Below are 71,694 nucleotides of genomic sequence, written 5' to 3' on the forward strand. Positions count from 1 at the left end.
ATGCACCATAGGTGTGGCCCCACCCATTTCCCTCCCTCCACCCTAACCTCCCCCCTCCCTTTCCCTTCCTTGGCCCTTTCCCCATATTCTTGTGCTATAGTTGGGTTATTGCCTTCATGTGAAAGCTATAAATTAGCTTCATAGTAGGGCTGAGTGCATTGGATACTTTTTCTTCCATTCCTGAGATACTTTGCTAAGAAGATTATGTTCCAGCTCCATCCATGTAAACATGAAAGAGGTAAGTCTCCATCTTTCTTTAAGGCTGCATAGTATTCCATGGTATACATGTACCACAATTTGCTAGTCCATTCGTGGGTCGATGGGCACTTGGGCTTCTTCCATGACTTAGCAATTGTGAATTGGTCTGCAATAAACATTCTGGTACAGATGTCTTTGTTATATTGTGATTTTTGGTCTTCTGGGTATAAACCTAGTAAAGGAATTATAGAATCAAATGGCAGGTCTATTTTTAGGTCTCTAAGTATTCTCCAAACATCCTTCCAGAAGGAACGTATTAGTGTGCATTCCCACCAGCAGTGTAGAAGTGTGCCCTGTTCTCCACATCCACGCCAACTTCTCTGGTTTTGGGATTTTGTTATGTGGGCTACTCTTACTGGGGTTAGGTGATATCTCAAAATAGTTTTGATTTGCATTTCTCTGATGATTAAGGATGATGAGCTTTTTTTCATGTGTTTGTAGATTGTGCATCTGTCTTCTTTAGAGAAGTTTCTCTTCAAGTCCCTTGCCCACCCTGAGATGGGATCACGTGTTCTTGTCTTGCTAATACATTTGAGTTCTCTGTGGATTCTGGTTATTAAACCTTTATCGGAGGTATAACCTGCAAATATTTTCTCCCATTCTGAGGTCTGTTGGCTTGCTTTACTTGCTATGTTCTTGGCTGTGCAGAAGCTTTTTAGTTTGATCAGGTCCCGGTAACATATTTTTGATACTGCTTCAATTGCCTGGGGAGTCCTCCTCATAAAGTATTTACCCAGGCCCATTCCTTCAAGAGTTTTCCCTGCACTTTCTTCAAGTATTTTTATAGTTCCATGTCTTAAGTTTAAATCTTTTATCCAGTGAGAGTCTATCTTAGTTGATGGTGAAAGGTGTGTCCAGTTTCAGTCTTTTACAGATCACTAGCCAGTTCACCCAGCACCATTTGTTACATGGGGAATCTTTTCCCCACTGAATGTTTTTAATTGGCTTGTCAAAGATCAAATAACAGTAAGTAGCTGGATTCATCTCTTGGTTCTCTATTCTGTTCCAGACATCTACTTCTCTGTTTTTGTGCCAATACCATGCTGTTTTGATCACTATCGATTTATAGTACAGTCTCAGGTCTGGTAGCGTGATTCCTCATGCTGTGTTTTTATTGCTGAGTAATGTTTTGGCTATTCAAGGTTTTTCTGATTCCATATAAAATGAAGTATTATTTTTTCAAGATCTTTAAAATATGACAATGGACCTTTAATTGGAATTGCATTAAAATTGGGTAGTGTAGACATTTTAACTATGTTGATTCTTGCCAGCCATGAGCATGGTATGTTTTTCCAGTTGTTAATATCTTCAGCTATTTCTTTTCTTAAAGTTTCATAGTTCTCTTTGTAGAGATCTTTCACATCCTTTGTTAGGTATACTCCCAAATATTTCATCTTCTTTGGCACTACTGTGAAAGGAATAGAGTCCTTGACTGTTTTTTCAGCTTGGCTATAGGCTACAGATTTATGGGTGTTGATTTTGTAGCCTGAGACATTGCTGTATTCCTTGATCACTTCTAAAAGTTTTGTAGTAGAATCCCGAGTGTTTTCCAGATATACGATCACATCATCTGCGAAGAGTGAAAGTTTGATCTCTTCTGACACTATGTGGATACTCTTGATCGCCTTTTCTTCCCTAATTGCAATGGCTAAAACTTCCATTACAATGTTAAAGAGCAATGGAGACAATGGGCAACCTTGCCTGGTTCCTGATCTAAGTGGAAATGATTTCAATTTAACTCCATTCAATACGATATTGGCTGCAGGTTTGCTGTAGATGGCCTCTATTAGTTTAAGAAATGTCCCTTCTATACCAATTTTCTTAAGTGTTCTGATCATGAAGGGATGCTGGATATTATCAAAAGCTTTTTCTGCATCAATTGAAAGAATCATATGGTCTTTATTTTTCAGTTTGTTTATGTGCTGAATAACATTTATAGATTTATGTATATTGAACCAGCCTTGAGACCCTGGGATAAATCCCACTTGGTCGTGGTGTATAATTTTTTTGATGTGTTGTTGGATCTGTTTGTTAGGATCTTATTGAGTATTTCAGCATCAATATTCATTAATGATATTGGTCTATAATTTTCTTTTCTTTTTGCGTCTTTCCCTGGTTTGGGGATCAAGGTGATGTTTGCTTCATAGAATGTGTTGGGTAATATTCCTTCTTTTTCTATATTTTGGAAGAGGTTTAGTAGTATAGGTACTAGTTCTTCTTTAAATGTTTCGTAGAATTCTGACGTAAAGCCATGTGGTCCTGGGCTTTTCTTTTTAGGGAGATTTTGTATAGTTGATGCTATTTCAGAACTTGATATAGGCCTGTTCAACATTTCCACTTAGTTCTGGCTAAATCTTGGTAGGTGGCGTACTTCCAGGTATTGGTCGATTTCTTTCAGATTTTCATATTTGTGAGAGTAGAGTTTCTTATAGTATTCGTTAAGGATTTTTTGAATTTCTGAGGGGTCTGTTGTTATTTCATCGTTACCATTTCTGATTGATGAAATTAGAGATTTTAGTCCTTTTTTTTCCTGGTTAGGTTGGCCAAAGGTTTATCTATTTTATTGATCTTTTCAAAAAACCAACTTTTGGATTTATTGATCTGTTGTATAATTCTTTTGTTTTCAATTTCATTTAATTCTGCTCTGATTTTGGTTATTTCTTTTCTTCTGCTGGGTTTGGGGTTGGAATGTTCTTCCTTCACCAGTTGCTTGAAATGTCCCTTAAGTTATTAATTTCCTCTCTTTCCATTTTCTTGAAGGCTTGCACTGCTATAATTCCCTCTTTGGACTGCCTTTGCAGTATCCCAGAGGTTCTGGCAATTCGTGTCTTCATTGTTGTTTTGTTCCGAAAATTTGGCAATTTCCTTCTTAATCTCGTCTATAACCCATCTATCCTTCAGCATAAGGTTGTTTAGCTTCCATGTTTTTGTATGGGTATGCAGATTCCTGTTGTTATTGAGTTCAACTTTTATTCCATGATGGTCTGAGAAGATGCAAGGAATAATTTCTATTTTTTTAAATTTGCTGAGGTTATATTTGTGGCCTAGGATGTGGTCGATTTTGGAGTATGTTCCATGGGCTGATGAGAAGAATGTGTATTCAGTTTTGTTGGGATGAAATGTTCTGTAGATGTCTGTTAAGTCCAGATGTTGAATGGTTAAGTTTAAATCTAAAATTTCTTTGCTTAGCTTCTTTTTGGAGGATCTATCCAGGACTGCTAAAGGGGTGTTAAAATCTCCAACTACTATGGAAGTGGAGGAAATCAAGTTGCTCATGTCTGTTAGAGTTTCTCTTATAAATTGAGGTGCATTCTGGTTGGTTGCATAAATATTAATAATTGAAATCTCATCATATGAAGTGTCCATCCTTATCCTTCCTTATTTTCGTTGGTTTAAAGCCTATTGCGTCTGCAAATAGGATTGCAACACCTGCTTTTTTTTGCTTTCCATTTGCCTGGAGTATAGATGACTATCCCTTCACCTTGAGTGCATATTAGTCTTTTTATGTAAGATGAGATTCTTGTATGCAGCAGATATCTGGCTTGAGTTTTTGTATCCAGTCAGCCAAACTGTGCCTCTTTAGAGGACAATTTAAACCATTCACATTAATTGGGAATATTGATAAGACTTTCGAGAGTCCAGTGGACATTTTTAATCCTTTTGTGACTGTGGAAGTTGGAATTTGATCAACATTTTCCGGGTGGGTTTACTTTTGTTGTGGAGGGTTATGCTGGTCTTTATGTAGGATAGGTCCAAGAATATCCTGGAGAGCTGGTTTCGTTATGGCAAATTTCTTCAACATGTGAATGTCATTAAAGTATTTAATTTCTCCGTCATAAATGAAGCTCAGTTTAGGTGAGTACAGGATCCTGGGTTGAAAGTTATTTTGTTTTAGGAGATTAAAAGTCAATGACCATTCTCTTCTAGCTTGAAAGGTTTCAGCAGAGAGATCTGCAGTTATTCTAATATTCTTGCCCTTGTAGGTGATGGTTTTCTTTCATCTGGCTGCTTTCATAATTTTCTCCTTCATATTAACTTTAGTGAAATTGATTATGATGTGTCCAGGGGATGTCTTATTTGGATTGAGTCATGCTGGAGTTCTGAAACTGTCTTCTATCTGAATTTCAGAATCTCTTGGCATGTCTGGAAAGTTCTCCTTCATAATCTCATGGAGAAGAGACTCTGTGCCTTGTGAAGCCACTTCGTCACTTTCGGGGATCCCTATAAGACGAATATTGGTTTTCTTCGAATTATTCCAGAGCTCTCTGAGAGAGTGACCTGTTTTTGCTCTCCATTTCTCTTCCTCTCTGAGAGTTTGGGAGCATTCGAAAGCTTTGTCTTCAATGTCAGAAATCCTTTCTTCTGCTTGCTCCATTCTGTTACCGAGGGATTCTACTGTATTTCTCAGATCTTTGAGGGCTGCAACTTCTTGTCTCAATGTGTCGAAATCTTTGGTCATTTGGTCTTTGAAATCATTGAATTCTTGAGATATCTTTTGGGTTACTGCTTGGAATTCTAATTCAATCTTATTTGCTATCCAGATTCTGAATTTGATTTCTGACATCTTAGCTATTTGTTTGTTCATGGGATCTTGTGCTGTGTCTGCCCCATTGATCCTTGGGGGAGTTGATCTACTCTGATTATTCATACTGCCCGAGTTTTTCTGTTGATTTCACCTCATGATTGTTTTTCACAGTTGCCTCTGGCCATCCTCAGAGCTGGGGAGGTGTCTCTCCAAGATTAGACCCCCAGCGGGACTACTCTATTCTTGCTGGGTCTTTGTAAGGAGTGACCCTGTGTAGTTCCTCTGGGGCTGCCCCAGCCAGGGAGTTCTGGTTGTGGAAGCAGCACTGGAGTGTGACACACCAAGATTCAGCAACAGGGCTGGGGGTTGTGCACATGGTTCTGGGAGTGCCTGGCGCCCAGTGACTTTGGCAGAGAGAGCCCAAGGCTCCAGCAGTCTCTGGCCAGGAGAAGGGCTCTGCACAGAGGCAGGGAGGGCTCCAAAGGGCACGCGGCTACCAGAGTCCCTGGGCAGATGAGTGGGCCAGTGTGGAGGCAGGGAGGGTACAGGAGGGAGGGTGCGGGGTTGCATGGCTCCCTCAATTCCTGGTCAGGGAGTGCGGAGGCCCAGCGGGCACGGGTTGCAGATTGGGGGTCACAGCACAGCTCTTACTAAGGTCCTAGCAGGCGTGGTCATGGCTCAGCTCTTTGGTTTTTAGTTTTTTGACAAATCTGCACACTGGGAGCACCAACAAGGAACCCAACTGCGCAGTTTCACTTCTCCATCCTCAAGGGGGCTTACCTCACCTGCCTGCACCCACTATTCCATACTCTAGTTCCTGTTCAGTGAGTCACTTGTCACGGACTAGCTCAGTGAAAGGGAGCGAACCAGAGTGGAATTTGTGGGGAATGAGGAAAATACAGCACAAGAGAAGACACAGGAACAAAGAATGGGACTGGGAGGACTGACTGAGCTGATGGCTACATCCAGCCTCTGGAAGCTCTTAACACAGACTGCTGGGTAACACCTGGGGTGAGACCTTGGAATTTGCTGATGCTGCTGGTTGCAGCCACACACTCCCTGCCTTGGAGACAAGGGTGGGGGTGGATGAGGAGGAGAGACAGAGACCAGACAGAAGAAAGGGGAGGGGAGGGGAGGGGAGACTAATGCATGTGAACCCTAAGCACCATGCCTGGCCCAAAGGAAGCTGTGTGATCTTTTCTAACAACCAGGCGTCCAGTTCTCCCATACCACTTGGGATTCCAACAATGCAAGCCATTTCTGAGGCTAACAACCCAGAGTTAGCACAGACCCCACAGGTTAAGGGCTCAGTCCCACAAAGCTGCCCCCACCTTAGACACCAGCCACAAATGAGGCCCCCAGGTGACCCATACTCTGCCCACCCAACTACAAATTCAGGGGCAGCCTCCCTTGGGTTTGATAATTTGCTAGAATGACCGACAGAACCCAGGAAAGGGCGTTACTTACACTTAGCCATTTACTACAAATGACACAGCTCAGGCACGTGAATGGAAGGGCTACATAGGACAAAGTGTGGGGGTGGGGCTCAGAACTTTCATGCCCTCTTCCATGCCAGAGGAGAAGAAGGCATTCATACGGGTTTACAAAGTATGGTGACATGTATTACTCTTGTAACCTTCTCCAGCTGCCTCTGAGTTCAGCAGAACATTTCACAAACGATAAAACTGAACTGAAAGCACTGATTAACAGTGAGTGGCAGTGTCTGAGATCAGACCCAGGCTTCAGGCCCAGCCACTGCTCTTACCACTGTGCCCCTCAGCCCTGGGGAACCAGGCTTGTTAGATCTGTATATAAACTAAGAGTTAACGGGCTCAGAGACACCCCATAAGTATAGAGCTTTAGCACTGGCATTGGGAGGATTTCTTTTGGCTGGTCAGAGCCTCTCGTTCCCCTCCTATTTCTCAGTGGCATGGAGGGTGGGTGAGGCCGGGGGTCTCCACTGGCCTGTGCAATCGGTTTCATCCAATCTGCGTCGGGTTCCTCCTAGCAGCTTCCTCTCCCAGGACTAGCTCTCATTGGATTTTTCTCAGAAGACCCTCCTAGGGCCACAGGGACCAGAGCACTGAGACCTGGACCAGCAGGAGGCAGAGGACCTAGGCTTGTCTGAGTGCAGGCTTGCTGCCACACTGCTGAGCCTAGGGCCGGTGCCCAAGCCAAGTCTGTTTGCTCCATCAAGAGGCAGGAGAGATGAGGCCCTGACCCACCTTCCTGCCCACAGATGGAGAAGCCTCTGACCCATTGTTTTCCAGGACGCCTTTGACGAAGGGCGCAAGGAATGTAGGGCAAGGAAACAGGAAGTCCTGGCTTCCGCTGGGCAAAGTTTCTGCCAGACTCAGGACTGCCCTCCAGACAGCAAGGCAGGGCCTACGTCCCATCTTACCCTGGCTGGCTCACTGGGGTATGCTGCAGGAGAAGGGTGCTCAGGAGCCTTGGTCAGCGGGTGGCACAGGCTGTTAACTCCAGATAACAGAGGAGGAAGATGCACCCAAGACAAGGCCTGGCCCTCTCTTGGCCTGACTATGTGCACTTCTCAGCCCATGTGGTCACCATCTACGTGGATGCCTTATATGCCCCAGGCATGTTCTATGGATGCCTACATAGCCACACAGGTGCCCAGCAAATACTTGCACATAGCAGGCCCTTGCTAACACCCTCACACGTATACACACTTACAGGTGGCCCCATCATGAACCTCTCTGCAGCATCATTGTCATGACCAATATGTATTGAACATCTGGTGTATACCAGTGACCATTCTAGGGACTTTACATGAATATTCTCAATTAGTCCTTCCCACAACTCCATGAGGGTATGCAATCACCCCCATTTTACAGAAGGGAAAATTAAGGCACCAAAGGCTATGTGTCTGGTCCAGGATCAGCCACACCGTAAGTAGGAGATGTGTCCCAACCCTTTCCCTCAGCCCCTTGGAACACCATTTTTCTAACAGCCTTCCAGGATGTTATGAGGGAAAAGTGAGAAACATCTGGGAAAGTGCTCCTGGCAGCCTCCCTCCCAGGGGCTGTGGATAAGGTATTGTTCTCATTGGCATGAACTCAGCTCCTGGTCTGTGGGTTCTTTCCTGGCCAGAGAGCCTGTGCTCAGTTCCTCTCACTCGCCCAGGTCCAGTGCCTGCATCCTTAGTGTGACAGCCTGTGGTCCCCCAGCCGGGGCTCTCTCTGGCCTGAACATAGCCCACAGGAGATAGCCAGGCCAGCCGGCAGCTGGATAGGGACACAGTGGCAAATTTTCCTAAAATCCAGGGATCCTTGGGTCCCTGGGCTGGCATAAGGCCCAACAGGCCTCCCGCTGCTGGACCTTTCCCCTCCAGCACCTATGTCCCCCTCCCCTTGCAATAACTTCTCCCCACAGAGGCCTCTGTACCTTTGTTCCTGCCATTCCCTCTGCCTGGTGAGCCCTTCCCCAGTTTGGTGTGGGGTCGGCTCCTGCCCGTCCCTTTAGAACAGACTGGGGGCCCTGTCCTCCAGCAGCTCCCCAGGCCACCTCCTCCAAGCACCGCATCACCCTAGACAGTGTTCTCTGTCACCCTAACCAATGTCCATCTCTCCCCCCAAAGTGGGATACATCAAAGGCAAGGACCCAGCCTGGGTCGCCTCTATGTCCCCTATGCTGCACACAGGCTAGGCAAATCCTGGGCATCAAGTGTGTGTGTGTGTGTGTGTGTGTGTGTGTGTTTAGATAGTCTCACCATGTCACCCTTGGTAGAGTGCTGTGGCATCACAGCTCACAGTATCCTCAAATTCTTAGCCTTAAGTGATTCTCTTGCCTCAGCCTCCCAAATAGCTGGGATTACAGGCACCCACCACAATGCCCAGCTATTTTTTGTTGCAGTTGTCGTTGTCATTTAGCAGGCCCAGGCTGGGTTCAAACCCACCAGCCCTGGTGTATGTGGCCAGCGCCCTAACCACTGCGCTATGGGTGCCAAGCCTCAAGTGTATATTTCTAATAATAAATGAGCATACAACATTGGTAGACAATGACAGATTATCATAATTAGGATAATGTTGTAGAGCAGATTAAACTGGGATCAGGAATGTGAAGGTTGAAATCTTGGCTGTGCTACTCAGTGTGACCCTGGGCAAGTTACTCAGCCTCTCTGACCCTCTGCTCCATCATCAGGGAAATGGGAAATGCAAACAGTATTTGTATCTCTCTGTTGTGAGGAATCATTACATGAGAAAATGGGGGAAGGGCCCAAAGGTTTTGAAACTGAGTGAACGGGGTGCACAGAATGTAGCATGGCAGAAGCATTGTGGGGACGGGATGCTTTCCAGAATGCGATCTAGGATGGCTGGATGGAGGGTGGTGTGTTTGAGTTGGACACTGACTTGCCAGGAGAATTTGGGCTGGGAGTGGGAGGAAGGAAAGAGCCCCCTCAGTGGCGAGGATGGCGTGGGCAAAGTCTCTGAGGAGGAAGATTAGAGTGACTAACCTTAGGTCTGATCTAGAGTGTTCCTCAAGGCTCAGCAGGCACACAAAAGCCTGGTTTGAATGGGGCAGTGCCACACAGGGCTAGTCACTTAATGCTGTCAAGTGAGCAGATCCATGACCACTGTGGGCATTGGAAACAAGATACTGAGCCTGAGGCAGGGATGACACATAGTAGGTGCTCAGTCTCCGGTCACGCTGGTGACTCTAATCAACTCCACCCCAGTCTCAGAGCTTATCCAGGGGCTGTCTCTTTTATTTTCCTGAATCCCCATCCCTTGCCTGGCACACAGCTTGGTACCCACCTGGGCTGAGAGACTGAATGATTGATTAATTTTGTGCCTCCTTGAAGCCTTAGGCAGCGGTTCTCAACCTGTCAGCGACCCACAGGAGCTGTATAAGAGGGCCATGGCACTGGGAAGGCTGAGAACCACTGCCTTAGGGGAAAGGATTCATCCTGCACCAGAACTTTGTACAGAAACCCAGGTATCCACCTGCCCCTACCTTGTATCTGCCTCAACATGCCAGTGGGTCATCCAGCCAGCCATTCATGCCTTCAGGAGTGGACCCTTCACCCCTGTGCTGTGCCCACCCTGAGCTCAGATCTGGACACCCCAAGGTGAGCCCAGCCCAGTTCTGTTCTGAGGAGTTCTCAGTGGGGCCTGCAGCTTGCATCAAAAGATCCCTGTTCCTTGTGGAACCACAGCTGAGGGAAGACCCCTCCCTGTTCCTCCTCCTTCCAGCTCTCCCTTCCCTCTGAGCCCCCTCAGACCCCCTCAGACCCACAATGTTCTATTTTCCCTGAAGGGGTGTCTGCCCCACCTCACCACAGCCCAGCCAACACCTTCGCCTGCCTGGGGATGATCTGAAGCTCAGATACCCTGGCTCCTCAGGGGACCACAAGTTCAGCAGCCTCCAAACGGGAGCAATTATCTGGAGAAAAGAGAAAGGAAAGGAAAATCCTTCAGCAACCCAATCAAGCCACTAATAGAATCCATGGAGTGAATTCCAGGTGATTCCTCACTGACAAATCCTGACTTCTTTTATCATCTACATGTTCTTCGGTGAGACTCAATTCAAGCAAGTACAAGGACCTGGTACTCAGCCCACACCTGAAACAGAACCGTAAATAGGAAAGAAAGAATAGGGCAGTTATGCCAGCCCCAGCAAGAAGTGTGGTGTCCTCACATCCAGCAAAGGGGGGAGCTGGATGGAAGGGAACCAGAAAGCAGGCTGGGGAGAGGCTAAAGGGACCACTGCTCTCTGCAGAGAGGAGGGGCCATTCAGAGCACAGCAGGAGAGCTCTGCAGCCCCAGAGGATCCCTGAGGAAGATGCAGATTCTAAGGAGCACACAGTTTCAAGTCCACGTTTAGGGAGAACTCATCCTGTGAAGGGCACCAGGGACCAGCACCCAAGTGAGATACGGTCTGCGTGGGGGAGGAGAGGTGAACTGTGAAGGGGCTCTGTGTAAAGCGCTCTGGGAGCACAGAGGAGGAGAGATCTGGGTGGGAAAAGCTGATGGGGCTGTGCAAGCGGGAGGTGGGGGAGAAAAGGAAACACAGGAAGTAGAACAGCCTGGGCAAAGTCCAGAGGCATGAGGCTGCCTGGTCTCACCCAGCCTCTGCTGAACCTAATGGCACCATCTCCCTGCCCCTTCCTCAGATGTCTCCTGCTGTGGGGAGGGAGAAAGGGGAACTTTTGTCTGATGAGCCCTCACTGTGTGCTGGGAAAAGTGATGGTCACTCAGTCACTCAGCTGCAGGGGAGCAAGAAAGCATGTGGTGACCAAGGAGCTGGCTCCTAGAGGCCCAGATGAGAATTTCTGCTCCACCACTGACAAGCTCTGTGATTTCAGGGAGCGCTCAACACCTCCCTTCCCCCGCCTCTGTTTTCCCATCTCAACAATGAGCCTAAAAATAGCACCACCTCCCGGAGTTGTCCTGAGGGTCGACTGAGGAGTCGCATGGAGAGCGATGGTCCACATCACCCAGGAAGCTACAAACGTGTAGGTCTTGGGGTTCCATGGCCAGCCATTCTGACCCCATTGGCCTGGGGTGGAGCCCAGAAATCTGCGTTTTCAATACCCACCCACCTCCCACCCAGAGATACTGAGGCAGATGGCTTGAAGACCATAGCTCAAAAAGGGTCACTGGTACTGTCCTTTATCCTCATGGTCTCATTTGACCTTCCCAACAGCCATGCAAAATCTGACAGGTAAGAAAAGAGGGAGGCTCAGAGTGGCAAGTCACTTCCCTGGGTCATGCAGGCAGTGACTGGCTGCACTGGGATCTCATCTTGGGTCTGCAACCCTCTCCCTACCAGGCCAGCCCACAACCTGACACAGACTGGTGAGCATCCCTGGTGCTCATTGTCAGTATCCACCACTCATGACCTCCATTGGTGCTTCCTCCTGGCTGCTAATCTGGCCTCACAGACCATCCCACTTCCTGCCTGCCCACCCTTGCCTCCTGTGTTCCTGATGGCACTTCCTGACCTTGTAACCTCCTATGCCTTCAAAGGGGCTGGAGCCAGAGCTGGGCAGGGCCAGAAATAAGATATGTGGTCCCTTAGACCTAGGCATGGGCTACCCAGGGGGCCCCAGCCTTCCCTCCACGATCTGAGCTATCTCTGCCACAGCGACCCCAATCCCCACCCCGGGGCCTGGACACATGCCTGGCCAACCATCCCCTTGTTTGTGGATGACACACAGGGCATGGCAGTGTTCAGGGCAGAGTCAACTTCCTCATGCATTGGGAGTACAGAGGAGATTCGCAGAAGGTGCCAGGACAGGCCCTGCCCCATCTGCCACCAGCCCCCAGTCTGAGACCCAGCAGGAAGTGATGCCCAGGCTGGCGTGCCCCGTGGGCACGTAGACCATGAGGGCAGTCAGCATGGGGGGTGAGGCAGGGGACAGGGATCTGGGACTTAGGGACCAGCAGCGCTAGCCTGTCCTGGCCCCTGTCAGCCAGCCCACCCTCCAGGAGAAGACAGAGTTCATCCCATTGAGAGAGGAAACGCTGAGCTGTTGTTTTTAATTCCATGAACAGTGACTGCATGTGCTGGATCCCGTTCAGAAGCCCGCCCCGAGGACAGTTCTCCTTCCAGCAGGTCACTCTTCTTGCTCCAGCATCATCTGCCTTCCCTGTCTGCCGGACACTCCCTGGGGACACAAGCACGCTGCCTGCCGCAGCTTAAAAAAACCACCCCACTTCTCCCCTCCCATTCACTACAACACGTGGGGAAAAAGCCACAACCACATGTGACTCCATTTCCTCTCCCCTCTTCTCCGGCCCCTCCAATCTGTCCTGTCTACTCCTTTAGGTTTAACTTGCTTTATTCAGTTATCGACGACCCTGTCTTCCAAATCCAGAGATCGAGTCTCAGCCCTCTCCTTACCCAGGCTGACCACTCCCCTGTCCTCTCCTGAGCTTTTTCCTTCCTTGCTGGATCCTCTTCTAAAGGATCCACATATGTCACAGGGCCGAGGGCCTCCTCCAGCCTCAGGTGCCAGCCGTACTCATGGATTCCAGCCCTCTCTCCTGGCCAGACTCAGCCCTGTATCCAACCACTGACCTGACATCACCACATGCGTGTCTATGGGCAACCCACACTCAACCTGCCTAAAACAGAGAAATCTTTATCTCCTCCCTACCACCCCCACCAAAATATTCTTTCACTCCCATGACTTACTGAGCACCCCTGACTTACTGAGCACCCCTGGGCAGGGCCCTCCTTCTCCATCCCAGGGTCTCTGTCCAGCTGAATAGTGGAACAAGTTCAGAACTTCTAGCTGTTCACCCATGGAAAAACAGGGACAACTCTTCAAAGGACAGATTCCCAGGGCCTGTCCTGCAAGGTTCCAAATCAGTTGGTCTGGGATGGGGCTCAGGCACCCCCAGGATATAGAAGCCCCTCCCTTAGCTTTCGTGACATGACTGACAAAAACCTCAGCCCCTCCCCTCTCCCAGCTTCCTGGTTCTGAGATGCTCTAGTCCAGCCTTCAGCTCCACTGTTTTCCAAGGCCTCTTTGATTCTTGCTTTGTCTCAACAGCCTTGTGAAGTTGAGGCTACGATTATTCCCATTTTACAGATGAGGAAGTGGAGGCTGTATGGGGATAGGATTGGCCTGTAGTCACATCAGAAGCAGAACCAGATCATTTGACTTCACCAGTAATCCAAAACCCAAATGGCCCCCACAGACCCAAGCTGGTATCTTAAAGCTGGAGTTCAGGCCCACTCCCAGCCAGGAGGCACTGTTTCTCATCTCTCATGCAGCCCACCCCCAACGCTCCCGAAGCTTCCCCATTTGTGGTCCCCCCAGGGATATCATGGGGTCACCATGCAAAATCCATCTGTGGGCTAGGCTGACCCCAGCGGGATTTCTGGCCCTGCCGCACCACAGCTGAGGGTACAAGCACCTTGAATCATGGAATCTCTGCTTTCTGAGCTATTAAGTGGGGATGAGGACACCTGCCTTTGGGGTTCCAACGAGGGCCAGATGTGCTATTGCAGGCCGGCGTCCCACAGCAGGCTCTTGGCAGGTGCTGTCTAAGGGCCCCAGAGCTGAGGCCTAGAGCTGGGTCTGAGCCGAGAGTCCCAGGCAGGGCTCAGGGCTAGGCCTCCATGGGGACAGCCGCCCACCGTGGGGCTTGCCTATCTACAGCCAGCCCGGCCCTCACAAAGGAACAATAACAGGAAACCATCCCGGGGGGAAGTGGGCCAGGGCCAGCTGGAAAACCTGAAGGGGCGGCGGCCAGGCCTCCCTCGCCGTCGGGGTGTGGCTCCCCTCGAGAGGCGGGTCGGCCAGGCTCCACAACGCACTCAGCCCTGGACCAACGGACAGTCTGACAGAACAGAGACACCCTGAGGCCACGGGCACGGTGAGTGGGGGCTCTACCCGGGAGGAGTGGATGCCGTCGGGCTCTCAGGGAGAACAGCTCCAGGAGGGCAGACTGGGTCTCCCCCAAAGCGACTCAGAGCAGAGCCGGGAAAGGTACACCCCACCAGGGGCACAAACGGGCATCACAGGGCCAAGGGAAAGAGTGAGGGCTCAGCTCTCCGACTCAGTTTGACTCCAGGCCTAACTGGACAAAGGGTAGGAGTCTGCCCCAGTCACCCAGCATGCGGGGCAGAGACCTGGCATTCAGGCCTTGCCTTCCCTTGGTGTCCTTTTCCCTCTGGAAGAGGTTACTTACCAAGGCCTGACATCACCTTCTCACCCCTACCCACAACCACCAGGAGGCTCTGTGTTGGGAGTGCTGAGCCTTAGTCTCTCTCTGTCAGCCAGTGCTTCCATTTTCAGGATAGGCAAGTGGAGGCTTGGCTCTGCCACTAGAGGCCCTGCCTATGAAATCCCCTCCCCTTCCCTGCCCCAAACACCGCGGGGCCTGCTGTGTGCTGAGGGCGCTATAGTTAGGAAAGTGGCCCACCCTTTTTGCCCTCAACACCCAAAGGCCCCAAGGCCCTACCAGCCTCAGGAAGCCCCCCAGAAGGCCGTGAAGGCAGAAGGTCTGGGGCAGGCAAGAGACCCTGGGTACAGATCTCTGCTCTCCCATTTGCTTCCATGTGACAGTGGGAAAGTTACCCAAACTCTACCAACCTCAGTTAGTTTGTCTGAAAAATGGGGATTCTTTTTGCAATTCACAGTGGGGACTAGAGATGATGGGGCTCATTATTTTACTATCAGCAGCCCGTGACGTATTCTTTCTGCATAACTCAGTGGAAGCTGCTGAGATCTGAAGGAAGAGGCGGCATGGGGGTCTGAGCTAGGATCTCGACCCCAAAGCCCAGGCTTTTTCCGCACAACATGTGGGTCTCAGGTTTCTCTCCTGTAAAATGGGGGATACGGTCTCTTCTTCAGCGAATTAAATGAGGTGATATACACCCCTGGCGCTGGGAATGTCTTGTAGCAGGGAATCTTTAGGGAATGGCGGCTGAATTTACCCGCTACCCAGAGCTGACCATGGCCACGAATGTTGTGAAGGTTTTGATCCCAAGACACAGGGTCAGGTGCCCAGCAGGGGCGCGGATGGAGTACAAGGCAGAGGACTCTGCTTTTCCCTTGGCAAGCACCTGTGGGCACCTACTCCATGCCTAGACCTGGAGAGACTGGTGAGGCTGGAGGGCTCTATAGAGCAGAGAGTGGTACCACAAGCCACCAGAACCAGGCCCAGAATGATCCTCAAGTAGTGAGGAGCTGTGGACTCAGGTGGATGGTAGCAGGTTACCTCCAGGGGCCAGGTGACCTCATAAGTTGCTGCTGAGCCTCCAGGCATCCCGGCCACTTCTAGCTTATTGTGGTAAGGGGCAGGGGAGGTGTCTACTGGCCTTGAACAGGTTAAGCTGCTCACCCCACCATCTCAGCATGAGCTATTGTGCTGCTAAACAAGGGCCGGACATGAGGGCAGGAAGCTAGAGGGGGCCACACTTATTTTCTCCCAAAGTTGAATGACTCATAGCTCCATTGCTGCTTCAGGGGCACACAGTGGACACAGTGGACACTATCCCAGGAAAAATCTTAGTCCCCTTTGCCCACGTGGACCCATTCCCATAACCTCCATCACCTCTCTCACCCCCTCAGCCTTCCTGACACGACTACAAGGATTCCCATTTGACAGATGGAGCCACCAAGGCTGCAAAAGGCTGAGTGGCCAGTCCAAGGTCACAGGGCTCACCAGCTGGAAGCACAGTGTGTCACAGTCCATGGGGAAGCTCAGAGAGGGGGAAAGCTGGGCAGTCTAGGCCACAGAAGCAGGCACAAGGACAAGCCAGGGATCTGGGGAAGGAGTGTTCTAACAGACAGGTCCTGCCCTTAGAAGCTTGACTTCTGGATGGGAGATACTGAAAAGCCTATCCTAGTCCAGGTTCAAGCTGGTTTTAGGTGGAGAAATCACAGACGGCTTCCTAGAGGAAGAGCAGGGGCCCGAATGCTGGGAAGCCTCAGTCTTCCCATCCTTCCAGGGCAGGGGATGGTCCTCAGCTCATTCAAGGACCTCCAGGTTGTCTGCCTTGGGCCACAGCTTGTCAGATCCTGGTAGGTACAGATACTGGGAGGAGGGAGCAGGACCCATGGGACAGGGCAGGGCAGGCAGTGAATGAGATTTCCTTCTGGAGAACAACGCAGGGATGGGGGTGGAGCCAGGGAAGAGCCAGGAAGTGAAGTCAGGAGTGCGTTGAACAGTTGAGGCCACAGCTGCAAGGCTGAAGGTGGTGGGTAGATGAAGGTCCAGACACTCACACACTTACTGAGCACCTACTGTGTGCCAGCTGTGCCCCCAGAGAGGCAGCTGTTGTTGCCTCCATTACAGAGGAAGAAGCTGAGGCTCACACAGCAAGAGATGGGCCCAACCTACAGCACGCCTGGGCAGCTGAGAGGTTCAAACACACAGGTGCATGGGACTCCTGCTGTCCCCACTGCCCCACAGTCCAGCTCAAAGTCACGTAGCCCAGAATAGGTTGGAAGAGGCTCCCTAGGATAGGTGTTCTCTCCTTGAAGCTTGGTGCTATCCCATCAGAAGACAGGGAGAGACTGGGTGAACTACAGCCCAGAGAACCCACCACCGATTTATTCGGCATCAAAAACAAGGTCTGGTCAATTGTTAGTCTTTCCCTCAAAGACTGTATTGAGAAGCCCAGGGCTGAGTTCAAGTTTATTGGGAATGAACTTGATTAGTTAGTAATGTCTGCCATGGGTGCGAAAAGGAACAAGTGGCAGCTCATGAGTTCTGATTTGCCAGCCCTGCTTTAAGAGGTTCTCTGCTTAAGTGCACATGTACATTCATCTGGGGATCCTGCAGAGGATGGTCTTGTCCCCAGTGGATCAAAATCTTAATGGCAGCATGTCTGACAGTATGATAGGCCATCCTAGGAGCTATCTGGGGACAGGGAGGAGCTTTTATGAGTTATACCAACAATCGGCCACCTTAGGTTTTATCTGCAAATGTACAGACTTTGTTTTAAATCTTGTGAGTGGGAAGGGGAATGTTGCAAGACCAGAACTGGAGGAGCAGCCAGGCTGCAGTGGGGGCTTTGACACCTCTTGGTCTAGGGCTGTGAGTTCAGGCACCTGGATGTTAAGAGAAGTGGAGACTTAGGCTCAGAACCTGCCTGGGCAGAGACACTCAGGGTGAAAGGTGGAGGCTGGGATGGGGACTGGTGTCATCGGAAGACCCTGTGGAAGAGGTGATCTGGGGCTTGAAAAGAAGTGTTCTCCAGGGAGCACAGCAAGGAAAGGCATCCCAGGCAAAGAGAACAGCCTGTGCAAAAAGCCTGCTGGTGAGAAGAAGAGCAGTGTGCATTTCAGAAAATTCTTGTTCTCAGGGCTGGCATGGGGCAGGAAAGTGGAAAAGAGGAGAGCTGGAGCGGTGGGCAGGAGTGCACCATGCTGGGGCCTGAAGGCTGCTCAGGAGTGGGTGGAGCCCCAGTGCAGAAGGATGGAGAGGGCAGCAGCTGGGAGGAGAATCCAGATGAGAAAGCTGTTGACAGAACCCCGAGGGGCCGGCAGCAGGTCCGGAACCCACAGGAACAGGTCCCAGAGCCAACTAAGCCATAAACTGGGAGAAATGGAGAAATCACAAAGGGCCGGCTCATAGCTGCCTGGCCAAACCCCATCCTCCAGGCCCCAAGAGCCTCACCCTCATACCCCTGATGGCTGTGGCTTCCAAGCCGCAATTTGGATGTCCCTGAAGGAGTTCAAGGATCCTTAGGTTCCCCTTCATTGTTCTAGTCTGAGATTCGGGGCATGGGGGTGGGGAGCACTGCCCAGGGCCACACATGGAGCTGAGGCCCCAGTGCCTCCCGCCGCAGACACACCTCCTGCATGTTTTTGGGCCACCTCCTCCCACTGCCCTGCCCTCATCTCTGACCCAAGGCCTCTGGGCTGGAGTCCAAAGCCTACAGGAGGCTGGGCTGGGACTGAGAGTCCCATCCACCTTCTGAGGCTTTCCCTGGAGCTAGGGTCAGCTGCCAGATGTTGTCCTAGCTAAAAGTGGGTGTGCTGGGGGCTGGGGTGGGCACTGTGTCCAGCCCTGCTCAGATGAGCCCTGTGAGATTGGCATGGGGAGGTGCCTGTGGATGGGGTGTGTACTCATGAAGGCGTATCTGACTTTGTTGGGGTCTGTGTGGTCTAAAGATGCCATGTGTATATCCCCAACATGGACCTTCTTATCCCCCACCCCCAGGGCCTTCCAACATGTTCAACAACTCCTCCCACCCCGCAAAGCCAGACTTGGCCTCAGAATCTAAGGCTCAAGGAAGGCTCTGGGCAGTGAAGGGCAGTGTCTGCCTGGTGGTCAGGGGTGGGGCCACCTAGGGGCATTTGTGGGTCTACCCCACTAAAGGGCTCCCTGCAGGGTCTAAACTTGCCCACAGTATATTTAACTACAATGTGGGGGTACCAGGGCGTCCAAGAGGAGCAGCTGCAGCCCCGCCCCCCTCACTTCCATTGTGCCCAGCCCCTCCTTTGGACACTGCAATTTAGACAGTACAGAGCTCCAGCCGACCTCAGCCCCTTCTAGGCCGCATCCCAAAGACAGATGGGTGCCCACGAAGCGAAAGGGACTAAAGGAAGTTTTGCCAGATGTCCCACACTGGGTCAGTGAGAAAGGCAGGGCTCACTGAGGGGCCCTTGGTGGCCCTTGGCCTGTCAGGAGCCTCCCCCTCTGTGCCCTCTCACCTCCTGTTCTGCCTTCAAAGCACATGTCACAATTTAAAACTGAGGATTTTTCATCTTCTGGTTAGCGTCCATCTCTCCCATGCAAGTGGAGCCGTGTCTGCTCCCACATGGAGTTCAGTGCCTCACACATAATAGATGCTCAATAAATCTTTATTGAGCGACTGTGTGACCCCGGGGCTCTTGAGAGGGCTGCAGAGAAGTGCCTGCTTGTGTGTGACCTAGATCAGGCAACAAGAGGCCAGCAAGTACACAGGCGGGGAGGGCGTGACCAAGCTTCCCCGAGAGTCGCCATCACTCGAAGGCTCACCAGGCACCTGGAGACACAGACAGGTGACTATAGGGAATCAGAAAAGGCCACAGGCTCCTGGCCCTAGTCTCAGGCTGCCCAGCTGGCTCAGTCCCCAAGCCTCGGTCTCACCTGGGTGGGCTCTGACCCTAATGGCCTCATCCACTAAATACAGACCTAGACTAGGAGACTCTGAGCTCCCGACCTCTCATCTGGGCACAACTGAGCCCAACTTCCCCTTCCTGCAGGGGAAGCCTTCTTGATGATGGGGACACAGGCAGGTACCTGGCCTCTGCGTGCCTAGCACCCACACCTGCGTAGCCAAGCACACCCCCTTTCCTGTCACCACCGTAGTCAGACAGCTTCCCAGGCTGTTCAGCTGGGAATTTCCAAGCACAGAAATCACTTCCAAAATCCTCAGACCCTCCGAATGTCTGTGGTGCCCCAAATCTACCCAGCAACAACATGAGTCCCTCCAAAAACTGCTGAGAACAGCCAAGAGATCTGACTCTTGTTGAAAGGAAAAGGGCTAAAATAACATGGGGGTTCTGACCGTAGCTCCAGAGGCTATTGGCAGGCAGGGGAATTTCTGTCTCCGGCTGTGGCTGTAGCAAATCTTGCCAGCCTGACTTCCTGTCTATCAGCAGGAGGAAGAAAGGTTATCTGACAAAACCCTTCCCCTGGCACCCATTTTGGTGGCCAAATTTCCAACACAAAAGGCAAAAGTCACAAATAAATGAACGTGACTTTTAAAGTGGAAAGGTCCACTGGTTCCTCTGACATTGAGTGAGAAGGAGCCTAGGATTTAGAAAAGAGATTTCCATATCTACCCATTATAAATTGCTTATCTCAGAGCCTCAGTTTCCTCATCTGTGAAATGGGAATGATAATTCCTTCATCCTGGGGATAGTATAAAAATTAAATGAGGAGGCAGCTATGAAAGCCAAGCACTAAGAATGGTCTATTATGGGACGGTGCCCATAGCTCAGTGGGTAGGGAGCTGCCCACATACACCAGGGCTGGCAGGATTGAATTTGGCCCAGGCCTGCTAAACAACAATGACAAGTGCAACACAAAAAAATATAGTCAGGCATTGTGGCGGGCGCCTGTAGTGCCAGCTACTTGGGAGGCTGAGGCAAGAGAATCCTTTAAGCCCAAGAGTCTGAGGTTGCTGTGAGCTGTGATGCTACAGCACTCTACCCAGGGTGACAGCTTGAGACTCTGTCTCAAAAAAAAAAAAAAAAAAAAGTTTATGGTGATTAATATTCCACATGAATGTCACCACAGACATAGAGAGCCAGTGATGCAAAAAGCACTATCTCTGGTGAAAGGCAGCCTAGATTCAAGTCCTGGCTCTTGTGGCTGTGTCTTGGGACAACTCACTCCACCTCTCTGAGCATGTTTGCTCACCCGCAAAGTTGGATTCCCTTACAGGGTTGTTGCAAGGTTTAAATGAAATAACACAGCCCTCAAAGGATGTCAGCCCCTCTTGCCCACCCCAGGCAAGAAACAGCTGTCTTGGGAGAGTGCTCAAGCCTCTAGCATGGGCATGGAGCCAGGATTAGGTGACACACTGTTGATGAGAGGTGACTACAAGAGCCAGCACCAGAGGATGGGAGCTCGAAGGTGACTGTGTGTGCCAAGAGATTTCTCTCCAGAGCTCAAGCAGGGCCTCTGCTGGACATAGAATCCAAATGGCTTTTCTGCATGTTCAGAAAATACTTTGTATGTGGGGCCAGCCAAATCCCATCAAGAAGTTAATATCCCCAGGAGCCACATGTCAGCCTGTGACTGGTAGACTCTGCTTTATCATGTGTTGCTTAACAACAGTGACACATTCTAAGAACTGTGTCATTAGGCAATGTTGTTTCGCAAGCACTGGAAAATGTACTTATACAAACAAACCTAGATGGCATACCCTCCTCCCCACCTAGGCTACATGGTATAATCCCTTACTTCTAAGCTATAGCCTGAACAGAATGTATGGTACTGAATACAATAGGCGGTTGTAACACAATGGGTTTTGTGTATTTAAACAGAGAAAAACAGCAAAAACACAGTAGAAAAGAAAAAAATCATACACCTGTATTCACTTACCATGAACGGAGTTTGGAGGCTGAAAGTTGCTCTGGCTGAATCAGGGAGTGAGTGGTGAGTGAAGGTGAAGGCCAAGGACATCACTGTGCACTACTGTAGGCTTTACAAACACTGTGCACTTAGATTTCTTTTAAAATATTTGTATTCGTTAATAATAAATTAACCTTCACTTGCTGTAATTTTTTTTTAATTTATAAAGTTTATAAAACAGGTTTGTTTACACAAGCATCACCACAAACAGGAAATCAATGCATTCCGCTACAATGTCACAACAGCTACAACATCATTAGGCAAAAGAAATTTTTCAGCTCCATCATAATCTTATGGAACCTCTGTCCTGGACACAGAGGTGCCCAACCTTTTTGGCACCAGGAACCGGTTTCATGGAAGACAGTTTTTCCACAGATAGAGGATGTGGCTTGCATTAGATTCTCAGGTGGAGCTGCAACCTGGATTCCTGGAATACTCTTATGTACAGTAGGGTTCACGCTCCTATGAGAATCTGATGCCACCACTGATGTGACAGAAGGCAGAGCTCGGGTGACGATGCACGTGATGGGGAGCAGCTACAAATACAGATGAAGCTTCATTTCCTTGCCTGCCATCCACCTCCTAGTATGTGGCCCACGTCCTAACAGGCCCTCGTGGCCTGGGGGTTGGGGATTGCAGGTTATACACGGTTCATCACAAATCAAAGTTTTCTGATCTGGCACATGACTATATTTATTTACTCAGCTGATGGCTGCTGTCAGCTCTGGATTCCCATTAGGCCCCAGGAAAGAGAAAATCACTTTCCTGTCTACTGTATCCAAAAGAGTCCTGTCGGGAAGCAGAGTGTGCCCTGGGGGAGTCCACAGGGCGAGGCTTTATGGAGCTACTGCTTTAGAGAGATGAGCTTGGGGAGAGAAACAAAGGGCTGCTGGGAAGCTGTTACCACCTCACAGCCAAAGAGACAAAGAGGGATGGTGTTCCCAGAACCTAGTGAGGAAGAGAGCTACGGAGAGGGTGCGGATTAGAGGCTGTCATCACCAAGAGATGCAGCCACAGCAAGAAATGTGAGCCAGAGCAGACAGGAGCACTTCTTTCCTCCCACCCTCGGAGTGCTGGCTGGAGCCCCAACTCCCGGTCACAACCAGAGCCACAGCACCCTTGACACAAAGCAGAGGATGGAGGCCCCAGGAGGCGGGTCTGGCCAGTTGTAGGCAGAGAACAGAATAACTTGCAAATCACCTGACCAAAGGATGGCAGTTAAGGAACAAGAATGGTAAATAGACCACTCCGTGGCGTTGAATCAGCATGCCCAGGGGGATTCATATAGGTTTGGTTTTGTTTTTAGCTACTGTTTACTGGCCACATTGCAAATGCTTCTTAATTCAGTTCTGAAAACAACCCTGTAAGGTAAGATACTAGTGTCCCCATGATATGAATGATACCGCTGAGACTCAGAGAGGTGAACTGTCTGACCCATAGTCACTCAGCAGCAAAGCAGCATAGCTGAGGGTCTATATGGCAAAGGTCCTGCCATGGTAGCTGTCACCCAGCACTGTGAGCCCACAGAGGAAAGAGCCATGTCAGACTTGTGATGGGGCCTTGGGGAGGAGGGAAGATGTAGATGGACCCAAGAGGGCAAGAAGTTTTCCTAAAAGGGGAGGAAGCTGCGATTCATTCCCTGCAGGCGTTTGCAGAGGAAGGTGACAGGGGTGCACAGAGAAGCAAGCCAGGGACCCAGGACGGCCGCCCCAGAGGAGGGCACTTGAGAGAAGCACAAGGTCACCAGACAGAGAAGGGAAGGGCCTCGTGGCTGGTCCAGCCATTTCTCTTCTTCAGCCACCTGCTGTCCAGACTATTCTCATCCAGCCTTGCGTTATTCACACCATCCTCAGACAGTGGCCACCTGCAAGTGGCTCCCCCAGATGCCACCCTGGGTCTCAGCAGCTGCTGGCCGTGGCCACAGGGATGTTTAACAAGCAGCCCCGACCTCACACAGCCCACACTGAGCTTTTGGTTTCTTCCTCACGGGATATGCACTAAATAATGCCCCAAATGTGCCAGCCTCTGCCCCCTCCCACACACACAGGCTTTTGGATCTCACTAAAGTCCCCGTTGTCTCCTCAGGCCAAAGGGCAGCCATCCTTGAGTCTTTCCCATCCCTCACTCACTACATCCCAGCCACCAGCAAGTTCCATTATGCCACCTCAAGAGCAGCTTCCCAGTCTGGGCCCCCATCGACTCTCACCTGGGCTGAGGTGACAGCCTCCTTCCTGGTTCCTGAGCCCACCTTTGGCCCCTCATCATCCAGTCTCCTCACCACAGCCAGGCTTTCTTCCAATCGCATCATGCCACCACCTCCCAAGCTGAGACCAAAGCCCTCCTAAGTTGCCCCATGGGCCCCACACAACTCAGTGGCTCTAACAAACTACCACCAAAAAAGCAACACTTATTTATTCATTTATTATCTTACAGTTGTAGGGGTCAGAAGCCAGAAATGGGTCTCAGTGAGCTAAACCAGGGCTGTCTCCCTTCTGGAGGCTCTGGGTGGGAATCCACGACCTGGCCTTTTCCATCTTCAAGAGGCTGCCCATGTCCCTTGGCTTGTGGCCTCACATCACTTCAGACTCCCAGCATCATATCTCTTTCCTGACTCTGGCCAACTGCCGTCTCCATCTTCTGAGGGCCCCATGACTACATTGGGTCCACCTACATAATCCAGCATAACCCCCCCACCTCAAGACCCTCCTTTCCCTACTGTCTACCAAAAGCCCCTTTTGCCCTGTGCAGTAACATGCCATGGGGTCCAGGGATGAGGTCGTGGACATTAAAGGGGGCATCGTTCATCTATCACACTGACCTGGCCCCCTCGTTTGCACCCCACCCTTCTTGCTTATTTCTGTCTGACGGAGGGAGCTGCTTTTGGTTCCTTAAACACAACAGCCATCTTTCCACCTCAGGGCCTTTGCATCAGGCAGGGCTTCTGCCTAGAATCCCCCTCCCTCCACTGGCATGCGCGTGGCTGGCACCTCATGTAGGTTTAAATGTCAGTTCTTCCAAATGCCATCCTTGGCCTCACAGTCTCAGCTGCTTCCTCACTCTCAGGCACATCCCGACAATGTACTTCCCTGAGCGTGTCTGATATTAGCTGCTGTTTGTCCTCCTTTACTATTTTCCTGTTGTTCCCTCTGCAGTGTGCACTTCCCAAAGGCAGGTCCTGTCTGTCCTGCTCTCTGCTGTACCCTGATGGGTAGCATGGTGCCCCATATTATGGCAGGCGCTCAAAACCTACCAGCTTAGGCTTTCTCCTGTCCTGCCCTGCCCAGAGAACACTTGCTCCCTCCCTGCTTCTGGTTTCACTTTTTTTTTGTTTGTTTGTTTTAGTTTATCATCTTTGAGTCACTTCTCATTTGAGGGAGGAAGAAAGACCCAAGGCTTGTAGTTTGGGCAAAGAAGGAAACGGCCCACAGGGCCCGGGCCTTGGGGCAGGGGTCACGCCTACTGCCTTCCCTGAGTCAGGACCAGCTTCCCAGCCAGGTTTCCCAACTTCCCCCCCACTCTGCCTTGCCTTTGTTCACAGCCTTCCTCCTGCCTGAACATCCTTCAAGAAGGGCACTGCGTCTATTCCAGCTTGACCCCTTGTTTATGGCTGAGGAAACTGAGGCTCAAAGGTACCAGGGCCTTCCCCCAGGCATGTGGCACCTGCATTCTGGGGCACACCCCATTCTGGAGCTTACTTCCTCCTGGGCCAGAGGCAGAGGTCTGGAGGGCCGGGGCCCTGGGTGCTAAGGTCAGCAGGCCTTGACACAGCTGAACCCACATAGACATCCCTGGCCCTTGTTGAGGCCAGCTTGGCGCCAGTGGCTCAGAGGAAGGGTTACTAGAGTTTACAACCCCCCTGTGATGTACAGCGCCTATCCCAGCCCTCTGGCCAGGGCAGGGGACAGCTGAGGGAGAAGGCCATCCCATCCAGCACCCAGTGGGCCCTGGTCTCCTTCCAGGCATGACTGGCTATTCTTCCTCTCCCCCATTCCAGGAGCTTCTCAGGTCAGTGACACAGGGACCCAGGATGGGTAGACAGATGGAGTCAGGGCTGAGAGCTTATGATGATGGCCAACGTCAGAGCCTACCCCCTACACTGTGGGTCAGTGGGGAAAACTCCTGTTCCTGGAATTCACAATGAAGCCAGGCCTTCATTTCTTTCTTCCTTGGTCTCTGGGTGGCCCATGTCCTGAGCCCACAAGACTACCCTCAAGAATGTGCAACCCATTAGTCTGAAAGGGCCTGCATTTAAAAGGGCCCCATGCTGTGTTTAACATTCTTCTGTCTCCTTTAAATTATTAACTTTTGAACAAGAGATACACATTTCCATTTTGCACTGGGTCCCACAAATTGTAAAACCATTGCTATGAACCCAGCCTCTCAACCTCTGCTATGGTAATAGCTCTTATACTGACCACTCTCTGTTCAATCCAGGCTGAGGGGCTGACCCTCAGGTTAGGACACTGGGGTTTTCCTAGGAGGCTTCTGAAGATAGCATCGAAGCAAAGCTGACAAAGGGACTTTCAGGCTGACCAGAGGAGCCTTTAAATCCCCCCCACAGCAGCTGCTGGGACAAGTAAAAACAGTAAGAAAGAACTTGTACTTTTAGAGCAGGCAGCCTTGGTTCAAATCCTGGCTCCCCGCCTTATGATCTGGGTGATCGCAGGAATGTTACTAAACCTCTCAGTTGCTCGGCTTGTATGTGAAATGAGGGTTACAATTATACCAACCTTGAGGGTTATTGGGATAATTAAACAAGCTAACATGTATAAACTACTTGGAATGGTGTCACACAAATAATAAATGCTCCACAAAAGTTAGCCATTGAGATCAGACACCTGGGTTCTAACTCTAAGCCCCACCTGGTACTCCAATGTGAACTTCACATCTATGTGCCTCGGTTTCCCCATTTGCACAGTGAGGATAGCCTGAGTGCCCACTGCTCAGGTCTTTGGGGACTTCAATCAACATCAGCCTCACCCTGTCCTCAGGTGGGCTTCCCTACAGTCCCCTGTGGGCTCCCGTAGCCCCTGCACTTCCTCCTACACTAGCACGCATGGCTGGTAAGTAGAGATCGTTTCTGGGTCTGACTTCCCCGCCTCAGACCAGAGTTTGTTGGGGACAGGAAGAGGGCCTGGTTCTGCTGCTGTCAGCAGGGTGTGAAGGACAAAGGAGAGAACAGATAGAGGGAGTCCCATGTTCCGTGGGAGCTGCTCCCACCCTTAGGGCACCTCTCGTCTCTCCCCAGGATCCCTTCCGGGAAGATGCAGAGGCTCATGATGTTGGTCGCAGCCTCTGGCACCTGCCTGGGCCTGCTAGCGGCAGCTGTGGCAACAGCAGCAGGCACTACCCCTGCCCAACAGGACACCCCCTGCATGCCCAGCCACCGGCGCCAGAAAAGAGACTGGATCTGGAACCAGATGCACATTGATGAAGAGAAAAACACCTCCCTGCCCCATTATGTGGGCAAGGTAAGGCTCACGGCCCAGGACTGGAGAAGCCACAGTGATGGCGGGTGGAGCTGATGTGGGGAAGATGGTGATAGACACTGTGGCAGTTGTAGGGGTGAAGATGATGTTTGTGAGGGATTGGTAGAGGTCACAGAGGCGGCAGTGGTGGTGGTGGGAGTGGCAGTGGTGACAGTAGCAATGATGGTGACAGTGATGATGGCAGAGGTGAAGAATGGAGGTGACGGTGGTGGAGATGGCAAGTTGATGGTGAACATCATGGTTCATTTTCTTGCAGACTTTGGTCAGTGGACTAGATGTCACTGACAGAAGGGTCACCCCCTACTCAGGCAAGCCTGGCCTGGGGGTTCAGGACTTAGGGCAGAGCAGCCCCTGCTGCTCTGAAATTTTCCCATTTGAGAGATCAGGAACAGCCTGAGCCTCCTTCAACAAAATTGTGCTAGTGACAAAGTCAATGGTACAGGCCACTCTTGTCAGCCCCAGAGAGGCCTCTGAACCTCCTCAAATATCCCTTTCTCTCAGACTATCTCTCCCTTGTTCCCTGTGACCCCACACAGCTCCCCAAATTCCAGAACACCCATAATGAGGTGCCTGACCCAAGCCTGCCTCCCAAGGCAATGCCTGAAGCTTTCACCCTCCCCTCCTGCTCCTTTAAAAGGGAGCCCTGCTGAGCCCAAAGTCCTAGAGCTTAGAGATTATCTGAGCAACTACTGAGTCTCCTCACATGTCAAAGTATCATCAATGTGAAAGCCTCCACCCTAAGTCAAAGGAATGGTCCTAGGGGTGCATGTCACACACAGTGAGAAGTAGATGGACTAAATATTTTGAGAGTTTTCAATGAGGAAGAAAGCTTCTTTAGAGTGCGTTAAAATTTCACTAAGTCAGCTTCTTGGAATCTAAACACTGGGGCGGCGTCTGTGGCTCAGTCAGTAAGGCACCGGCCCCATATACCAAGGGTGACGGGTTCAAACCCGGCCCCGGCCAAACTGCAACCAAAAAAATAGCCGGGCGTTGTGGCGGGTGCCTGTAGTCCCAGCTGCTCTGGAGGCTGAGGCAAGAGAATCGCTTAAGCCCTGGAGTTGGAGGTTGCTGTGAGCTGTGTGAGGCCATGGCACTCTACCGAGGGCCATAAAGTGAGACTCTGTCTCTACAAAAAAAAAAAAGAAGGAATCTAAAAACACTGGGTGCAAAAAGGAACAGGTCAAAATATGGGGGGAAGAAAGGGCAGTTCCAGGCACTGTCTGAGCACTAGAAAGACAACAGCAGTGGGCAGAGACGGCACAGTCCCCACACTCACACAGATGGCATGGTCTATAGCAGAGACGAGCAAATTACCCCCTGTGTGCCTAATCTGCTCCAAGGCCTGGGCTTCTTGTCGATAAAGTTTTATTGGAACACAGCCACACTCACTCATTTATGAATGATCCACAGCTGTTTTCATGCCACAATGGCAGAGTTGAGTAGTTATGACAAAGACTATATGTCCCACAAAGCTGAAAATGTTTGCTAGCTGGCCCCTTATAAAAAAAGTTTGCCCCCCTCCCTGGTCTAAAGGGGCAGCATGCATCAAAGGACTCCACAAATGGTGGTGCTGAGGGTGTCTCTGATCACAGAGAAAGAGACTGGAGTGGACACTTTGATGAAGGGCCCAGTCTGGCCTTGGCACTAGAAATGCCTCAGTGGCCGAAGGAAGGAATAGGGCCAGCTGTAGGGGCCCCACTCAGCCCTGTCCACAGCCAGATGACTGTGCCCCAGGCTCCCAAAGATGGCAATGGTCTTTAAATCTTCCAGCATGGCCACTCAGAGGGAAATACACTTTTCCAGAGTCACACAGAGAAACTGGGACACAGCCTTAGGAGAACCTGGGGTTCCTGATTCCCAGCACGAATGTGTCATAGAAGGAAATGTCGTCAACCCACTTATGTCCTTCCCAATGGATATTAGTACCATGAATCAGCCTCTGAAGGGAATGGCTGGACCCAAATCCACAGGGTGAATCAGAGATAGCCCATGGAAAGCAGAAAGCACCTGTCTGTGCCCAACCCTGACCAGGTGACTTTGGAAGTGCTCATTGGAGGGTCTCCAGCAGCCTTTGCCTGCCAACAGTGTCCACTTGGCAGGGGCCAGAGACAAAGGAACCACATGCAGTCCCCACCCTGGAAAGAAACAAGAAAACATCCTGGGAGAAGCAAGAACGGGGCTCCGAGGATCAGCTCCCAGCCCCCAAGGATGTAATCTAAGGAAAGGAAGTCTCTGTTTATCAAGGTCCAAGCCTGGTGCCTTTGTTTACATACCTGGACAGACAATAGGAGCAAGCCCTGAGCAGCCTTCTGAATCGTGGAGATGCGATGTCTAAATACAGTGATCTTAGAAAAGGGGGTGGAAAAGGCTCCCGACTCTAGTCTAATGAGGAGAAAAAACATCAGATAAATGCCAAGAGAGGGGACTTTGGCACTCCTCCAAACTGTCAACGTCATCAAAAACAATAACAGCCATGAGAGGAGCTTAAAGAAACATGACAAGGAGAGGAATGTGCTATCCTGAGCTGGATCCCAGAATGGAAAAAGGACATCAGGTCAAAACTAAAGAAAGCTGCATAAATCATGGCCTTTGGCTAATAATAATGTATCGATATTAGTCCATTAACTATAAGGAATGCAAACACTGATGTTAATCGAAGAAGAAAAGGGGAGCAGACACGTAGGAACTCTGTACTAGCTTCTCAATGTTTCTATAAATCTGAAACTGTTCTAAAAAATAAAGCCTACTTAAGGAAAATCAGAGAGAAGAAAACTGAAACTTCTATTCACACGAAATCATATACAGAGAACTGCCATAAGGTAAATCCAAGCAAACTGGTTCCCCCCACCTGCCCTGCCCTGCTGGGTCCTAACACTCTCACCCAGAACCAAGTTTGAAGATGGCAAACCCTGGGCAACACACGCAGAGCCCCAGACTATTTGAGTCTCTGCCAGAGCTGGGTGTGGCTTCTTGCCCCCTGGACAGCTGTTCATCATACATCGGGGATGCTGAGCCCTGGGACCCCCTCATGAACCCCTCTGCCCATCCCTCCCCTCTCTGTCCCCCCAAAGGGGAGGAGCCTCACTCCATGTCTCCCCTTCCTCACGTCCCAGGCACTTCTCTACACTCCGCCCTCCGGCTCCCCACTTACCACCCCCTGTCACTGCTCTCTTTGAAGCCTCCTATGACTGCACTGCTGCTATACCCCAAGGACACTTGCTGGATCTCAGGGATGTGTCCACACTCCTCTTGAATCTCCCTCTTCTCTCTTGAGACCCCAGGCTCTCCCAGTTCTCTGGAGGAGTCCAGCCTTTCTAATGAGTCCCCATCATATGTCTTCATGTCAGGCCCTTGCCCCATGGGACCTTCCAAAGTCACCCTTCCTCAGAATCCCAGCCTCGGAGGTTCAAACTCAAGCCCTGAGAGCCACAGGGGGTCTGTGCTATCTCTGTGCTCCTAATGGGGGTCCTGGCACCTTAGCGGCATTAATTTATATTTTTAATGGAATTGATTTCTATTCTTTGGATTCTGTCCTTGTATGGGAGTACCATGCATGAAACACTATTATCTTAAGCTACTAATAGTCTCTGTTTCTAAGATTCTAGAAATCAAATGCTCTGTGATTCTAACCTAATGTCCTTTAATAGTGGATCTGTTGTTAATAATAACTAGCATGTATTTAAATCCCTGTACTGAAATCCCATTCCCTTTACATATGTTCCAAATCTCATTCCTTGGGACACTAATAGTAAGTGTTACAAAGAAAAATGAGTCAGTGGTCTAATAAGTGTGTAAAATCCTGAGTTAAATAAAACCCATCGGAGTTATTTTCTGTAGGATTATTCATTGTATGGCTCCCACATAACATTTTATGTGTCTATTAAAAACTAAATTGATTGAGACCAGCGGCGTACTGATAAATGTTTGACAACTGGATCTCCAAGGGAAAAAGTCCTGATTTGCAGCCTTTGCCAATTTCCTTGGTGTAAATACTCTCACTGTGTCTGATTTCAAGCAATCATCAACATGACACTGAAGGCCAAGGTGGGAGAAAATGTGCTTGAACACATCGTGATTTAGTTTTTCCCTTATACAGGTACCATAAACACAAAACAAGAACATAGTAAAATCATTAGGAAGTAATACATTCTGAGTATTCATTGCCTTTGTTTTTAATATGATTTATTTAATGGTTTGTATCATTTAATTTTTAATAATGGGTGTGTTTAACATCAGCTCACATATGTTCCTGAAATTCAAATTGGCTCTCAAAAACCAAGCTGATAGGAACTAGTTCCAGCACAGCACTGTCAGGGATCCTAATTTTATATGAAATAGCAAGAGAGGCCAAGGTTTCCTGGAAAGCATTTTCAACACTGCTGTTTTACTCATTGGAGCAACACAACCTCAGAAGCAGTAGCATTCCCCTCTTACAAATGAGGTGACTACAGCTCAGAGAAGTTAAGTGACTTCTATGGAACAAAAATGCCCCTTGCCTTCCAATGGTACCAAGTGTATTCTTGCTCTCAAAAAATGTTTTCTAAGCACCTGCTATGTCCTAGGCACACTGGGGCCTTGCTAGACAACTCAGACCCCTTACATGTGTGCATGTGCATGGTGTCTTCAGTGCCCTGGCTGAGGATAACTCACTGGTGACAAGTCAGAGATTCTTGTTAAAAACCTCAGGGTTGAATTTAGGACCCCCCTGGCCAGCACTGCGCATGAACGTGCGCGCATGTGTGCACCTTTATACAGAAATGTACCTCCACGCATGCACACACGTGCACATGCGCACAGCCACTGCTGTTTGTACCCAGAGCACATCCCCTCGCCTCTTCCTTCCTAGATCAAGTCGAGCGTGAATCGCAAAAATGCCAAGTACGTGCTCAAAGGCGAGTCTGCGGGCAAGGTGTTCCGGGTCAACCCACAAACAGGAGACGTGTATGCCTTTGAGAGGCTGGACCGCGAGAAGATCTCTGAGTACCAACTTGTTGCCCTCATCGTAGACAAAGATACTAACAAAAACCTGGAGTCTCCTTCCAACTTCACCATCAAAGTGCACGACGTGAACGACAACTGGCCCGTATTCATGCACCGGCTGTTTAACGCATCCGTGCCCGAGATGTCAGCTGTGGGTAAGTGTCTGTGTGTCCCACCCTCTCCTCCTCCCACCATTCTGACCCTGTGGGCACCTCTCCCATCAGCACCTTCACTGCCTGGGGTTGGAATTCAGTGAGTTCAAGGCAATGGGTGTAATGCCTGTGTCGCCACTCTTTATGACTTAAAAGAAACTCTGGTCCCCAAAGAGGAAGCTCTGACATTAGTCATGGACTGAGCCCTAATCCCAGTCATGGACTGAGCCCTGATCTTATTCATGGACTGAGTCATCACCATCAGAGACACTCATATCTCATTACTCTTTGGAACCAACCCCACCCACTGCCTCTGACTCTCAGGACTGGTCCACAAAAGAGTGCATGTGGTCTTTGCACCAAAATGAGAAGAGTCCTAGGCCTGTAGGAGTGGGGGGTGCGGGGGGGTACAAAGCCCTGGACCCAAGGCTCAGGGAGTTACTGCTCTACTTCTTCAAGCCTCCAGGGGATGCTAAAAAGGAGCTTCCCTCTCCAACCCTCAGTCCAGTGTCTAGCCAGGGCCCTGGGACTAGACCTTCCCACTAAGCTTGGGACCCTGGAGTTCCAGGGGACAAGAGATGTGACACCACCCTTTGGGGCATCTTTTGTTCTCTCCCTTCTAGAAGAGGGAGAGACAGCCCATTACTCTCCTTGTGGCTACCCCAACCACCCAAACCCTGTACCCCTCCCTCATTTACCTTCTAAACACACAAACCACCTGTTCTCTTTGCCTCCTTCAAGGGGACTGGCTGGGCCCCCACCACTGCCCTCATCATAGACAAGGGCACCAACATGAACCTGCCCCCACACAGGCTCCACAGAAAACAAAGCTGCCTTTTCTTCCTGAGACCTGGGGGTGGCGGGGACAGAGCAGGGCCTGAGGAACGGTGTGAGGGACCTTGCAGTCACAAGGCAGCAACCCACACTTCTCTCTCTGCAGGGACCTCAGTCATCCGTGTGACAGCAGTGGACGCGGATGACCCCACTGTGGCAGACCACGCCTCTGTCATGTACCAGATCCTGAAGGGGGAAGAACATTTCGCCATCGATAATTCTGGTCTGTGTGACTAACGCTCCTAGGCAGGGACCAACTTGGAGGGACGGGGAGGTGGATATTTCAGGTGCCTGTGCTAAAGGAAGGTGTCACTAACGCTGAACCACACTGTCCCACAGAGGTGGTCCATATCATGTGTAAAGACCAAGTGGCTCGCCAAGGGAAGAGGAAGCAGACAAGCGCCCAAGACATAGACTCAAGTCCAGGGAACACTCACACACACACCAGGGCTTTTCTGTGTATGATAAAGAAATCAACAGTTTCATTTTAATTTCTCCAAAACCAGGTGTTTACCCAAGCAGTGACCAAGAAGCAGCAGAGAACACTGGCTAGCAGCCCTGGGTACAAGTCCAAACAGATCTGGTTTCCAAACCAGATGCTACTCAGCCCCCAGAATAACCTTGGATAAGTCAACTAATCTCTGGGAGCCTTAGTCTTCTTATTTAGAAAAAGGGAATGATTACATTCATCTTGTATAGTAGCTGTGAAGTCTGAATTAGATATCATATGGACAGAGCATGGCCCATAGTAATTATTCACTCAATGATAACCAAAAACTATAAGGACTGAGTCTTGGAAGTAAGGCAGAGGTGCAGTTGATCAGGCCAAGGCCTGGTGTCTTTCAGAGGGATGGCAAATGCATAGCTCAGACTCTGCCACTATGCTGTAGTGCACAAGGCAGACATCACTAATCTATCGCAGCACTCTTTCACTCAGCCTGGATGTGGCCTCGTCTTCCACTTTCTTTTTTTTTTTTTTGTAAAGACAGAGTCTCACTTTACTGCCCTCGGTAGAGTGCCGTGGCGTCACACAGCTCACAGCAACCTCTAACTTGGGCTTACGCGATTTTCTTGCCTCAGCCTCCCGAGCAGCTGGGACTACAGGCGCCTGCCACAACACCCAGCTATTTTTTTGTTGCAGTTTGGCCGGGGCTGGGTTTGAACCCGCCACCCTCAGTATATGGGGCCGGCACCCTACTCACTGAGCCACAGGCACCGCCCGGCCTCATCCACTTTCTTAACACAGTGCTCCAGGTGGCCAGGACTAATGCTGAACCAAACTATTTGCCCTGCTTTAGCCTTGCAGTGCAGGCCCTAGAGGCAGCGGATTATTGACTCCCAGTGCCCAGCCCTGGCTGCACAGTGGAATTACCTGGGGAGCTCTGAAGTCAGGTTCTCTCCAAGTGGGGCCCAGACATCAGGATTTTCTAAAAGCTCCCCCAGTAACATCACTCCTGCTGGGCCTCTTTTTTGTAGGACTCATTTTCACAACAACCAAAAACTTGGACCGAGAGATGCAGGCCAGGTACGAGATCGTGGTAGAAGCACGAGATGTCCAGGGCCTCCGGGGGAACTCAGGCACAGCCACCGTGCTGGTCACTCTGCAGGACGTCAATGACAACTTCCCCATCTTCATCCAGAGTGAGCCCCTCCTCTAGGGCTCTTGGGAGGAGGGTAGGGTACTCAGTGACTTGGGGCCCTGGAGGAAGAACCACGACTCCCTTTACCTTCTCCCCACCCCAGTCCTTTAGGTGCCAGGAGTGGTCCTGTTTCCATCCCTGATACATATTCCCAAGGCCATCTTGCTGCTCCCTCATAGACCAGAAGGAATTCATGCTCCCTGCTGGGTGCCACCCCCTGCCCAGAGTCCCACTATGATAAAGAACCAGTGTCCCCCAGTTCCCATGGGCTTGGATGAATCCAGGTCCTGAGACTCAGGCCCCACCTAGGACATCCCCACAGGAGACAGTGAAGTTCTAGACCCTGGGGCCTGACTCCACTACAACCTGATTCTTCTCCCAAAAGATGTCTGATGAGAGCTTTCCCTGTGCCCCAGGAGGAGCTCCAGAGCAAAGTCAGGTGGCTGTGCCCACTTGCATGCCCCAGGCAGCTCAGCCTCCCCAGAGACCAGCCAGTTCTAAAGTGGCCTCGCTGGACATGGCACACACTCCCAAAAGGCAGGACTTCCCTGTCTGGTCAACTCATAGGGCCATCACAAAGTGCCTGACATCCAGTCAGTGATCAGTAACTATGTGCTGGATGGTGGGTGGATAGACAGATAGGGCAGAACCTCTTTGCTCTGGAACCCAGTCCCAGGGGCATTATTCTTGCTGTCTTATCTTACCGTGTCCATTTCTCGTCTGTTAGGACGGCATAGGGGACAATTGCCTTGTCTGTCTCATTAACCCAGTGCCCTTTGGGGTATCCTATTTGCATCAGCCAAGTACATATTTGCGGTGCCAGAAGACATCCGTGTGGGCAGCGCCGTGGGCTCTCTGTTTGTGGAGGACCCAGACGAACCCCAGAACCGGATGACCAAGTACAGCATCGTGCAGGGCGAGTACAGGGACACGTTCACCATTGAGACGAACCCCACCCTCAACGAGGGCATCATTAAGCCCATGAAGGTTGGTAGGCCGCAGTGGCAACATCAGTCACGGGGTTTGGGGTTTGTGGCATCTGCAAGTCCTGCCTGGTGGCTGCTTCTGGGCCAGACACCATCACAGGAGAGGAGAGTGTCTGGGTCAGCTCAGAGTTGGTCATGTGTTCATGGAGACTGACCCAGTATCTTAGGCCGAGTTATCCTGGAAGCAGACTTGGAGGATCTGTGTATGAATCATGTATTTGGGAGGTGACCCCAGGAAACCCACGGAGCTATAACTCATGAAAAGGAAGAAGTTAATACCAGACTCATTAACAAGCAGGTATCACTGTGGCAGGGTGGGGGGGGGGGACCCAATTCCACAGGAACATCTGGGGATAGTGTGGAACACATTCAGAGCTCCAGTCACTAAGTGAGGGAGCTGGTGTATTTATACACCAACTCTCTGCAGTATTGATGAGGGCTGCCCCTGGGGGCATTAATGACCTGCCCTGTGTCCTTGCCAGTAGAAAGTCATCAGCATGAAGGAAACAATGAATGCTTTGGGGACAAAGATGGCCATCAACAGTGGCCGCGGCCTACAGTCACAGAAGTCACCCAGGCTGGACCTGGAGGACGAGGAGGGAAAGGTCCTGTCAGGGGCAAAAAAAGGAATGGCCTTGCAGAGGACTAGGGGCGTCCTGGGCCTGAGTCCTGAGTCCCGAGGGCTGGAGACACCCAGGGGAAGCACAGAGCTCTTAGCATCAGCAAAGCTCTCAGTGAGTGGGGAAGAGAGAATCACAGCAAAATAAGTGCAGCTGAGTGTAAGCGTGACCCAGCAATGCCATAAAGGAAGCAGTTACCTCTGTCGGGAGGGACCCTGAGAGAGCCTTTGATTATCTCCTGATGGGCTTCTGGAGGGAGCTTTCCAGGCAGACAAGGGCAGGAGAAACATCTCCAGGAAAGGCATAAAGAAAAAGCCTTAAGGGCCTTTGGGTAGAACCACTAGACTGTGATCCCTTTATCAGACTGTAGCTGAACCATTGACTGTCCCCAGTACTTGGAACAGAGCCAGGCACACAGCAGGAGCTTGGGGTGTGGCTATGAGGCCACTGAGATGAAATGGGAGCAGCTGAAGATTGACCCACGCCCAGCCACTCTCTCTATGACCTTGGAAATAGCTCTTGTTCAGGCCATGGGCCCCTCAGCAGCACCTTGCAGGGTTGCTGTGAAGATTCATGCCATGTGATTGGCCCACAGCAGGTGCTCACTGCACTTTTCCCTTATGCAGCCCCTGGACTATGAACGCATCCGGCAATACAGCTTCACCATCGAGGCCACAGACCCTACCATCAACCTCAGATACCTGGGCATCACCTCCAACAGAAACAAAGCCCGTGTCATCATCAACATCACAGACGTGGACGAGCCTCCTGTCTTCCAGCAGCCCTTCTACCATTTCCAGCTGCAGGAGAACCTGAAGAAACCTCTGATCGGCTTGGTGCTGGCCACAGACCCCGATGAGGCTCGGCTCAGCATTGGGTAAGGGATTGGTGTGCGTGTCAGTGACGATGATAGGAAAAGTCCTGGCATTGATGATCTTATGCCTGCCGGTCTGAGACCAGGATTAGAGAGAGAAACTGACTTCTCCCAGCAAATACAGGGGAAGCAGCAGAGGCAAGACTCGAAGCCCTAATGCTTCCACTAACCTACTTGGCGGGCTGGGATCTTGTCCTGCCATCCAGAGCTGCCTGTCCCCCAATCCACCTTAAAGGCTTGTTCTTTGGACCATGTCTCCCACCTAGTGAGATCTGACAGTCAAGAGAGTAACCAATCAGATGAGATGACATACCCAAAGCTCCTTCACCAAAAATGTTTTGTTAAATTTGTCTTCCCAAAACTGCAAAAGAAGCACTTATTTCGCATCATGAAACAACACAAAGATCTATCAAGAAAACACTGATATCCCCACCCTCAGATAACTCATGTTGAATGCCTTAATGTGGTCCTATCACATCTTTCTTCTGGGCCACATACAGACATTCATGGGGGACATGTTTGTTTGTTTTGGTGTTTGATAGTTTTTTAATTTTTTTAATCATTCCATCAATATTCTTCTGTCTTAACTACACCCCTCTCCCCTATCCTCTGGAACAAAAACTATAATTCTATTGCATTTTTTTTTTCTTTTTTTGAGACAGAGTCTTACTCTGGTCACCCTAGGTAGCATGCCATGGTGTCATTATAGCTCATAGCAACGTTAAACTCCGGGGCTAAAGCAATCCTCTTGTCTCAGTCTCCCAAGTAGCTGAGACTACAGGTGCTACCATACCTGGCTAGTTTTTCTGTTTTTAGTATAAACGAGGTCTCACTCTTGCTCAGGCCTGTCTCAAACTCCTGAACTCAAGCAATCCACCTGTCTTGGCTTTCCAGAGTGTTAGGATTATAGACATGAGCCACCATGCCCAGCCTATTGCATACTTTTTAGGGTCACAAAATATTTGATAGTAAGTATGTATTCAGTCCAATTTTATTTTATTCCAGATAGGTAGCCAATTTTGCCAGCACCATTTATTAAATAAGTCATCATTTCCCACTTTTGTTATACACTAAGTTCTTAAATCTATTTATGAATTCTCTATTCTACCTATATTATTCTGTGGCAAAGCCATCTGTTCTGTTGTACTAGCTTTACACTAAATCTTAGATTATATATAAAGTTCAGGGTGGCACCTGTGGCTCAAAGGAGTAGGGTGCCAGCCCCATATACCAGAGGTGGCGGGTTCAAACCTGGCCCCAGCCAAAAACTGCAAAAAAAAAAAAAAATTAGAATTCTAACGAGACTGTTTCTCATCGTATGATATCAGTTTTCATCGTAAATGAAAACTGTTTTACGTTTTTCACCATAAATGATATGTTTGATCTTACTCCTTTTATCTTGTTTTACATTTCATATTTCTTAACTTTAATGGCTTTTTTCTTTTTCTCCATATTTGTTATACAGCCTATTATTTTTCTTTTTTTTTTTTTCTCCTAGATACTTGGATGGAGTAAATCCATTTTTACTTCTCCCAGTGAGATGTACTTCTTTTTTTTTATTGTTAAATCATAGCTGTGTACATTAGTGCAATCGCCTGTACCCATTCTAAGATGCACCATAGATGTGCCCCACCCATTACCCTCCCTCCCTTCAAAACCTCCCCCCTCCCTTCCCCTTCCTTGGCCCTTTCCCCATAGTCTTGTGCTATAGTTGGGTTATAGCCTTCATGTGAAAGCTATAATTTAGCTTCATAGTAGGGCTGAGTACATTGGATACTTTTTCTTCCATTCCTGAGATACTTTGCTAAGAAGAATATGTTCCAGCTCCATCCATGTAAACATGAAAGAGGTAAAGTCTCCATCTTTCTTTAAGGCTGCATAGTATTCCATGGTATACATGTACCACAATTTGCTAGTCCATTCGTGGGTTGATGGGCACTTGGGCTTCTTCCATGACTTAGCAATTATGAATTGGGCTGCAATAAACATTCTGGTACAGATGTCTTTGTTATATTGTGACTTTTGGTCTTCTGGGTATAAACCTAGTAAAGGAATTATAGGATCGAATGGCAGGTCTATTTTTAGGTCTCTAAGTATTCTCCAAACATCCTTCCAGAAGGAACGTATTAGTGGGCATTCCCACCAGCAGTGTAGAAGTGTGCCCTTTCCTACACATCCACGCCAACATTTATGGTTTTGGGATTTTGTTATGTGGGCTACTCGTACTGGGGTTAGGTGATATCTCAAAGTAGTTTTGATTTGCATTTCTCTGATGATTAAGGATGAAGAGCTTTTTTTCATGTGTTTGTAGATCTTGCGTCTGTCTTCTTTAGAGAAGTTTCTCTTCAAGATCCTTGCCCACCCTGAGATGGGGTCACGTGTTCTTTTCTTGTTAATACGTTTGAGTTCTCTGTGGATTCTGGTTATTAAACCTTTATCGGAGGTATAACCTGCAAATATTTTCTCCCATTCTGAGGGCTGTCTGCTTGCTTTACTCACTATGTTCTTGGCTGTGCAGAAGCTTTTTAGTTTGATCAGGTCCCAGTAGTGTATTTTTGATACTGCTTCAATTGCCTGGGGAGTCCTCCTCATAAAATATTCACCCAGGCCTATTCCTTCAAGAGTTTTCCCTCCACTTTCTTCAAGTATTTTTATAGTTTCATGTCTTAAGTTTAAATCTTTTACCCAGTGAGAGTCTATCTTAGTTAATGGTGAAAGGTGTGGGTCCAGTTTCAATCTTCTACAGGTTGCCAGCCAGTTTACCCAGCACCATTTGTTAAAGAGGGAATCTTTTCCCCACTGAATGTTTTTATTGGCTTGTCAAAGATCAAATAACGGTAAGTAGCTGGATCCATCTCTTGGTTCTCTATTCTGTTCCAGACATCTACTTCTCTGCTTTTGTGCCAGTACCATGCTGTTTTGATCACTATGGATTTACAGTCTCAGGTCTGGTAGTGTGATTCCTCCGGCTTTGTTTTTATTGCTGAGTAATGTTTTAGCTATTCGAGGTTTTTTCTGATTCCATATAAAACAAAGTATTATTTTTTCAAGATCTTTAAAGTATGACAATGGAGCTTTAATAGGAATTGCATTAAAGTTATATATTGCTTTGGGCAGTATGGACATTTTAACAATGTTGATTCTTCCCAGCCATGAGCATGGTATGTTTTTCCATCTGTTAACATCTTCGGCTATTTCTTTCCTTAGAGTTTCATAGTTCTCTTTGTAGAGATCTTTCACATCCTTTGTTAGGTATACTCCCAAATATTTCATCTTCTTTGGCACTACTGTGAAAGGAATAGAGTCCTTGACTGTTTGTTCAGCTTGGTTATTGTTGGTATATATAAAGGCTACAGATTTATGGGTGTTGATTTTGTAGCCTGAGACATTGCTATATTCCTTGATCACTTCTAAAAGTTTTGTAGTAGAATCCCTAGTGTTTTCCAGATATACGATCATATCATCTGCAAAAAGTGAAAGTTTGATCTCTTCTGACCCTATGTGGATACCCTTGATCGCCTTTTCTTCCCTAATTGCAATGGCTAAAACTTCCATTACAATGTTAAAGAGCAATGGAGACAATGGGCAACCTTGCCTGGTTCCTGATCTGAGTGGAAATGATTTCAATTTAACTCCATTCAATACGATATTGGCTGCAGGTTTGCTGTAGATGGCCTCTATTAGTTTAAGAAATGTCCCTTCTATACCAATTTTCTTAAGTGTTCTGATCATGAAGGGATGCTGGATATTATCAAAAGCTTTTTCTGCATCAATTGAAAGAATCATATGGTCTTTATTTTTCAGTTTGTTTATGTGTTGAATTACATTTATAGATTTACATATATTGAACCAGCCTTGAGACCCTGGGATAAATCCCACTTGGTCATGGTGTATAATTTTTTTGATGTGTTGTTGGATTCTGTTTGTTAGGATCTTATTGAGTATTTTAGCATCTATATTCATTAGTGATATTGGTCTATAATTTTCTTTTCTTGTTGGGTCTTTCCCTGGTTTAGGGATCAAGGTGATGTTTGCTTCATAGAATGTGCTGGGTAATATTCCTTCTTTTTCTATATTTTGGAAGAGGTTTAGTAGTATAGGTACTAGTTCTTCTTTAAATGTTTCGTAGAATTCTGATGTAAAGCCATGTGGTCCTGGGCTTTTCTTTTTAGGGAGATTTTGTATAGTTGATTCTATTTCAGAACTTGATATAGGCCTGTTCAACATTTCCACTTAGTTCTGGCTAAGTCTTGGTAGGTAGCGTACTTCCATGTATTGGTCGATTTCTTTCAGATTTTCATATTTCTGAGAGTAAAGTTTCTTGTAGCATTCGTTAAGGATTTTTTGAATTTCTGAGGGGTCTGTTGTTATTTCATCATTACCATTTCTGATTGATGAAATTAGAGATTTTACTCTTTTTTTCCTGGTTAGGTTGGCCAAAGGTTTATCTATTTTATTGATCTTTTCAAAAAAACAGCTTTTGGATTTATTGATCTGTTGTATAATTCTTTTGTTTTCAATTTCATTTAATTCTGCTCTGATTTTGGTTATTTCTTTTCTTCTGCTGAGTTTGGGGTTGAAGTGTTCTTCTTTCTCCAGTTGCTTGAGATGTTCCATTAAGTTGTTGACTTCCTCTCTTTCCGTTTTCTTGAGGAAGGCTTGCTGTGCTATAAATTTCCCTCTGAGGACTGCCTTTGTAGTATCCCAGAGGTTCTGGTAATTCGTGTCTTGATTGTTGTTTTGTTCCAAAAATATGGTGATTTCCTTCTTAATCTCATCTATAACCCATGTATCCTTTAGCATAAGGTTGTTTAGCTTCCATGTTTTTGTATGGGTATGCAGATTCTTGTTGTTATTTAGTTCAACTTTTATTCCATGATGTTCTGAGAAGATGCAAGGAATAATTTCTATTTTTTTAAATTTGCTGAGGTTAGATTAGTGGCCTAGGATGTGGTCAATTTTGGAGTATGTTCCGTGGCTGATGAGAAGAATGTGTATTCAGTTTTTGGGGGATGAAATGTTCTGTAGATGTCTGTTAAGTCCAGATGTTGAATGGTTGAGTTTAAATCTAAGATTTCTTTGCTTAGCTTCTTTTTGGAGGATCTATCCAGGACTGCTAAAGGGGTGTTAATATCTCCAACTACTATGGAAGTGGAGGAAATTGAGTTGCTCATGTCTGTTAGAGTTTCTCTTATAAATTGAGGTGCGTTGTGGTTGGGTGCATAAATATTAATAATTGAGATCTCATCATATTGAGTATTCCCTTTAACAAATATGAAGTGTCCATCCTTATCCTTAATTATTTTGGTTGGTTTAAAGCCTATTGCGTCTGCAAACAGGATTGCAACACCTGCTTTTTTCTGCCTTCCATTTGCCTGGAATATAGATGACCATCCCTTCACCTTGAGTCTATATCTGTCTTTTAATGTAAGATGCGATTCTTGGATGCAGCAGATATCTGGCTTGAGTTTTTGTATCCAGTCTGCCAACCTATGCCTCTTTAGAGGACAATTTAAACCATTCACATTAATTGAGAGTATTAATAAGCCTTTCCAGAGACCGGTGGACATTTTTAATCCTTTTGCGACTGTGGAAGTTGGAATTTGATCAAATATTTTTTGGGTGGGTTTACTTTTGTGGTGGAGAATTACACTGGTCTTTATGGAGGATAGGTTTAAGAATGTCCTGGAGAGCTGGTTTAGTTGTGGCAAATTTCTTCAACATGTGAATGTCATTGAAGTATTTAATTTCTCCATCATAAATGAAGCTCAGTTTAGCTGGGTACAGGATCCTGGGTTGAAAGTTATTTTGTTTTAGGAGATTAAAAGTCAATGACCATCCTCTTCTAGCTTGAAAGGTTTCAGCAGAGAGATCTGCAGTTATTCTGATATTCTTGCCCTTGTAGGTAATGGTTTTCTTTCATCTGGCAGCTTTCAGAATTTTCTCCTTCATATTAACTTTAGTGAAATTGATTATGATGTGTCTGGGGGATGTCTTATTTGGGTTGAGTCGTGCTGGAGTTCTGAAACTGTCTGCTATCTGAATTTCGGAATCTCTTGGCATGTCTGGAAAGTTCTCCTTCATAATCTCATGGAGAAGAGACTCTGTGCCTTGTGAAGCCACTTTGTCACTTTCGGGGATCCTATAAGACGAATATTGGTTTTCTTCAAATTATCCGAGAGCTCTCTGAGAGAGTGGTCTGATTTTGCTCTCCATTTCTCTTCTTCTTTGAGGCTTTGGGAGCATTCGAAAGCTTTGTCTTCAATGTCAGAAATCCTTTCTTCTGCTTACTCCATTCTGTTACTGAGGGATTCTACTGTGTTTCTCAGATCTTTGAGGGATGCAACTTCTTGTCTCAATGTGTCGAAATCTTTGGTCATTTGGTCTTTGAATCCATTGAATTCTTGAGATAACTTTTGGAATTCTAATTCGATCTTATTTGCTATCCAGATCCTGAATTCAATTTCTGACATCTCAGCTATTTGTTTGTGCATGGGGCCTTGTGCTGTTTCTGCCCCATTGATCCTTGGGGGAGTTGATATACTCTGATTATTCATATTGCCAGAGTTTTTCTGTTGATTTTGCCTCATGATTGTTTTTCATCGTTGCCTCTGGCTGTCCTCAGAGTTGGGGAGGTGTCTCTCCAAGATTAGACCCCAGCGGGATCACTCTATTGTTGCTGGATCTTTGTAGGGAGTGACCCTGTGTAGTTCCTCTGGGGCTGCTCTAGCTAGGAAGTTCTGGTTGTGGAAGCAGCTCCAGTTCGTGACACACCCGGATCCAGCAACAGGGCTGGGAGTGGTGCGCATGGTTCTGGGAGTGCCAGGCACCCAGTGACTTTGGCACAGAGAGCCCAAGGCTCCATCAGTCTCTGGCCAGGAGAAGAGCTCTGTGCAGAGGCAGGGAGGGCTCCAAAGGGCACGCAGCTACCAGAGTCCCTGTCCAGATGAACGGGCTAGTGTGGAAGCTGGGAGGACACAGGAGGGAGGACGCAGGGTTGTGTGGCTCCCGCAGTTCCTGGTCAGGGAATGTGGAGGCCCAGTGGGTGCGGGTCACCGGTCGGGGGTCGCTGCACAGCTCCTATGGAGGTCTGGGCGGCGCCAAGCCCAGGAGTTTGAGGTTGCTATGAGCTGTGATGTCACGGCACTCTACCCAGGGCAACAGCCCAAGGCTCCAGTGTACCAAAACCATCTCACTCTGCCCCTAAGGATTAAGGCTGTAAGGCAGCTCAGTCCCCACCTTTAGGCTGCTCAGTCAGTAGGTTACTTTGACCCGCCCAGTCCTTGCTCTGAGACTCTGAGGGCGGAGCTTGCCAGGGCAGTTCTTTCACAATGGCTTCCTGTGCCCAGCTCAGTGGCTCAGTCTGGGGCCCCAGACAATGCCCAAAGTTCTCCACACTCCTGCTCAAGCCCTCCCCAAGGCAGTTCAACTGAGTGCCAAGTCCAAGAACACTGAAACAGTTCACAGGTAAGGCCTTTCCGGTTTGCAGTCTCACTGCTGCTTGTACTTACAGTTGCCAGCGTGATTAGGTCAATCGAACACACGCAACCACTTGCCAGTTTTCCACTGTTTTTGTCCTCCTCTTGGGGTCCAGAAGTCCCTTGCTGGCTCCCTGTATCCCCAAAGGGATGATTATAGGCAGATCCCACCGGCCAGAGATGCCTGGAGTCTTGTCTCCCCAGACTCGCTGTTCCCAGTTGCAGGGAGGCTGTTACTCGGCCACCATCTTTAATCTCTCTCTGAGATTTACTTCTATCTGTAAAATGTTAAATGTTTTCTTGGACCTATATTTCCTAGTTAAAATACTATACACGCAAACATGCACACACGCACATATACACTGTTCCTTTCCTATGTATGATAAAGAAACCAGTAGTCTCATTTTAATTTCTGCAAGACCAGTTTTTTACTTTATAGTGTGACATTTAGTTAGAAGGAGTAAGTTTTCTAAAAAAAAAAAAAAATTTAGGACCCATCTTTGTGAGTGATACACTTTCTAAGCTTTTTGTGTATTTATAAATACCTTCATTCTTTGCTTTCTTATTTTAATAACACCTAAATATCTTCATATAATCCTCATAATATATAATCATCCCTTCAAAAATACTATCTGTGTATTCTAGCATTTAATTTTATGAGGACATCTAGGTCAAGTCTTATTTCTCTTTCTTTGTAAGGAATTTATTTTTTTTTTCTGTCTAAACTCATCTGTTTCTCCACATACCCTTGAAATTCACAAATGTCACCAGGATACACCTAAATATGTTCTCCTTTTTAAATGATGCCTGATGTTTTTTAATCTGTATACTCAGGCCTTACTTCAGATTAGGAAAGTTTTCTTTTATTATGTTTTTTGATATTTCTTCCATTCAATTTGTTCTGAAATTTTCTTCAGTAAATAGCAACTATTACGCATATATATGAAATACATTTATTTACCTTTTCAAAACTTTTTCTGATTTTTAAGAGAACTTTTTAGATTTTTACTTTGGAAATTTAATTTTCTTTCAATTAGTTATTTCTTCTCGCTCCTTTTGTATTTCTTCCTGGCTCTTGCCCAACTATCTTTTCATTAATTACAAAAACCAGTCCTAGCTATGGTGTAATGTCACCAAAAGTGACATTCCAAAAGTGCTAATTATGGTCTCGGGTGCTACCTTCAGTCCATGGATGGTAACATGGCTAAGATCAAAGATGTTATCTTACTCCCCTGAATCTTGCTGTATAAGTCTGCTCTTTGCTCTGAGAGTGGAGTGTAACAAGCAGTGAGGGGGAGGGTAGAGAGGGATGCAGGAAACTGAATCCCCAAGGCCCCTGTCTGTCATGCTGAGGAATTTGGACTCAGCAAAGAACAATGGAAAGCCATGACACTCTCTCCTCTGGGCAGATACTCCATCCGCAAGACCAGTGACAAAGGCCAATTCTTCCAAATAACCAAACATGGGAACATTTACAATGAAAAAGAATTAGACAGAGAAATCTACCCTTGGTATAACCTGACTGTAGAAGCCAAAGAACTGGATCCTACTGGTGAGTGACCCCATCTGCCAGGGGACTTGGGCTCTTTTCCTTTTCTCTTGTCTCTATAGGGTCTCTATTATATAAGTACTGGATGAAGCACCCAATGGCTGGAATGATATAGAGCAGGAGTGTCCAACCTTTTTTCCTTTCTGCCACAGGTTGAAAGAATAAGAGCTGTTTTGGGCCACATATTAAATACACAAACACTAATCACAGCTGATGAGAAAAAGAAACAGTCCCTGCATGCTTTCCTGATATCCAACACCACAGATAAGCAAAACAGTCAAATAATTGCCATATCCAAGTGTTCTTCTTGAACCAGCAGCATCTACATTCCCTGAGACATTGTTGGGAGAGCAGAATCTCAGGCCTCACCCCCACCCCCCTCCCTGACTCAGAACGTCTCACATGTGATAGTTTGAGAAGCACTGATATAAAACAGGCTGTGCAGATGCCTCTGTGATGAGCATCATGTAAGGTGCCTATTAAGCAGAGAGCTCTCAAACTCCTCCCTGGAGGTTCTGGTTCAATGAGCCAGAGACAGGGCCAAGGCAAGTGCATTGCTCGCAGTGTGATTCCTATGATCGTGGATGTTTGGGAAATGCTCCTTGGGGTGGGAAGGGAGAGGTTTGTGTACCAGTTAATGGGTTGAACTCAAAATCTCAAGTATCTTCCTGTTCTCAGATTGTTAGTTTCTTCAGAAATTGTGTAACTTTTGCCAGAGGGAAAGGAAAGTGTTGGGGTTTTACATCCTTTATCTATGTGAAAAAAATTCCAATAACCCTCCAGAAGAAAGATTAATATTCCCACTAGACTCAGGAACACACCAGGGCCCAGAAGGCAGGTGAATTGGCCAAGGTTCCCCTGGTGCTACCCTGGAGGACCCTGCCTCCTGCTGGGCCACCCAGACTCTCACTTCCCCCAACTCCTGGGGAATCCTGCTTGTTCTGCTAGATCAGACTTTATCCTTATCCCATTTGTATGATTTTTAAATTTAAATTTTTTTAAATATAGAAAATACATAAAAGAAGAAGAAAATAATGCCCCCCCCCAAAGCTTCCATGCGAGACAATTAGCACATTAGTATATTTTTCTCTGGTCTTTTTTCTATACATATTTTTATAAAAGTGAGATAATGTTTGCATAAAATATCATATCCCACGTTTTCACCTAACCTCACTCCAGAACCATTTTCTCATGGTACTAATACTTTTTAATTACATTTTTTGAATGTAATTTATATGGGCATTGTCAATGGCCATATTCCATTTTGTTCCAGTGGCCTAATTTATTAGCCCAACCTCACTAGGTCATTTGCCTTCTTAACCCTTTTGTAATTAATTAATTTTATGTATTTAATTACATAAATTGCATTTATTTCAATTAATTGCTTGATTAAAATATTCACTGGGGATTGATCAGACTAAAATTTTTAGTGCTCTTAGGTTGTTTACCTTTTTGATTCTTACAAGTAAGTAAAACTTCAGTAACCCTCCTATGTATGAAGTTTACCCCTCTTCCCTTACACACTGCTTCCACCCAGAACATCATCCATGACCTTCTTTCTATATCCTCTTCCAGGCAGCCCTCCCGAACTACCCAACCACATACCTCCCACCCTGCCCCCCACAACCCCTGCCCCAGGCTCGCATCAACTGAGCCCACTGTGGCAACAAGTCCTCTTCCTTGCAGGGAACCCCACAGGCAAAGAATCCATCGTGCAAGTCCACATTGAGGTTCTAGATGAAAATGACAATGCCCCCGAGTTTGCCCGGCCCTATGAACCCAAAGTATGTGAGAACACTGCCCAGGGCAAGGTGAGTCTGGCTCAGGTGGGAGGGTGAGAGGGTGCCACCCTGGGGCAGGTGAGGGACAGAACCACCCACCCCCAGGCAGCTGGAGTGCCACTGAGCTTAATGTAACCTGTAACAGCTGAGAAAAAGTAATATTACCCCCATTTTACAGATGGACACACTGAGGATTAAAGAAAATGTCTGTAGCCTAGATTAGCAGCAGGGGGTGGGATGAGGGAGAGAAAGAGTGGCTTTATGAAGATCTCAGTAGGTTAGTGTTGCAAGTGAGAGGCTGCCATGTCAGGTCTAAACCTAAAGTCTCCATCACTGACCCTCAGGCCACCCCAACACCCACTGACTTTCCCCCATCTTCCATATTGCAGCTGGTCCTGCAGATCTCTGCAATAGACAAGGACATAACACCACAAAATGTGAAGTTCAGATTTGCCCTGAGCACTGAGGACAGCAACTTCACCCTCACGGATAATCACGGTGCGCAAGTCAAAGTCATCTGTTAGCTCTTATTAGGGTCGGGGTGAGGTTTTTTGAGTGATAAAGAACAAGGGTGAAGGACTAGGCCAACAAATTGGGATTTTCAAGTTACAGGATACATTTACATGCACTGTAGTCTGTGCAATGGTCAGAGCTGCCTCAGCCAAAGCCTGCCATTCCCCGGAAAGGCTCAGGTCAGTGAGGGGTACACAGCAGATGAAGGGGTACAGGCAGGCAGCTTGGTTCACAAACTAGCCAAAAGGTCCCTTCCCATACTGGGATCTCTTTGCCTCAGCAAAACTGCAAATCACTCTGGGAGGTGGACTTTTGACGTCATTCTCAAAGAGTCACAACTGGAAATGTGAAACCCTAAACCCCAAAGATACAGGGAGATTTCTTTTAATCCAGCCACAATGACTACTGACCACAGGCAGGCCCTGGGTGTCAGTGGCACTGCTTACGAGTAGCTGCTGACTGGAGTGACAATGCCGAATTGATTTCATTCCAGTCCAAAGTAGACAAGCCTGCATGGCCTCTGCAACTGCCTCAGAAAAATAGAGAAAATTCCTCTTGGGTCTAAGTGAAGTGATCCTTCACCCACTGCAGGGTGGAGTCCCTGCCTGTCTGATGGGCAGACCCAGGGGATCAGCCACAGACCTGTCTTCCTGGAGCCTGTGGGATGGGGAGGTAACCCTGGTGTGTTGACAAGTTAATGACAAACTGTTCAACATCCAGCTATCTTTGGGAGAAAATCATTTGGTAAAAATATAATTATGTCCCCCCCATGCCCAATGTCCACCTTAGTCCCACCTCAGAGTGGGGGTCTGCGATGGGGTGGAAAGGTTCAGTGCCAGCCCAGAGACACCCCCACCCAAGCAGGAGCTAGGCCTGGTGGTCTCAGACTTCCCTATAACGTGAATGTCCTGCCTGTGAAACTCTCTCATTTCTCCCATAAAGTGACAACTGCATATCATTTATTTTCAATAATACACTTAATACTGAAATGTAATTCTGAATACTTGGAATCTAAAAGAGGGCATCCTTAGCTTTGCCACTGGTCTCCCAAGCACACAGACCCCACCACCCCCAAGCGGGGAATCCCTGCTCTTACTGTTGTAAACCTCCTTAGTAACAATGGATTTTCAGGAATAGCAGAAACAACTTTAGAAGTTAAGCCTAATGCTAAAAGACTTATTAAAACTTTATTTTTCCTGGCTCAGTGCCCGTAGGTCATGTTTAGGGCACTGGCCACATACACCAGGGCTGGCGGGTTTGAACCCAGCCTGGGCCTGCCAAACAACAATGACGACTACAACAACACAACACAATAGCAGGGCATTGTGAAGGGCTCCAGCTACTTGGGAGGCTGAGACAAGAGAATCACTTAAGCTCAAGGGTTGGAGGTTGCTGTGAGCTGTGACTCCACAGCACTCTACTAAGGGCAATATAAGGAGACTCTGTCTCAAAAAATATATACATTTTTTTCCTGATTGTTTGTCAAAGCTTGAAACAATACATTAATTATTGAGCTAAAAGAGAAAACCCTTTGTTTTGGAGTGGGATTAGGGAAGAGGGAAGGGTTAGGCCTCTCAGTTGCACTTGTAAACAGAAAGCAAGCCATTCTTAGAAGCTGGGTCAAAGTGCTGCCCCACATACCCTTCTGGAGAGGAGCAGGCCTGCACTCGAAGGGCTAAAAGGAGAGGCAGGGGTGTACAAGGCAGAGAAGCAGCCCTGGTGCGGTCAGGGAGGGCTCCTTGGAGGGCTTCCTCCAGCTCTGTGGCCACAGGGAGTGGGCACTCAGGGCAAGTCCTGATTCTGTGGCCTTGGTATTTCCAGATAACACAGCCAACATCACAGTCAAGTATGGGCAATTTGATCGAGAGCGTGCCAAAGTCCACCTCCTGCCCGTGGTCATCTCAGACAATGGGAGGCCGAGCCTCACAAGCACCAACACGCTGGCCATCGCTGTGTGCAAGTGTAATGAGCGAGGCGAGTTCACCTTCTGTGAGGAGACGGCCGCCCAGGTGGGCGTCAGCATCCAGGCGCTGGTGGCCATCTTCCTGTGCATCCTCACCATCACAGGTCAGTGCGGGGCAGGGGAGGGAGGAGACATCACCAGGGCTTCACGTGAGACGCTGAGACTGCCTCCAGCCTGCAGAGCACCTCTGGGCCAGCACACCGCCAAGGTGCCTCTGGGTGGGGGCAGGGAGAGAGGAGGTTCAAGACCCACCCCACTCGCCAGTCTGGCTCCACCTTAAAATAACATAGACACCATGTAACAGTCACTCATTCCACTTGGATATTTCAAGCACTTACTGGTGTGCCAAGCATTGTTCTGGGCATGTATTTACATTAAAACCTATTTTTGAAAAAGGAAAAAAAGGATCCAGTTCTAAAATGGAAAGTTTAGAAACTTCTCCTTTAGATTGTCTCCCCAAGCTTTCTTTCCTTTAATAGCTTTCTTCCAGCTTTGATGTATTTTTTTTTTTTTCCTATTTGGGCCTTAGACGTTTTTAGCCCTCTAGGCCTTGCTTTAGTTTGGCTTCCCCAGGAAGAAGCCCTGGGACAAGGAACTGGTTTATTTCGGAGGTGATTTACTTCCCTGGGGCCCTTCTAAGGAAGAGAAGAGTGAAGCGGGAAAGGGAGGCAGCCAGTGGAGGGGAGTTATCAGGAAGTTCCCACCAGGAATAAGGCAGCTTCACCTCAATGTCTTCCTGCTGGGCATACTAGGTGTTTGAGAGCCCCCTCCTAAGGTGTAAATCATCCTGCACCTGTGTGACATGGGGCAGGAGCCATCCCTCCCCCACTCAGAGGAAGTCCTCAGGCGATTGGCAATCACCCAGTGCCTAGGACGCAGAGAGATCCTCTGGGTATACCCCCTTCTGGGACTTCTGGGGCAGAGTAGACCCAGCTCCCCCATTTAAAAATAATAAATAGTGATGAAGATGGCATCCCCACCATACAGAATTGCATTTAACCTCATAGCCACCTTCCCAAGTATAAACAGAGTACAGAGGTCATCATTTCCATTTTACAGATGAGGAAACTGAGGCTGGGAGGACGGTTTTTGCCTGGGCACCCAGCTTTACTTATGTATGTAACAGTTTGTTAAATAATTTGAAGCTAGGTCAGAGCCTAGGGCAATGGTTTTCAACCCCTTTTGTCTCAGCACACTTGAACCTGTAGTTAAACTTCCGCTGCACACTTAAATTATGTTGATCAAAAAGAAGAGTTAAAAAAAGTATATACTTACTGTGCTTTGAACTTCTTTCGAAAATAACTTAATATTGTTTAAAAATGTTCACAGCACACCCAAGATCCTCTCAGGGCACAACAGTGTGCCGTGGCACAGCCAGTTGAAAATCACTGGCCAAGGGGGTGGTCTGGGCCTAATTTTTGGCGTTCTCTGCATGACCTGGTCAACTCCCCCTGGGAATCCAAGGCCCTCACACAGCCACACGCCTCGAGATTGCAGCAGGGCCAGCACCCCTGCCTGACGAGGGGACTCCAGGCAAGTCACTTGGCCTCTCTCATCTTAATTTGCTTAACCGTATAACTGGTATAGCAATATCTACGTTAACTGAGATAATATGAGAATGTGTCCAATGTAGCGCCAAGCATGTTTGCAGTTGGTGCCCAAGAGAGTGGCTACTGCCATGGCAATGGGTATCACAACCCCAGCACCATGGCCATTGTCATCATTGGCCACAAAGTCACTGGGCAGAATCTTTGCACTCCAGATTCCAACCACAGCCCTTTCCTCATCTCACCCCAAGCTCCAGCTTCCTGGCCCTTGGGAGACAGCCTAGAAGGGTGTGCCAGAGGGGCATAGGAGTGAGGAAATGTGGCTGCAGGAAGAGGGGTTGAAACAGGCAACAGAGATTGAACTTGAGGAAGCCCCTCTCTATCCCTCTTCCCATCCCCAACCAGTGTTGATGGCAGTCAGTCAAGACCAAGAGTGTCCCCAGTGCACCTGACTCTGTCCTATGGGTGTCTGGACAAAACCAAACCTTCTGTGTCATTCTTGTGTCCCTGGAGACTGGGCTGGCTAAGGACTTTCTAGAGAGGAGGGGAGGGAGTGATTGGGGAGGGGCGTGACCCAGCCCCCTGAGCGGGTCTGACACCTGGCGCTCTCCTTCTGGATACCAGTGATCACTCTGCTCATCTTCCTGCGGAGGCGGCTCCGGAAGCAGGCCCGCGCCCACGGCAAGAGTGTGCCAGAGGTCCGCGAGCAGCTGGTCACCTATGACGAGGAGGGCGGTGGGGAGATGGACACCAACAGCTACGACGTGTCGGTGCTCAACTCCGTGCGCCGTGGAGGGACCAAGCCCCCGCGGCCCACGCTGGAGGCCCGGCCGCCCCTCTACGCCCAGGTGCAGAAGCCACCGCGACACGCGCCCGGGGTGCACAGCGGGCCTGGGGAGATGGCAGCCATGATCGAGGTAAAGAAGGGCGAGGCGGACCACGATGGCGGCGGGCCCCCCTACGACACTCTGCACATCTACGGCTACGAGGGCTCCGAGTCCATCGCCGAGTCCCTTAGCTCCCTGGGCACCGATTCCTCTGACTCTGACATCGATTATGACTTCCTTAACGACTGGGGGCCCCGGTTCAAGATGCTGGCCGAGCTGTATGGCTCAGACCCCCAGGAGGAGCTGGTGTATTAGGGGGCCCAGATCCCCTGAAGCCCAGGCCAGTCAGACACCAGGTCCCCAGCCCTCCAAAAGTGGCACTGATTCCCCAGCCCAGCACCCCTTCATCCTGGGCCCCACAGACCTCACCATCCCTGGGATAGCAAGCTCTAAGTTCCTGAAATATCAGGAACATAAGTGTATTTCGGCATTGGCTACCCCCGAATGCTGGAAAATCCAGGCTAATGTTCTGTCTGGGCTCAGACACCCCCATAACCCTGTCGCCCAGACCACAGTCTAACTCGTTGACTTTCTCTGGCTGGACAAAGTTTTAAAGCAACATGTGTTCAATTGCTGGGGCAGGGGGTGGGGTGGGAGTCTTCCTCTGAGGTCCTTGAAATCCACCCTGGTAAGGCTGGGGAGGTCCTGGTGCCTATCAAAGGTTTGGACAGTATGACCTGTGGGGCCAGACTGCCACTCAGTCCCAAGGGAGACTGCAAAGTCCCATCCAGCCAGCTCTACAAGTTCCAACCCTGCTCTGACTCGCTCACACCCTTCCAAGTGCCCACCACTCCCAGGCCCCTCCCCAGACCTATTGAGAGGGAGGAAGGGGCCACATGGCAGCTCCTGACCTGGGGTCCTGAGGTGACCACACTGGCCTGCCCCACCAGTGACTGTGCTGTACTGAGCATTGAACCATTCAACCAAATTCAGGGGAATGGTTTGTTGAACTTTGAAGCAACTGTGAATTCATCCTGGAGGGACGGTGGAGATCAAATGTGACAGAGCCTTGGATTAAGGCCTGGAATAGCTGAGACCCTGATTTGAGACTTTTCAACACCCCTCCAGGCTTGCCTTCAAGGGGCTCAGATATTTATGGAGCAGAAGACCCCTCCCCACCTCTGCCTCACCTGGTCGCCCCTGCTGTTCTTTCTCTTCTTTGTCTACCCCTTATCTCTTGACTTAGAGGCCCCCATGGTGTGCCCTGAGCAAGTCAGGCCACTGTCCAAACCCAATCATGACTGCATCTCGAAGCCTTACCATTTTCCTTCCCACTTTGTTGCCACATCTCAGGGAACTGACCCTCAGGCACACCTTTTAGAAAAGGCAAGGCCCCTGCCCTGCCCAAGCTCTGTGGTCATTTGTGCTTTTCCCACTTTCAGCCACAAATGGAACATTTCAGGTCAAATGTGCTTTGGGGAAGTGGCACCAAGCAGCAGAGAAGGGCAGGGAAGGAGGCAAACTGTCTTGCTCACCCTTCATTAGGGACCAAGGTTCTCACTCTGGGAAAGGCCTCTCATGCTGCAGGGGTTTGTAGATAACACTGACTTTTTTTTTTTTAACCAATACTAGTTTTTCATAATTTTTTTGACTAATATTTAACAAGTTTGTAGATCTCACAAACATATAGAAAAAGGGTGTTTGCATAACAAGCAGGTTGCTTTTTAGGTTAACAATTTTAATTCAGGTTTTATTGTTGGATAAACAATTCTTATAACCTTCCATTTGCTATCATTGTAGTAACTGATCTACAGATAATGATTATATATTGGCCACACTGGTGCATGAGACGTACTGTATTTTTTTTATACCTAAATAAAGAAAAATCTTGAAATTCTTCTATTTTTAGAGCTGAGAGAGCTCAGGTGAAACACACATACACACATGCCACCACCATCATCAGAGGAACCTAGAGGGAAAAGGGACATTTGTAGATTCTTAGCACATTCCTTTTAAAATTTTAGTCAGCTTCTCATTTTCCATAGCTGTCATCGGTGCCTCAGGCAGCCACAGGGTTAAACAATTGCCACTGATTGTTTTCAACAAATGCTTCCCCTGCCCCACACAAAAGTCTGCTGTCAAGCTCCAAGCCAGGTCAAATAAATAACAGCCTTGGAAGTGGAGTCTTCCAAGGGACCAGCAAAAACTGGGCCTTGGAGGTACTCCAACTCTGTTCTGTCCCTTCCTAGCAAATGGTTGCTAGGTTTTCACTGTAATAAAAGAGCCAATAGGTTTCAAGGTACCTCAGGGATGGGGAGAAGGGGATAAAATTGTGGCAAGTTAAAACACCACAAAACTTTGCCAAAATGCAGCTGTGTTTCTTGAACAGTCCTTAATATTGTTGCAAGTTTTTAGTTAATGTCCAAAGTTGTGAAAACGTTGATTTTGACCATTTTGCCAGTATTCTCACTGCTTTTATGGGAGAAAGGAGGTCCTTACTCAGCCATTCCTGCTGATATCACCCCTGCAGGTTGAATTTTCGAGTTCAGTTGTCCCACCTGTCTTGAAGTACCTACTCCTTGAACTCAAAAGTTATCCAATCCCTGGAACCTGTGAGATCTGTGCACTCCTTCCTTCTCCAAGATGCCTCCCAGGGCCCAAGTCACCTCCAGATAAGACATTTTCTGTCTCCCTGGCTCTGAGCCCCTGGCCACCCTGCCCAACTCCTCTGCTCGGCTCCTGTTTACCCTTGTATTGGAGTGGCCTAACTCTGAGTTTGGAGGTATCAGCAGACACAAGGTAGGGTACAAACCCTGTGCCCCCTGGAATATTCTAATCCCCATGCACACGCTGCTCCAGCCAAGCCTCACCACCGTGAGCGCAAGAAGCAGAGGCTAAGTCCTCTTTCCCTCCCCCGGGCCAAACCTATGAGACCAGCATGACTTTCTTCATTTCATAGATAATTCAGGAGAGACTCAGAGAGGGGTGAGAGGCGACCAGAGCCACATAACAAATTAGGAAAAGAGCTGGGGCGAGACTCCACCTCCAGGACCCTAGGAGAAAGCAAATGTACAGGAGACGTCCCAAAACCTAGGCAGAGGCTGGACTAGGAAACGCCGCCCGCGCCCCTTGCGCTAGGAAATGACCACAAGAGGGCGCGCTGGGTCAACAAATGCTCAGCCCAGGCCAGCATCACCCCACCCACCACCACCAGCAGCGCGCCCTGGCGTCCCGGCTAGACCCCAAACTCCGGGGGTCCTGGGACTTGACAACCTGGATGATAGAGGGGACCTCCGGTCCGACCTCACAACACGCCTAGGCTCCCGCTCCGCTCCTCCTTAACTCCAAGCCCTTATGGGGGAGAGAGAGAAAGACAAGGACCTTGCCCCTACCCTCCGGACGGAATAGGGTACTTGCACCCTCCAGCAGCCCAGCCAGCAGTGAGAATCGCAGCTCACGGGTTGCAGCTGGCCCTGGCAGCCAAATCCTTGGTCTTGAGAGGTCACGATGCACCCCAGTATGCCTCCCTGCAACAGAAACCCTTGCCTCAGTGTCCACCCCCAGCCTTCCTGCTCTGTCCCGCCCTGTTTTCTCCCAACCAATCCTGGAGGGTTGACCCTGGGACAAAAACAGAGCGGCAGGACCCCAGCACCCTGATTCCACGCCTCCCCTTAAATTACATCCTACAGACCTCAGGGTGACAAGTCGAGTCTCTGATCCTCACAACCAAAACCCAGACCACGGTCACCCTGCAATACTCCTCCTTCTAAAGATTAACCTAAGAAACGTGAGCAGGGTGTGTCTGCCACAAAACATTCAGCAGATTTACAAGCCAAAAGATTGGAAACAACATAAAAAGTCCAACAATTAAGAGGCTAGTTGCGTAAATAATGGCAGATCCATGAAACAATATAAGAGAGCCATTAAAAGTCGTGTTGTGACTGGCGATCTTGAGCTGATTTCAAGAGCAAGCAAAAAACCAGAACCCAGGGCATTATTTACAGTCAGGTCCTAATTTTTTTTGTAGTAGATACCCAACTCCAGTTATGGAATTATGAACAAGGTTTCTTTTCTTCTTTATTCTGTTTTCCAAGTTTTCTATAATCAGCATGGATTTTTTTATAATCAATAAAGTTTTATTTTAGTGTTAATTCGTAAATACTTTCTTGTAATCAAAAAACAGTAAATTGATAAGCAAAATTTGTCCCCAAATATCTTTTTTTAATTTTTTTTTATTTTTTTATTTTTTATTGTTGGGGATTCATTGAGGGTACAATAAGCCAGGTTACACTGATTGCAATTGTTAGGTAAAGTCCCTCTTGCAATCATGTCTTGCCCCTAGAAGGTGTGACACACACCAAGGCCCCACCCCCCTCCATCCTTCCCTCTGTCTGCTTTTCCTTCCCCTCCATGACCTTAATTGTCATTAATTGTCCTCATATCAAGATTGAGTACATAGGATTCATGCTTCTCCATTCTTGTGATGCTTTACTAAGAATAATGTCTTCCACTTCCATCCAGGTTAATACGAAGGATGTAAAGTCTCCATTTTTTTTAATGGCTGAATAGTATTCCATGGTATACATATACCACAGCTTGTTAATCCATTCCTGGGTTGGTGGGCATTTAGGCTCTTTCCACATTTTGGCGATTGTAAATTGAGCTGCAATCAACAGTCTAGTACAAGTGCCCTTATGATAAAAGGATTTTTTTCCTTCTGGGTAGATGCCCAGTAATGGGATTGCAGGATCGAATGGGAGGTCTAGGTTGAGTGCTTTGAGGTTTCTCCATACTTCCTTCCATTTTTTTAACTTTGAAAGTTTTTGTTTAAAAAAACATTTTGAGTTCACTATTAATGCAAAATACTTCTTAAAATTCACTAAATTTCTTTGTCATTACTCTTTTTTTGTTTGTTTTTTGCCGTTTTTGGCCAGGGCTGGGTTTGAACTTGCCACCTCCGGCATATGGGGCCAGTGCCCTACTCCTTTGAGCCACAGGCGCACTCTTAAACCCCCCAAAAAATCTGTTGTTGGATGATTAATTAGTGTTATTGTTTGTTTACTTCTGAAAGCATTTCTCTAATTTTGGTCTGCAGAGCCTAAACTTCTTAGCCTTTAGACTTCTTTCACCCCCAGATTTCTAGCAACTCTCTAAATCGGAGCAATTGCAGTGAACAGAATGAGGAAACCCTGGCTTTCCAGCCAGGTCACATTCATGGGATTCTGCAATGCCTTGAAATACCCAATATTCCTCTTTTCTCAAAGATAAGAGAAACAGCTGGAGCAGATTTCTCTCAGCACATCCAGAGTCACTGGGATGTCTGGGAAATCTGTGTATATACCAACACTTCAAGATTTCACAGGACTTTGAATGCACTTTTGGAGCCTGGAGCATAGGAAGCCATTAACTTATGATGTTTTTGTGTCATAGTTGCTGGGGGGGTGTTTAATGATGTTACACAGGAAGCTGCAGTGAACAAGGTGGTTATGTATTCAAATAGCCGAAAGACAATGAAAGGCATGATCTAAAAGAGTTAACCTAGAACCTGCCAGATAGAAAACCCAGTAATAAAAATATTTTTTTTTTTTTTGTAGAGACAGAGTCTCACTTTATGGCCCTGGGTAGAGTGCCGTGGCCTCACACAGCTCACAGCAACCTCCAGCTCCTGGACTTAAGGCGATTCTCCTGCCTCAGCCTCCCGAGTAGCTGGGACCACAGGCGCCCGCCACAACGCCCGGCTATTTTTTGGTTGCAGTTTGGCCGGGGCCGGGTTTGAACCTGCCACCCTCGGTATATGGGGCCGGCGCCTTACTGACTGAGCCACAGGCACCGCCAATAAAAATCTTTTTTGCCTGTTTGAAAGTCCTTCACAATCTTCCTTGACAGGTGGAAGGGAGGGAGAGTAGGGAGTGACGGGAAAGTAGGAGAAACGAAGGAACAGGTGGAATGAGAAAGGGAAGGAAGAAGGATCTTTAGTGAGTTTATACGAGGACTGAATGAATAGTATTTATGAAGGACTTATATAAGGGTGGCTGCTGCAGCAGGATATTCCTTATCTATTGCTAGGTAACAAATTACCACAAATGCAGCAACTTAAAACAACATATATTCATCACCTCATAGTTTCCATGGGCTGGAAGTCTGGGAATAGCTTTGCAGGGTTCTCTGCTTCAGGATCCCCTCTGAAAGCTACGATCAAGATGTGTCAGCCAGGGCTACCATCTTATCTCAAGGACCCACTTCCAAGATCACATAGTGGAATGATTTCAGTCCTTGCGGTCTATTAAATGGAGGGTCTCTCCAATATGGTCACTTGCTCCATTCAAAGCCAGCAAGCTCTCTACTAGCAAGAGGACACTGCAGTGTATAATGTAATCTCAGAAGTACTGTCCTGTCATCTTTGTCACATTTATCATTCTATTGGTTATAAATAAGTTACAAGTCCTGCTCACACTCAAGAGGAAGGGATTACACAGGACTGGAGTACCAGAAGTGGGGACAATTGGGGTCATCTTGGAGGTTTTCTACAACACAGGAATTCTCAGCCAACCAAACTGGGGGTTCTGCATCCAGCTGGTTCTGAGGCTGGAGCACTGACATATTTGATGGGCAAATACTTGCACCATCCGATAAACCCAGGGTTTGTCTACTGGCTTGGAGGAGGAAGAAATGTTAGCCTACTTAAACTGAATGTACTTAAAATGGTCACCTGATTTTTATAATAATTACTGGAAAGTTAGAGTTGATTGAGATATTATCTTTAACATGAAACCAAAAATTATGAAAAAAATTTCATATGAAATTTTACATTTTTTTTACTGCAACCATTCTCTCACTCTTAAAGGATGATTCAGGTGGTTAATACTTGAATCACCAAATACTCAGTTAAAATAATAGACCGACACACAATATAAATATACAGGAACATAATGTAATATCCTTGTATTTTATGAGTATCTTTGACTTACACAAAGAGAAATTTCATAAAAATATTCCAGGCTCATTAGTTCCCCTAAACTTTTCTTATAACCCTTTGATGTTCAAATTATTTTCTCTCAAAGCCATGTTTTATCTTCTTTGTCAACACTCTCTTTGTTCTTAATTTGCCCAACTTATCTGGGTCTTTCATTGTCACTGGCTCTGCGGGTTAGAGTAATTATTCAATAACACGTTTATGAACTTTATGAAATTATTCATCTTTTGCAAGATTTACAAATTCCTTTAGCAGTTAAGTACTCTATAGTCAGTGAAAGACTCACCAGAAAATATAAAAGGAATCACATGGTACATAGATTTTTGAATCTACCTTCTTTCTCATGGCATAATGCATTTGAGATTTACCCAAGCTGTTGTGGGTACCAATGTTTCCTTCCTTTTTATTGCTCAATAGTATTTCACTGTATGGCTACAGCGGAGTTGGTTTCTCTATTTGTCTTAGTCCATTTGAGTTCTATACCAAAATACCAGAGAGTGGCTTGGCGCCTGTAGCTCAGCTGCTAGGGCACCAGTCACATACACCAGAGCTGGCAGGTTCAAACCCAGGTGGGGCCTGCCAAACAACAATGACAATTAACAACAAAAAAATAGCCAGGCGTTGTGGCAGGCACCTGTAGTCTCAGCTACTTGAGAAGCTGAAGTAAGAGAATCTCTGAAACCCAAGAGTTGGAGGTTGCTGTGAGCTGTGAGACCACATTACTCTTCTGAGGGTGACATAGTAAGACTCTGTCTAAAAAAAAAAAATACCAGAGAGTGGATAAAGTGCTAAGAATGAACAGGTACAATTTTAAAAAGTAAAATGCTTAGTTACAATCTAACAAAATGTATGCAGGATCTACCTACTGAAAACCACAAAACGAAAATGAAGGAAATCAAAGAAGACATAACTAAATGGAGAGATATACCATGTTCATGAATTGGAAGGCTCAGAACTATTAAAATGTGAATTCTCTCCAAATTTATCTACAGATTCAACTCAATCACAATCTAAATCCTAACAGTCTTTTTAATGTAAATTGACAAGCTGGTTCTAACATGCATAAATAAAATCAAAGAACCTAGAAGAACTAAACAACTTTGGAAAAAGAAGAATAAAGTTAGAACTCACACTGATTCTAAGACTTCTAATAAACTGCTGGCCATCGAGTCAGGTGGAATTAGCAAAGGATGGACACGTTCTATATATTTATCTGTCTATGTATTTATGGAAACATAATAAGGAGTTCAGAAATAGATCTACATAAATATGGTCAACTGAGTTTTGCAAAGGTGGAAAAGCAATTCAATGGATAAAGGATAGAATTTTCAATAAATAGTGCTGCAACTATTGGACATCCATATGCAGAAAAAAATGACCTATATATTACATTTGATACAAAAGTTAATTCAAAAAGAATCACATACCTACATGTAAAACATAAAACCTTAAAATTTTAGAAGAAAACATAGGTGAAATCTTCATGATATGAGGTTATACAGAATTCTTAGAGAGGATGCCAAGAGTTTAATCCATAGAAAGAAAAAGATTACTCAGTTGGATTTTGTTAAAACTAAAAACTTTTGATCTACAAAAGACACTACTAAGAAAATGAAGACATACCACAGACTGTCACATATCTGATGTGACAGAATATATTAAGCATTCTCAAAACTCAACAGTAAGTAAACAAGAACCCAGTTTTAAAATGGGCAAAAAGAAATTGAAAAGACATTTCACCAAAGAAGATACGTGAATGACAAATAAGCACATGAAAAGATGCTCAGCATCATTAGTAATCAGAGAAATGCACATTAAAATCACAGTGAGATACCACTGCATACATATTATAGTGGAGAAAAACTTGACAACACCAACTGTTGCTGAGGGTGCAGAGCAACTGGAACCCTCTCACGTTGCCAAGGGGGACGGCTGCTTTAGAAAACAGTCTGGCAATTTCTGATAAAGTCAGGCATATACGTACCACATGACCCAGCAATCCCACTAAATACTCAAGCAAAATAATAGCCACTTTAACCCATAAATCTGGATTCATATGTTTATAACAATTATACTAGTAACATCAAAACCTGAAACAACTCAAATGTTCCTCAGCTGATGAATGGTGCTATGGTCTGAATATTTCTATTTCCCCAAAATGTATATGTTGAAAACTAATCCCTAAGGTGAGAGTAGTCGGAGGTGGGGTATTTGGGAGGTGATTAGGTCCTGAAAGCAGAGCCCTCATGAATGAGATGGGTGCCCTAATAAAACAAGTCCCGAGGAGTCCCTTCAACCACGTCAGAACAAAGCTAAAAAGTGCTGTCTACCAAACCTCCCAGTGCCTTGATTTTGGATTTCTCAGCTCCCAGAACTATGAGAAATAAACTTCATCGTTTATAAGTCATTTACTCTCTGGCATTTTGTTAGAGAACTTGAATGGACTAAGACAAATAGATAAACTAATTCTGTTATAGCCATACAATGAAATACTATTGAGCAATAAAAAGTAAGGAAACATGGAAATATGCAACAACTTGGGGGAATCTCAAATACATTATGCCATGTGCCATCTGCATGTGGTGTGACTCCCTTTATAAAACATTCTGCTCCTGCAAAGGCAAAACTGTAGCAACAGAGAAAGGATCATAGTTTCCAGGATCTGGGGAGGAGGGAAGATTTGACTAACAAAGACAGGCTACATGAGAGAGACTTTGGGGTGATGAAACCATTCAATATCTTAATTATGGTAGTGGTTATACAGGTCAACACAGTTGTCAAAATCATAAATCTGTACTCCAAGAAAAAGGGAGTGCTACTGTATGAAAATTAAAAGTAAACTTTTAAAACATCAACAAAATGTTTAAAAGAATGGAGAGATTGGGTGGCGCCTGTGGCTCAGTGAGTACGGCGCCGGCCCCATATGCCGAGGGTGGTGGGTTCAAACCCAGCCCCTGCCAAACTGCAACAAAAAAATAGCCGAGTGTTGTGGCGGGCACCTGTAGTCCCAGCTGCTCGGGAGGCTGAGGCAAGAGAATCGCGTAAGCCCAAGAGTTAGAGGTTGCTGTGAGCCGTGTGATGCCACGGCACTCTACCCGAGGGCGGTACTGAGACTCTGTCTCTACAAAAAAAAAAAAAAAAGAATGGAGAGATTTTTTGATCAGGGTCTGTCTCACTTTATAAGTTATCAATTTATTGGTCACTTCATTGGTGCGCACTTTTGGGGGGGCTCTCTCTCTTTTTCTTCCTTTCTTTCTTAATATCTTTTGAACAATGTGTCATTCAAATTCCTTTGTTTCTATGTCTGACATCTCTTCCGTCCCTCTCCTCCTCTCCTTCTCTAATGGTTCAGCCTTAGTTTTGGCCCTCTTACTTCTCTCTACCATGGTATTATCACAACTTCTCAATTTGAGGGAAGGTTTCCCTATCTCTAGCCTCAACCCTAACCCTAGGCCTTTTCTTGCTGCCACTGAAATGACTTTCCTAAAGTGCAAGTAAGATCTTACACTCCCTTGCTTAAGACTCCTCAAGAGAATTTTTCAAACCTTTGATGACTCTTCACTGCCAATCAGTAGAGCCCAAACTCTTAGGCCTGGTACCCAGAGCCCTTCATGATCTAGCTCTTCCTCAATATCTCAATCCTTTACTATTGAATCCATCCTCATACCATACATTCAAGTCCTATTAAGCTAATAGCATTTCTTCAGACATACAGTAGAGTATATCATTGGTTAAAATATTGAATGCCCTTCTCTGTGGGAGGATTTCATATTCCTGACTACTGATGTCAAGTTTGGCCATGAGACTCACCATGTCAAATAAAATCTGAATGGAAGAGACCACATACAGTTTCGCAGCAGAAACATTAAGAACCAACTCATGGTTCCGCCATCTTTCTTCTCTCTGTCACCAATAATGAACAATCCTGACAGCCTTCTTGCTGCATCCTTGTGTGGCAGAAGGGATGACTACTGTGTCATCACATGATGGAAAACAAAGGACAAAAATGGCCTAAGCTAGTTTCCTCCAGCCCTTTTATAAGGGCCTAATCCATTCATGAGAGCAGAGTCCTTATGACTTAATCACTTCCCAAAAAGAATTTTGGGGGGACAGTCAGACCATGGCCCCATCCCTCCCTCCTCTTCAGGGAATCTGTGTATATTTCTGCTCAACCTCCCTGCCCTGACTTTGGGACCTTAAACAGGACCAGGTCGGCCACACCCTGGTGGCCCCTGTGACCAGCACAGTACCTGGCTCATGGCAAGTGGGTGGATGAATGAATAAATGAGTGGAGTATTTTCGGTTCTTCCAAGTAGCCATGGGCTCTCTCCACCCCAGGCCTTTGCACATGTTGTTCCCCTTACCTGGAGCACCAACTTTTCCCTATTTGCCTGCCTAACTCTTCTGAATCCCTTAGTATCACCTGCCCTGTCCTTTGCACATCCTTGTCACAATCCCCTCTCCCTTGTTCCCACAGACTTAATACATCCCTCCAACAGAGCCCCTGCCACATGGTGCTGAGATCTCTATGAGAACCCTGAGGGCAGGGCCTGTATCTGATCCATTCCTCTGTCCCTATACCTAGCAACAGCAAAAATAACAATAATAACCAACCAGGGCTTACTCTGGTCAAATAAATGGATGAATGACTATTTGAGGAAGTGAATGAATTAATGTGAATTGGATCTAGCATTTTTCTCCATTGTCCCTGAGAAAAGCCCAGGCTCATCATTGGAGAATGACTCTATGAATGTGGTGGGGACTGAGCTGACTTACCACAGCTGACTCTTCCTCTGCTCCTGTCTCTAACCTCACAGGCCACGTGACTCCCTCAGAGAGTACAATGAGGATTCCCAAATCTACTTCTCACTTTCCCCAGTAGGCCTGGCAGAGATCTTGGATTGTATGACTCCAGGAAATGTACACACCAGGCTTGCAAGGCCTGGAGGCTCCCATACTCTGTTACCAAAGGGGACAACTGGAGAAAGCTATGCAGAGGAAGAGGAGCAAGAATGAATCTGTGTCCATCCCAAGGACAAGGTGCATGGCTAATTGCATAATCAACTGCAGATGTGACGGGGAACTCTGACTATGAAAGCAAGACGAGCTCCCAAGGTCAAGAAACTCTAACCCCCTCTCATAATACATTGCTCTCTGACTCTGGGATTTTCTCTTTCTTTTTTCTTTCTTTCTTTCTTTCTTTTTTTTAGACAGAGTCTCATAATGTTGCCCTTGGTAGAGTGCTGTGGTGTCACAGCTCACAGCAACCTCCAACTCCGGGCTTAAGTGATTCTCTTGCCTCAGCCTCCCAAGTATCTGGGACTACCGGCACCTGCCGCAACGCCTGGCTATTTTTTTGTTGCAGTTGATTAGCTGGCCTGGGCCAGGTTCGAACCAGCCACTCTCAGTGTACGTGGTTGGTGCCATAACCACTGTGCTACAGGTGCCGAGCCTGACTCTGGGATTTTCATCCCGAGGGGAGTAAGGAAGATGAGAGGAGGAAAGAAAAAGAAGCATTTATTCAGAATCCACCCTATGGGAAGGTCTCCAAAAACTTCAATTATCTGGAAACCAAGCAGGAACCAGAAACAAAGAAGCTCCAGTGGAAAAGATCAGTTCCCATCAGAGAAGTCAAGTCTTGACAGAAAGAGAATGAGAAACTGTCAGAAATTGGAAGTCTGAGGAGACACAAGAGCTTTGAGCCACACGGGGTTCTGAATCAGATTCTAAAATAGAAAAGGAATATTAGAGAAAAACTGGTGAAATGTGCATAGGTATAATAGTAGTATTGTACCAATGTAAATGTCCTGGTTTGGGCCATTGCACTGTGGATATGTAAACTGTGAACATTAGGGGAAGCTGGGTGAAGGGTATATTAACTCTCTATACTATTTTTTGCCATTTTTCTGTGAGTCTAAAATTATCTTAAAATAAAAAGTGTGTTTTTTTTTTTCTTTTGAAGAAATTCTAGCATCCAGCAACATCCTGGTAAGAATGAAATCATTCCCACCAAACCTGGTTTTGCTGAATTGTCCATGAATGTAGCTTATTTATTTAGCAATCATGGATATTGTTCTCTCCAGAAACATACAGTTCTTCCGTGAAGATTAAACATCTCAAACGGAAGGAGGAAGAAAGCTGGAAGTGCCACCCTGAGAAGTGACAGGAAGAGAGAAAGGATTAGCACAGGCAGATTGGGGCCATTTAGTATAAGGGTGGGTAGGCCTGCACCCCCAAAGAACCTGCAGACATGGCCCCTGTTCCAGCACAGTCGCTGATATCTTATGATCCAGTTCCACTTGTGCAGCAGATGTTCATGGAGTCCCAGGACAGACCCCGAGCTGGGGACACAGTATTGAAGTCCACAGTCCTTTGGTGAGCAGGACTCAGTTCCTGCCCACCCCCCCAAAGCTCACCAATGGGGAGGCAAGTGTATGAAAAAAATACCTTATGTGATTTCAATCATTTTGAAATGTGTGTTATAGGACCACAGATTCAACCTGTGGGAAAACAAGGTCAGAGAAGCTCCCGAAGAAGTGGGTGTTGGGGTATTAGAGGAGGTTGGAGCTCAGGAGTTGAGGTGGAGAGTGGTTGGAATAGAACCTAGGTAGGTGGGCAGGGACCAGATCAGGAAGGACCTTGACTGTTGAATCACAGGCCAGTGTGGACTTGGTTCCAAAGCAGTGGGAAACTCCTGAAAGGCTTAAGCAAGGGTGTGGCTTGATTTAAGGAAGCTCCCAAGACTGTAATGGAGAGGTGTCCTTTCTTCAAGAATCCAAATCAGGAGACATTATAGTGAGGCCAGGCTGTGCCCTGCTTTAGGGGGTGGAATGCCCACAGCACACTGTGACAATGACAATGATTGAAGAGATAATGCAAACAGAGATGCTGATAAAACAGCTTCTTCCCCACATGGGGAAATCAACAGTGCAGGCAGCTGAGAACATCAACTAGTAGCTTAGGCTAGAGAAGCTGAGACATCTGCCTGAGGAGGTGAGACTTTCTCTCCCCCCTCTCACTCTACCACTTGCACCGTTATTTGGCCACTTCAAATGTTCTATTACTCTATGTCCCTGTTTATCCTATACCCAACCTTCCTGGAGGCTGTAATCTGCCCTCTCTCATTTTAAATGCCAACAAATAACTGCTATGTATTCTTGCACATATACTCTTTTATGTACCCAATAAAAAGATTCTGGGAAACAGGACAGGTGCTGCATTGTTTTCATGCTGCCACCAGGCACATGAAACAGTGTATGCCCTTACAGGCTTCCAGTTTTATGCACTAAGTCTGGTGTAGATTTTGTGATTTCCTCAGTGCCATTTGCTAGCCATTGTCCCAGATTGGGGTCCAACAAGAAGCCCAACACTCAGAAAATACTTTCCTGGCAGCATTTCAAATCCATATGGATTAGCTCAGAATGAATAGCAGGAAGGCTCAGATGGCTCTACCTAAAAGGATCTGGTACAGTGAGGAGGGAGATCCTGCAGCCATCACATAGGGTCCTGGGATTATTACCTGTTCTGAGTGTTGTGAATGTGTGTGGGTCATATGGAGACATTCCTGAGTTCACAAGAGTCATGAGAAACTCTGAGAGAGAAGTCCAGGACAGAAAGGAGAGGCCAAATTCAAGGTCCCCATCACAGCAGAGGGAGCCACTGGTTGAGGAAACTGCAGAGCAGACCCAGGGCCCACACAGTGCAGGAGGAAGACCCCTCCTGCTGGGCTAAGATTCTGAAAGTGCACATGATCATTTTCCTGGACAAACAGCAGGTAAGTGGCAGAAGGGTGATTTGAACCCAGGTCTTCTGGGCTTCTGCTCCCAGGTCCTGGCAGAGCTTCTGAGCCAAGCCAGAGTGAACATCTTACAAGTCTCATTTTCTCTGAGAACTAACCATACACATGTCCACTAGCATGTCTGTGCTATATGACCCCATCCCTTTGATTACAGTTGATTGGACCATGGGTGGTCAGTTATGCAGCTCAGCCAATCAGATTCTTTCTTAGGAATTTTGACTTGTGTTGAAAGATGGACAGTTACTTCTGCATGTGGCTAGAAATGAGGTGCCATAAACTCACTCCCAAGGTGAAGTGTGGAACTTAGAGAAACCAGAGACCTCAAATGGTCCCCTGTGTTCCCTCCGTATACCCCTGTTGGCCAATGCCTCACAAGGGTATAGGGCACCTATGAGATGCCAGGACACCCACTAGGTGGCTGAACCACAGCCCTTGCCCTTTATCCTCTGAAATGAACTGTGGAAATCCCTTAAACACACACTGAGATTTTCTATAAAAATCATTGCACCATTGTGTTTATTCCTAAGCCATCTTATTCCAAAAAGAATCAAAGTCACTTAAAGACGTATACACAATACAATGTTTTCTCCGCGTGAGTAAATGAAAGCAGAGGAAATACGCACACATCTCAATTTTTTTAAGTAAGAGAGTGAACCAGGACAAAGGAAACACATACACATTCCAGTTTAACAAAAAAATACGTGACAAAGGAAAATTAAGAATCAGAAGTAAAAGAAAAAGCCCAGGACAATACTGAAAGGTGCAATTCCTGCACTGCCAGCAGCAGACTCCCCCCCAAATTGTCTTTAAGCAGTGGTCACTGCAAAGGAAGCACTCTTTGTTGCAAGATTCAAGAGACATTTTAAAATAAACAGGAAGAAAAAAACCGCGTTCAGAAAAAAAATGAAACTTCTCGTTTCTGATAGCAGAAAGAAATTTCTCCCATAGACTGAATAAATACTAGTTCCTTTCCCTTTGCCCCTTGTGCCTGGGATCCCAAATTCTTCCTCTGTCTTCAAACTGGGAGCCTCTCTTGCTTTGGCTGGGCAAAAACATAAAAATGGGACACTTTTTGAAATTAAAGAATAGTATGCATACATTAAAATGCACATAAGTGTTTGGTGAATTTTCACAAGTAAAATGCACCTGTGTACCCAGCACCCAGATCAAGAAACAGAATTACCAGCAAGCCTAAAGCCTCTTCCCAAGTCATCACCTCACCCTGGGAAAACACTGCCAGGACTTACAATACCATAGATCTGTTTTTCCTGCCTTAAAGGAAAAAGGGAATCATACAGCATCTGGCTTCTTTCACTCAACCCTGTGTTTGTGAGTCATCCACATTGTTACTTACAGTTGTAAGACATTCATTCTCATTACTGTATTCTGTCCTGTGACTATGACAATTTATGGTCCTGTGAATGGGCAGTTCACCCATTCTGGGTCAGGAAAACAAAGATGAGCACAGGTTGCACATATGTAATTTTCTCCAAGTTAATCCTTGTTAATAATTCTTTTAAGTGCTTGAGTTCAGGAGATGCCAACATTATTTTTCTAAACTTTTAAATTAGACTTCAAATTCAGCATCTAAAAACTGTCAGTCTGGCCACTGACATTATTTTGAACACTGAAATCTATTTTTGTAACCAAGGATGTCCCCGTCCTATGGCCCTAAGAATTATTTTTTCTTTGCTTTTTTACAAATAGACATTCCACATTTGCAGGTAACATATCTCAAGACTTTACTGTATGTTAAAAATTGTACTAAACACTTGGCATATATACCTTTAATCATAACAACCACCCTGTGTAATAGTTTTACTTTTATTACTCTTGTTTTTTAAACGTTGCATCACCCAGCACCTAGTATAGAATTCCAGTAAAAATCAGGCACTCAATAAATGCTTATTAAATATAGCAATGAATAAATAATAGCAGCTACCACCTATTGACCCTTCGGTATACACCAGGCACTGTGCCAAATGTTTACATTCATTATCCTATTTAATCTTCCCAAGAAACTTGTGAGGTGACTTAGCAGATAACTTTAGGGGTTTTGCCCAGTTCACAAATCTCATTTTCTCTGAGAACTACCCATGTATGTGTCCACTAGCAGCTATGTCTGTACTATATGATCCCACCCCTTTGGTCACAGTTGATTGGACCAGGGTTGGGCAGTTATATTTCCTCTAACCCTGTGAAATATCTATGGTGGTGGCTTGCAAATGACACCTGATGGTGTGCAGCCAGGTGGAGCTACTATAGTGAGTCAAACAGGACCCCGGCCCTCAAAAAGCTTACAGCAGAGGGTGGGATGGGTGGGAGTGCTGATGTAAAACAGATGTCTTGTTGCTCTGGACCAAGGAACACGTGTGTGAAGGAGAAGAGCTCAGGCTGCAGAGTTGGATGGACTTGGGTTCAAGTCTTTGCTCTGTGACTCACTAAATGTATGCCCTTGGGAAAATCACTTTGCCTTTTCTTTGCCTTCTTAAATATTATTTTCCCCATTTCTGTGGAATGGGGAAAATAATATTTAACTATCTTAGTTTAGATTTATTTATTTATGTGTGTATTTATTTATTTTTGGTAGCAACTAATGGGAACCAACTTGAACCATTTTAAGCCAAAAAGGAGAACCTCTAAAATTCAAGTCTGGGCTTTTTGAGGTCTTGGAATGGGAAACAGAGACGCAGACAAAAGTCTAGGTAGGACTCTGACTCTCTGTGTCTCTCTGCTCAGTCACTTATTTATTTATTTTTTCTCTCTCTACAGACCTTCTTTCTCCATTATTTTGTAATAAAAGACACACTGCACCTTGGGACTGTCCATCTTTCAACATGAGTGGAAATTCCTAAGAAAGAATCTGATTGGCTGAGCTGTATAACTGCCCCCTCTAGCCTAGGGTCACCATCCCTTCCCTCCTGGGTTGGTATGACCACCACCCAGCCAGCTTCCCTGCCTCCATTCTGTCTTGCCTAACCATGTCCCTGCTACCGATAAAGCTTTCTTTCCAAAATGCAGATCTGCTTATACCTCTCCAATATTGTAAAAAACATTCTAATGCCCCGGCTGTCATGATCACAATTAGTCCTGGTCCTGCCCACTTCTCTGGCCTCCTCCCACACCCTGACAAGGTCAGACCTTTGTGGCCCATCTATTGTTGCAACTTTACAATGTATCCCTGTGACTCCTTGGTTAGCACGTGTCACCTCCTCTTGGCAGTGAGCCCCACAAAGGAGAAATTTTGTTTTGGCTTAACCTACTGAGGGCAGGCTTGGGTACAAATCTGGGTTCTGCTCCTAAGTAGCCACGTGACCTTGAGCAAGTCTCTTGACTTCTATAAGCCTTGTTGCTGGATATGAAAAACAAAGAAAATATTGCCCATCTCTCAGAATGTTGGGATGATGGAATTAAATGACGCACGTAGTGAGGACAGGAGAGGAAGGGCTGCCTTTTACCCTTCAGTACCTGGAGACCTCTCCCAGGCCTGTGGAAGGGGGGCTACCCTCCTATGAGAGATAGAAAGGGACAGCCTAACCCCATCTCCAGCCAGGAGAAAGGGTGGGCAGGACTTATTAAATCCTCAGAACGATCTAAGACCCCAAAGAAGAATCCTTTTTAACACGTTCACTCATTAAGTTCCTTGTTCCCCCAAGAGTCTGCAGTGGCTCCCTACTGCCTACAGCATCGAGCGCAACATCCCCTACCTATTTCAGTGGTACCCAGTATCACTCCCATTTCCCATCTGGCCTCTGGCACCTCAGAGCCCACTCTCCATTCAGACAGCCCTCTTCTCCTACCTGTATACGCCTTCCTGACCCCCAGCCCTCCCCTCTGGCCTGGAAAGCCCTCTATCTTTCAGATTTCACTCTATAAATCCTTCTGCACTCTTCAAAACCCCCTCTTCCAGAAAGCCCACTAGGACTGACCCAGCCCACACTTATTTCCCTCTCTTCTGAGTGCCCAAGGCCCTAATGTCTCCAACAAAAGACAAGGCTCTGGTATAAGACCGACCATCTGGATGAAATTCCAAACTTACTACTATTGGAGGATGAATTTTTTTAAAGGGTAAAATCATCATGTCATACAAATATAAAATGAACACATGTCAAAGGTATTATTTAACTGGTTACTGAGGGAACCACTAAGATGTTACACATAATTCAAAAGAGAATCCAAAGATTCTCGTGGGTAGCTGTTATCCCCCACCCTAAGATACCAATTGACATCACCTGACAAAATTGATTTTCAGCTCAAAGAACAAAAATAGTTCTCATTATTACCAGTTTTCTATAACTTACAGAATAATAAAATAGTTCACAAACCCCTAAAGAAACAGGTAACACTTACT

At 47.1% G+C, this 71,694-nt stretch overlaps 1 protein-coding gene across 1 annotated transcript; it reads left to right on the plus strand.

The window, feature by feature from the left end:
* Nucleotides 1-14,026: 14,026 nt before the first annotated feature.
* Nucleotides 14,027-53,275, plus strand: CDH5 (cadherin 5). The gene is made up of 12 exons (XM_053603314.1): nucleotides 14,027-14,133; nucleotides 26,588-26,810; nucleotides 31,675-31,963; nucleotides 32,901-33,017; nucleotides 34,271-34,435; nucleotides 35,234-35,421; nucleotides 36,667-36,917; nucleotides 45,802-45,944; nucleotides 47,628-47,752; nucleotides 48,112-48,220; nucleotides 50,057-50,302; nucleotides 52,370-53,275. The coding sequence occupies exons 2-12, from the start codon at nucleotides 26,604-26,606 to the stop codon at nucleotides 52,885-52,887; spliced, it is 2,358 nt and encodes a 785-aa protein (XP_053459289.1). The 5' UTR covers nucleotides 14,027-14,133; nucleotides 26,588-26,603; the 3' UTR covers nucleotides 52,888-53,275.
* The last annotated feature ends 18,419 nt before the right edge of the window (nucleotides 53,276-71,694 follow it).

This window comes from Nycticebus coucang, chromosome 2, assembly GCF_027406575.1.
Source record: "Nycticebus coucang isolate mNycCou1 chromosome 2, mNycCou1.pri, whole genome shotgun sequence".
NCBI lineage: Eukaryota > Metazoa > Chordata > Mammalia > Primates > Lorisidae > Nycticebus > Nycticebus coucang.

Coding starts and splice junctions, on each gene's coding strand:
- CDH5 (XM_053603314.1), top strand. CDS start 26,604: ATGCAGAGGCTCATGATGTTGGTCGCAGCCTCTGGCACCTGCCTGGGC. Junction 33,018..34,270: donor TTTCGCCATCGATAATTCTG/GTCTGTGTGACT, acceptor TCTTTTTTGTAG/GACTCATTTTCACAACAACC. Junction 34,436..35,233: donor CTTCCCCATCTTCATCCAGA/GTGAGCCCCTCC, acceptor TATTTGCATCAG/CCAAGTACATATTTGCGGTG.